The 72,089-nt window shown below is 39.0% G+C and overlaps 3 protein-coding genes and 3 non-coding genes across 6 annotated transcripts; 3 read left to right on the top strand and 3 right to left on the bottom strand.

Annotated features, from left to right (window-relative positions):
• Positions 1-5,445: 5,445 nt before the first annotated feature.
• Positions 5,446-6,408, top strand: LOC103127575 (olfactory receptor 2W1-like). The gene has a single exon (XM_007538473.2). It carries the CDS (start codon positions 5,446-5,448, stop codon positions 6,406-6,408), a length of 963 nt encoding a protein of 320 aa, XP_007538535.2.
• A 12,995-nt stretch (positions 6,409-19,403) lies between these two features.
• Positions 19,404-29,818, top strand: LOC103127574 (olfactory receptor 2W1-like). The gene is made up of 2 exons (XM_060190893.1): positions 19,404-20,314; positions 29,677-29,818. The coding sequence occupies exons 1-2, from the start codon at positions 19,404-19,406 to the stop codon at positions 29,723-29,725; spliced, it is 960 nt and encodes a 319-aa protein (XP_060046876.1). The 3' UTR covers positions 29,726-29,818.
• A 15,180-nt stretch (positions 29,819-44,998) lies between these two features.
• On the top strand, positions 44,999-45,958 carry LOC103127573 (olfactory receptor 2W1). The gene has a single exon (XM_007538471.2). The coding sequence runs from the start codon at positions 44,999-45,001 to the stop codon at positions 45,956-45,958; it is 960 nt and encodes a 319-aa protein (XP_007538533.2).
• Positions 45,959-56,861: 10,903 nt separating this feature from the next.
• On the bottom strand, positions 56,862-56,943 carry TRNAL-AAG (transfer RNA leucine (anticodon AAG)). Its single transcript has one exon. It is a non-coding gene; the product is annotated as a tRNA-Leu (tRNA).
• Positions 56,944-61,812: 4,869 nt separating this feature from the next.
• TRNAE-CUC (transfer RNA glutamic acid (anticodon CUC)) lies at positions 61,813-61,884 on the bottom strand. The gene has a single exon. It is a non-coding gene; the product is annotated as a tRNA-Glu (tRNA).
• Positions 61,885-63,417: 1,533 nt separating this feature from the next.
• Positions 63,418-63,490, bottom strand: TRNAM-CAU (transfer RNA methionine (anticodon CAU)). Its single transcript has one exon. It is a non-coding gene; the product is annotated as a tRNA-Met (tRNA).
• Positions 63,491-72,089: the final 8,599 nt, after the last annotated feature.

Below are 72,089 nucleotides of genomic sequence, written 5' to 3'. Positions count from 1 at the left end.
AGCCCCCGGCTCCCCACCTGCAGGGGAATCGCTTCACAGACAGTGAAGCAGGTCTGCAGGTGTCTGTCTTTCTCTCCGGACCCTCTCTGTCTTCCCCTCCTCTCTCCATTTCTCCCTGTCCTATCCAACAACAACAACATTAATAACCACAACAATGTTAAACAACAAGGGCAACAAAATGGAAAATAAATAAATAAATATTTTTTAAAAAACCACACACACACAAATCTTCAAAATATCTCCAAGATCTAAGTTTCATTTTTTAAGAATTTCTTTTTATATTTATTTATTTGTTTCTTTCTTTTATTTATTATTGGATAGAGATAGAGGAAAATTGAGAGGGGAGAGGTATATAGAGAAGGAAAAAGACAGACATACCTGTAGCACTGCCTCACCACCCAGTAGGTAAGCTTTTCCCCAGTAGGTAAGGACCAGGGCCTTGTACCTGGGTCCTTGAACACTACAATGTGTGCACTTAATCAGGTGTGCCACCATCTAGACTCCCAAGATCTAGGTTTTAAACAGTGACTTATGAGACATGAATGAAGCTGTCTTAGACACTGAAGTTAATTATTGTGATTTCAGTTAATTATTGTGATCATATAAAAGATAAAAATGAATAAAAATGCAATTCTTTTTTAGTTTTTAAATATTCTATTTATTTATTATTTATTAGCTATAAAAAGACAAAATTGAGAGGGAAGAAGAAGATAGAGAGGGAGACACTTGCAGCACTGCCTCACTGCTCCTGAAGCTTTCCCCATACAGGTGGGGACTGGGGGCTTGAACCCTGGTCCTTGAACATTGTGACATGTGTGCTCAAGCAGGTACACCACCACCCAGCCCCTAAAAATGTAATTTTTTTTCCAAAAACAGTACTCAGCTCTGTCTTATGGAGATTGAATCCGAGACTTTGAAGCCTTAGGCATGAGAATCTCTTTGCATAACCATTATGCTATCTACTTCTCAAAATGTAGTTTTTATGATCATCAACTTACTGTTTGGAGCTTTGGAGATTGCATACCTTCTCTTTCAAAATATGGGCTTCAAGCCTGAATAACAGCATTACATACTAGAAATTGCTTATTTGAATGATATATGCTCAGATCAAGTATATTTTCAAATTAATATTTTGTTTTGTTTTGTTTGCCTCCAGGGTTATTGCTGGGGCTTAGGGCTTGCACCACAAATCCACTGCTCCTGAAGGCTATTTTTTTCCCTTTTTTTTGCCCTTGCTGTTTTATCCTTGTTGTGGTTATTATTGTTGTTGTAAAAAGCGAACGATTTATGCAATCTGAAGAGAAACCAGAGTATTATTGTTGCTGTTATTGATGTAGTTGTTGTTGGATAGGACAGAGAGAAATTGAGAGAGGAGGGGAAGACAGAGAAGTGGAGAAAAAGAGACACCTGAAGTCCTGCTTTACTGCTTGTGAAGCAAGGGGCTTCACCAGGGGCTCGAACTTGGATTCTTATGCCGATCCTTGTGCTTGACGCTGTGTGCGCTTAACCTGCTGTGCTACCGCCCAACCCCAATGTGTGTTATTAAAGACAAGATAATTTTATGGATTAATAGGTGATACAGTTTTGTTGTTGCAAATATACATTATTGAAGAGCAAATGTATTTATAATATACTCATTAGCTAGAGAAAATTTCCTGAAAATACACTACCTCATATCCATGTCCTATAAATTTTCTTCATATTGCATAATTTTATACCTATTAAATTTTTCTTACTAGAACTATTAAGATATGACTCATCTCCAACTCTCTCCCTCCATGACATTTTACTCTATGGATATCAAATTAATTTAGTTCAAATAGATTAGAAAATCTTTGAACTCAGTTTCTGAACAGCAATTGAAAATTTATTAACTCTTACTCTGAATTCATGACTGCTTTTTTAAGTCTCTTGATCAAGACTTATTTGCAGGTTATTTTCAATTGGTAACAAGTCTATGATAAGCATGTATTCCCTTAATTGAAGTCACGTGTTTAAGAAGGAGGAGTTCTCTTCAGAGTCTCTACTTTAGCACAGTCTGGACAAAGCAGAATTCTCAGTGGTACTGCAGGCAAACATGAACGTGCTGCAATTTGGGGAAGTAGATGCAAGACTAGACTCTCTTCTCCACTATACAGGCTCCACACTGGTCAAGAAGAACAAAAAGGGAATTCTCTCTGGATCACAGTAAAGTCATTTTTAATATCTCTTAGAAACAATAGATAATATAATTTGAGGGAGATGTTTAAAAAACATAAGACCTCTGTGGACTGACTCTCCTGGCTTGATTTCAGAACTCTTGGAGTAAATAAATACCATAAGTCAAGTGGAGAAATTCTCTGTTTGTCTATAGCATAAAAGGAACGATTGATTTATTCTCATATGAAGCAAGTTCTTGGTTTCTGTTGTCACATATCTTAATTCAGCATAATTAAAGGAAGCAAGTGATTAGACTGAAAATAAAATATATTACTTATGAAGACTGTGGAAATAGGGAGGACTCAAATATTTTGATTCATTTCTAAATCTCATAGTATATATGAAAAACCATTTTCCTATGGTGGGTTTTGAGTAAGCAAAAGAGTAATTTTTTTCTTCTTAAATTAATCTTTGGAAGTTATAATGACAATAAAATAGTTAAATAAATTATAGCATGCTATTGACTTAATTTTAGAAGTATTTATTTTGTTTCACATTATTATTATTGTTGTTGTTATTATTATTATTATTTTACCTCCAGGGTTATTGCTGGGGTTCAATGCTGGCACTACAAATCCACTTCTCCTAATGACCACTTTTTTCCATTTTATTGGATAGAACTGAGAGAAACTGAGGGGGGAGGAAAGAGAGAGAGCGAAGGAGAGGGGGAGAGAGAGAGAGAGAAATAGATACCTGCAGGCCTACTTAGCAGCTTGCAAGGCTTCCCCCTGCAGTTAAGGAGCAGGAGCTTGAACCTGTCCTATCCAACAACAATGACAACAATAATAACTACAACAATAAAACAATAAGGGCAACAAAAGGGAGTAAATAAATAAAACAAATATTTTTTAAAGTATGCAAATGTATATATTCCAAGTCAACATGCATTACATATATATGAAATATTTTATGTGGTAGGATTCAAGTGAAGAGCAAGAAACATTATTTCTGTATTCTTAAACTTTATAGACAACTATGGAATTATAAAAAATATTTATATAGGGGAAGTCAGGTGGTAGCGCAGCGGGTTAAGCGCAGGTGGTGCAAAGCACAAGAACTGGCCTAAGGATCCCGGTTGGAGCCCCTGGCTCCCCACCTGCAGGGAGGTCACTTCACAAGCAGTGAAGCAGGTCTGCAGGTGTCTATCTTTCTCTCCCCCTCTCTGTCTTCCCCTCCTCTCTCCATTTCTCTCTGTCCTAACAACGACGACAACAATAGTAAGTACAGCAATAAAAGAAACAAGGACAACAAAAGGGAATAAATAAATATTTAAAAATATTTAAATGGAACATTGCTATATGTCTTCTTACAAGATTTGTAGTAACTAATAATCACTGATACTTGTTCTAAGCCCCTTACATATACTACCATCTCATGTTTTCCTCAAACTAAGATGTTTTTTGTCACTATTTCACAGAGCCAGGAACTATGATGAGTTGCCTGGATCACAAAGATAAATCATTTGCATACACAATAATAAAAGAGCCTAGAGCCTGTACTAAAAAGCTCCTAACCCTTGGTTAATATTCATAACATTATGTAAGATATTAAACAAAGAGATTATAAAATCATAGAATCCCTTTATAATCAAAAATATTTAACCCAGTTTGAGCCCCTGACTCCCCACCTGCAGGAGGGGGGTCACTTCACAGGTGGTGAAGCAGGTCTGCAGCTGTTTATCTTTCTCTCTCCCTCTCTATCTTCCCCTACCCTCTCAATTTTTCTCTGTCCTAATAAAATAAATAAATAAATAAATAAATAAATAAATAAATAAATAAATAACATGGCCACAGGAGCATAGTGCAGGCACCCAGATCCGGCAGTAACCCTGGAGGTAGAAAACATATATATATTTTTTTTTTAAAGGCTAAGAGAATGAATCAGATATTGGTTGGAGAGTTAAAATAAATCCAGAAAACAAGATAAAGTATTCCAAGGACATTAGATGGAAATGAATTTAACTATCAAATTGAGAAAAGGCTCAATAAGTTTGGGTGAATTCTGAGAGAAGACAACGAGGCCTTGGACAGATATTTTGATAATATTTTAAACAACTGGAATATTTCATTGAAGATTTATTGTCTAGAGAATTGAAACTCAAGAATTTGCAATATATATTCAGCTGTCTCACAGATTTTGTGAGAACTATGGTTGTTATCATGGGGTGGGGAGTGGGCACAGAAGTTTGATGGTAGATGTGATATAGATATTATAATCTTGTAACCATTATTATTTTCATCAAGCAATTTTTTAAAATATTTTTATTTATTTATTATTGGATAGAGACAGAGAGAATTTGAGAGGGGAGGGGGTGATAGAGAGGGAGAGAGACAGAGAGACACCTGCAGCCCTGCTTCACCACTCGTGAGGCTTTCCCTCCTGCAGGTGGGGATCAGGGGCTTGAACCTGGGTCCTTGCACACCCTAATGCGACTGCTTAACCAGGTGTGCCACCACCTGGCCCCAGCACTTTTTATTTGTAACTAATAGTGGTTTAAAAGATAGTAAGATTACAGGGTATGGTTGGGTGATGTTAGATAACGTTAAAAGATTTAAAAAACTGAGAATGAGAGAAATAAAGTTGCCAAGGACTACTGCCACATCTCCTGCATTGGCAAACTGGGATTCAAGGTAATATTTGCTAAGCTACAGAAAAAGAAGGACATCCTTCCTCATTCCAGCACAAGCTGTATAATTATATCTTATGGCTGATCATACAAAGGGATGTGTTCAATTTGCCACTAATGGGCTTCACAGATAATAAAATGCTTAATGTAATATAAAAACCAAGTGTATCTCAAACATCCAAATTTTCACATCAGAAAATTCAGTCTTGAATTTAAGAATGACCTCTTAGGGCTGGGTGATAGCTTAACGGTTATAGCAAACAGAATTTACAGTTTGAGGTTTAATCCTCAATACTACCATAAATCAGGACTAGAAAAAAAAGAGGAAGAATGAGCTCCCCAAGTTCACCTAGACAAAATAAAAATGAGACATTATCTTATTACTGTGAAAAAATCTACAACAAATGCTAGATTACTTAGGAGCAATCTATATATTTATTAACTTTTTAACCATATATATAAATTCTCACCCTAACGTTTTCTTGTATTTTATTAGATTATTTAATCTGTTAACACAATTCTCAGACTTCCTTTCGTCTACCTCTTTATTTTCCTTGGCTTCATTCTCTTTACCTCATAATCCGACTCCTTTCATTCAAGAATTTGTGCATTGAAGAAGTATGTACCAAAACAATGATACTTCTCTACATGGCTTTATTCTGCTTGGTTTCTCTGATCATCCCAAACTTGAGATAGTCCTGTCAGGAGTTGTCACCATATTCTACTTAATTACATTGGTGGGAAACACTGCCATCATTCTTGCATCCCTCCTGGATTCCCAGCTCCACACACCAATGTATTTCTTCCTCCGGAATCTATCTTTCCTCGATCTGTGCTTCACAACCAGCATCGTCCCTCAGATGTTGGTTAACTTGTGGGGACCTGAGAAGACCATCAGCTATGTGGGCTGTATAGTTCAACTCTATATTTATATGTGGCTGGGTTGCAGTGAGTGTCTTCTCCTTGCTGTTATGTCTTATGATCGTTTTACCGCAATCTGTAAGCCCTTGCATTACTTGGTGATCATGAACTCACATCTATGTCACAAGATGGTTATCATGGTCTGGAGCATTAGTTTAGCCAATTCTGTATTATTATGTACACTCACACTGAACTTGCCTCGATGTGGAAACAATGTTCTGGATCACTTTTTGTGTGAGTTGCCAGCTATGGTCAAGATAGCTTGTGTGGACACCACAACAGTTGAAATGTCTGTTTTTGCCTTGGGCATTGTTCTTGTCATTACACCTCTCATCCTTATCCTGATATCTTATGGCTACATTGCTAATGCTGTATTGAGAATGAAGTCAAAAGCAGGCCAACGGAAAGCAATGAATACCTGTGGTTCCCATCTCACTGTGGTGGCCATCTTCTATGGGACCATTATCTACATGTACCTGCGACCAGGTAATAGTGCCTCCAAAGATCAAGGCAAATTCCTCACTCTCTTTTACACTATTATCACTCCAAGTCTCAACCCTCTCATTTACACCTTAAGGAATAAGGATATGAAGAATGCACTGAGGAAGTTGTTTCAAGCTAACTATAAATCTACAAGATCAAGAAGAAACTGGAATCCATAGAAAAAATAACAGAGGGAGTTGGGCAGTAGCGCAGCAGTTAAGCGCAGGGGGCGCAAAGCACCCTGAGCTCCCCACCAGCAGGGGAGTCGCTTCACAACCTGTGAAGCAGGTCTGCAGGTGTCTATCTTTCTCTCTCCCTCTCTGTCTTGCCCTCCTCTCTCTATTTCTCTCTGTCCTCTCCAACAACGACAACAACAATAACTACAACAATAAAACAAGGGCAATAAAAGAAAATAAGTAAATATTTTTTAAAAAGTAACAGAGTGGATATGGCAATTAAATGTATTTTCTGAGTTTTCTGGTTTGTATAGAGGTAATCATTCTCTATACCATAGTAATCAGTTAATATAAGAAGTTTAAGGGGGGTTTAATGATAGTTGAGTTCAGACATTCATTTGTATTTGACATGACAGGATTTGTCACTAACACCACTAGAAGCAATTTACTCATCATTCAGTGGAATTTGATTTCATATTTTGGGTATAAGTTCTTTGTTATTTATCCTAGTACTTCTGCATAGAATAATGAAATACGAAGGTGTTTTTAAAAGTGACAATTGTGGGGCTGGGTGGTGGTATACCTGGTTAAGTGCACATGTTATAGTGCACAAGGACCCAGGTTCAAGGCCCTGGCCCCCACCTGCATGGGGGAAACTTCACAAGTGGTGATGCAGGGCTGCAGGTGTCTCTCTCCCTCTCTATCTCCCCAGCCCTCTTGATTTCTGGCTATCTTTATCCAACAAATAAATAAAGATAATAAAATTTTTAAGTGACATTTGTGTTTTATCCATTGCTTTACTCATTATTTACTCATGTAACATTTTTGTTTATTCTATGATCATCTCATCTTGACATTAGTAGTTTGATATTACTTAGGTATTTGAAGAGATATGTGAAATCATGTATTTTGTAATATGTGTATTTGTAAATTTTTGTGTAAAGGGAACTAATTAATAAATCTTTATATTTCAGTTTATCATTGTAAAACAGTTAACTTTTATGGGAAAAACATGACTTTGAATAAACCTTAATATTTCATATGAGCTAATACATTTCTCTGATAATTCCACTATTTCATAATTATAATCTATATAATATTTTATCCTCTATAAAATTTTAATGGATTACAGTTGAAAGCAAATCACAATAGTCTTTACATGCATAACATTTCCCAGCTTTCCACATAAAAATTGAACCCCACTAGGTCCTCCTCTGCCATCATGTTCCAGGATCTGAACCCTCCCCACTCCCCACCCCAGTGTCTTTCCCTATGGTGCAATATACTAACTTCAGCCCAAGTTCTGCTTAGTGTTTTCACCTTCTGATCTTGTTTTCCAACTTCTGTCTATGTAGCCTCTATAAATTTATAAACCACTAAATGTGATAGAAGAGTAACTGGAAAAAATAGTAAACAAATAATAGGACTCAGAAGACCACACTTTGAATCTCAAATTCACCGAAGAACAAAAAATCTCTTAATATTTCTCATCTTAAATTTTAAAAAGATGTTAAAATTAACCTCTTCGTTTTCTCTTTTATTTATTTATTTATTTGAGACAGAAATACATTGAGAAGAGAGGAAAAGATAGAGAGAGACAGAGAAACACCTCCAGCCCTACTTCAACACTCTTGTGGGGACCAAGGGCTTGAAGCCAGATCCCTGAGCACTGTAATATGTGCACAAGGTGTGCCACTGCCTGAGCCTTATCTGTCCTTCTTATGTATGAGACTCTTGGTATGAAGTGGTACCTCATTATTGATCTTATTTGCATTTCTCTGATAATCAGTAACAGTTAAGCACTAACTTGACCCTGGTATAGCCTATTAGAGGAAAAACCAAGGTCTATGAGGGGAGACAGGATGGAATTGAGAGAGGACTGAAGATGTGGTGGTGTTAATAGTAGAGGAAGACTGAAATTAATGCTGCTGGAAGGTAGCAGACAACTATGACAAGAAGATAAGAAATTATATCCATGTGACAACTGAGATCAAGCCTACACTCTGCTTTTAGTGAGTCACTTTTCTAAGTAAATCTATACTTTTTGATAAAGGAGTGTGTGTGTGTGTGTGTGTGTGTGTGTGTGTGTGTGTGTGTGTGTGTAACTAAGTCAATATTCAAGGAAAGAAAGAGATACAAAGAAATGGAAAGATAGGGGGCCAGGCAGTAGTGCAGCTGGTTAAGCACACATGGTGCACAGAGCAAGGACCGGAGCAAGGATCACAGTTCAAGCCCCCTGCAGAGGGGTCACCTCACAAGCAGTGAAGCAATTCTGCAGGTGACTATGTTTCTCTTCCCCTCTGTCTTCCCCTCCTCTCTTTATTTCTCTCTGTCCTATCCAACAACGACAGTAGTAAGAATAACAACAATGATAAACAACAAGGGCAACAAAAGGAGAAAAAAATAGCCTTCAGGAGCAGTGGATTCATAGGGCGGCACCGACCCCACCAATAACCCTGGAGGAAAAATAAAATAAAATAAAATAAAATAATAAAATAAATGGAAAGACATACTGTATTCATGGATGAGAAGAACTAATAGTGTCCAAATCACTATATATATATATGTGTTATCTATCTATACAGAGCCATGGACAGATATAGCTGATCCCTATCAAGATCCCATCAAATTTCTATAACGGTATAACACAAAAGCTATAAAACATTAACTGAAACCAGAAAATACTGATAATTGCCAAAGCAGTCTTGAGGGAGAAAAAAGAACAACATTGGCAGCATTACATTTTCTAACCTCAAATTATACTACAAAGTTACTATAATCAAAAACTCCTGGTATTGGGACCAAAACAGATGTACAGACCAGTGGAAGAGGACTGAAGTCTAGAAATAAGCCCCAACCTACCCTACAGACAACTAATTTTTAATAAGGGAGCCCAAAACATTAAATGGAGAAAGGAGAATCTTCAATAAGTAGTGCTGGGAAACTTGGGTTGAAACATGCAGATGAGTGAAACTGGACCACCACATATCACCATGCACAAAAGTCAACTCCAAATGGATCAAAGACGTGAACATCAGGCCAGAAACTACTAAGTACACAGGAGAGAAAATGGCAGAACACTTCATGACCTATGCTTCAGAAATGACTCTGAAGATTCAAGTCCAACAGGAAGGAAAACAGAAGCAAAAATAAAAGTGGGATGATAGCAAATTTAAAAAACCCTGCAGAGCAGAGGGCATTATTACCCAAACAGAAATGCACTATACATATGTGGAGGTTTAATTCTGAGCTTTTTAATATCTCCTATTTATGTATGTGTCTGCCATACTTTTTCAGTTAACATGACTTTGTAAAATAGTCTGAAATTAGGAAGTTGATGCTTCCAATTACAGTGATCTTTCTCAGGACTGTTTTGGCTATTGGGGCTGCTGAGACAGTAAGTTTAATAAAATGATTGAATTATAAAAAAAGAATGAGGCAAGAGCTGGGTGGTAGTGCAGCGGGTTAAGCGCAGATGGTACAAAGCACAACGACCAACGTAAGGATCCTGGTTCAAGCCCCCGGCTCCCCACCTGCAGGGGAGTCACTTCACAAGTGGTGAGGCAGGTCTGCAGGTGTCTATCTTTCTCTCCCCCTCTCTGTCTTCCATTTCTCTCTGTCCTATCTAACAATGATGACTTCAATAACAACAACAGTAATAATAATAACTACAACAACAGTGAAAAACAGCAAGGGTGACAAAAAGGACAATAGGTAAATAAATATACTTAAAAAACAGAATGAGGATGTAGAGAAATTCTAAAGTGTAACTAAGACAAACTTGGGGGGAGCAGGTGGTGGCACACCTGGTTGAGCCAAGCCCCTGGTCCCCTCCTACGGGGGGGGGGGGTGTATTGTTACCTGAGTGGTGGAGCAGTGTTGCTGTTATTGTTTTCTCTCTCTATCTCTCTCTATCTACTATCTATCCCTATCTATCCCTTCCCTCTCAGTTTCTCTGTCTGTATCCAAAATTAATAATAAATAAAATATTAAAAACAAAACCCAAAAGAAGGACAAAATGAATGTGGGGCTTCTTCACTAAAATTTTGTTCATACCTCATCAAAGAATGTGTGGTTGCAGCTTACTGGGTGCTAAAGAAATTCACTGAATCTGAAAATAGCTGTGGTTAAGTAATAAATCTTTTTTATTTATTTATTTTAAAAAAGGAAGCATTAACAGCAACCATAGGATAGAAGGGGTACAACTCCACACAATTCCCACCACCAGATCTCCATACCCCTCCATAGTTTTCCCATTCTCTGTCCCTCTGGGAGTATGGACCCAAGGTCATTGAGGGTTGCAGAAGGTGGAAGGTCTGGCTTCTGTAATTGCTTCCCCGCTGACCATGGACGTTGACTGGTCGGCCCATACTCCCAGTCTGCCTCTCTCTTTCCCTAGTAGGGTGGGTCTCTGGGGAAGCGGAGCTCCAGGACACATTGGTGGGGTCATCTGTCCAGGGAAGCCTGGTTAGCATCATGCTAGCATCTGGAACCTGGTGGCTGAAAAGAGAGTTAACATACAAAGCCAAACAAATTGTTGAGCAATTATGGAACTAAAGGTTGGAATAGTGCAGTTGAAGTGTTGGGGGGTACTCACCGCAGACTTTTGTGCTTTTGCTTTCAGACTATTGTGTACTTTTGCCCTAGTTTATGGATATATGTGAACATATGCTCTATCTCATGGGACCTGGTCTATATCTAGGTTTTGGAACTTTGTTAGGAAGTGAACTGCCTGGAATGGAATTAGAGAATACTATGAAAGGAAAGGTCTCATCCGAGGAATGAAGCTGAAGGGTTGTCATTCCACACCTGAAGTCTCTGGAAACAATCTGAAGTGAATCATGCTGAGGTGGTACTCGTTGCGTTGATTAGGTTGGGATCGGCGGATGCAATATTATTTGTTATAAATTGAGAGAAGCATGCAGGAAAGTGGGCCCCACCCTAAGGTTCCAGGACTGGGTAAAACATAGGCTATCTAGTGTAAATGTGAGATTCCTGCTGTCTTAGGGTTCAAGAAGACAATAGATAGTTATTGTTATCATCACATTATTTGGTAATTGGGTTAACTTTGAAAAGTCCCTTTGTTAGGATTTGCTGTACAATACCCAACATCTTGTATATATCTGTGCCACTGGTTGCATCTGTTCTCCCTGGTCTAGGCTTTTTACAGAATCAACATATCAAAGACTCAACCTATGTATTAAAAAGATTCAGTCTGTGCTTTAAAAATTTTGAGACATACCATTAATTTTTCCCTTCTCATATTAATTAAATAGTGACTTATATGACTACAAATTAATAGGAGGATACATAAACACCAGTCCTACCACCAAAAAAACTATATCCCATCCCACCCACCTCCCTCCCGCCACCCTGGGAAGCCAAATGTCCACCCTCACCCTCACCCTCACCCCAGGATTTTTACTTTGGTGCCCTAAGGTAATAAATTTTAATGATTATTTTACTTAGCGGTCAATCAATACCACTTGAGAGATGGTGGAAAATCCCAAGAAAATTTTTTAATTTCCCCTAGAATGAAAGAATATAAGAAGTCATACTTCATTATTGTAAGGAATATGAATCCGAATGGCAACATGCTTCTTCTAGTTCACTTATAACTTGTTTCTTCTGACACAGTTGCCTAAGAAACTTAGTATTTTGCTAAAATAAAGTGGCAACTATGGATATCTTTATCTGCTGCATGACTCACACTTCAGTATTTTTTTAATATCTTTATTTTTATTATTTCACATTGATTTATAATATAAAACTCTAGGAGCTTTACACCTAGACATATGTGTGTGTACACAACTCACTAAACCTATGACCAAAAATTTTTGTGCCATCACACAGTTGGAGCCCTCTACCTAACTCCCCTTAGGAAAGTAGACAGTGAAACAGCTCACCTACAAGTGAGCCTACATTGCTATACACCCAACCCAAGTTAGAGCCCCCAGTATACCACATAAGCATTCTATGGAAGTTTCTGTGCCACGGTGTCTCTCTATCTAAAAAAGTACGTTCAGACTGGTATAGTCCCAGGTAGAGAAAGAGAGAGAAGGAAAAGAGGAGAAGGAAGGAAGGAAAGAAGGAAGGAAGGAAGGAAGGAAGGAAGGAAGGAAGGAAGGAAGGAAGGGAGGAAGGGACAGAGGGAGAAATGGAAGGGAGAAGAAGGGAAGAAGGAAGAAAAAGAATGTGAGATAATGGACAAAAATTATTTTTTATTTTTAATTTATTCTTTAATTTTTTAATTATCTTTATTTGATAGAGACACCCAGAAATCAAGAGGAGGGGGGATATAGGAAGAGAGAGAGAGAGAGAGAGAGAGACCTGCAGCACTTCTTCACCATTCCTGAAACTGTCCTTCAGCAGGTAGGGACTGAGGGCTTGAACCCAAGTCCTTGCACATTGTAACATGTGTGCTCAACCAGGGGCATCATCACCTAGCCCCTTTTTATTTATTTTTCTTTTTATTTTTTTTTAAATAAAGCACTGTTCAGCTCTGGTTCATAGTGGTGCGGGGGATTGAACCTAGGATTTTGGAGCCTCAGGAATGAGAATCTTTTTGCATAACCATTATACTATCTACCCCCACCCTTTATTTTAAATTGGTGATTTAATATTGATTTACAAAATTACGAGATAATAGGGGTACAATTCCACACCATTCCCACCACTAGAGTTCTGTGTCCCCATTCCTTTCTTTGGAAACTGCAGTGGTTCTCCCAAGATCACAGATAAGGGTTGACTATTATTTCTATGACTATCTGACTATATATATGTATACATTTTTTTCTATGGCTTTGCCTTCTCTTCCTTTCTAAGTTACACCTACACCTATTGCTACTCCAAATGTCTTCCTTTTTTCCTCTTCTTTCTCTGGGCCCTGATGGAATTGAGGTTCAGAACCCTTCAGTTATCTTCCCCTAATATATCACCCCCTCTGAGGATATGAACCAAAATTCTTTATGAGATGTAGAAAATGGGAGTTCCAGCTTCTGTAATAAAAAAAAAGGAGGGGAGAAAGAGAGGGAGAGATATGGAGAGACACCTGCATCCCTGCTTCACTACTCATGAAGCTTTGAAGGGAGTTTCAATGCTGTGGTATCTTACTCTCTCTCTCTCCCTCACTCTCTCTGCCTCTGTCTTAAAAAAAAAAAAAAAAAAGAATGTTGACACCATATAGATCCCCTGAATTGACTGTGGTAATAATGACCAATACTTTTTGAATACTAAATCAGTGTCAACTAATATTCTAATATTTTAGCATGTTAAATCTATTTAGTTCTTATACTAAGCCTTTGAAGTATACATTATTACTATCCACCTATTATAAATAGGTAAGAAATCTGAGGCACCAACAAGTTAAGAAATTTTCCCATTCACACAGCTAATAACCAGAATTATCAGGGAGTCGGGCTGTAGCCAGCGGATTAAGTGCACGTGGCGCAAAGCACAAGACCGATTCAGATCCTGGTTAGAGCCACCGGCTCCCCACCTGCAGGGGAGTCTTCACAGGTGGTGAAGAAGGTCTGCAGGCGTCTCTGTGTCTCTCTTCCTATCTCCCCCCTCTCTCTCAATTTATCTCTGTCTCTATCCAATAACAGATTTTAAAAAATTTAAAAAATAACCAGGATTATCAGGATTTCAGTCCAGGAACTATAGCTTCATTTATACCATACTACACTTTGTCATAGATGACAAATATAATGATTATTACCATAGAGAGGAAGTGGTTAAATTTGTTTACTTACTCATAAATGATGCATTTCATGAAACAAACTGTGCTTATATATTTTGTTAAAGGAATTTAATGGGAGCTCTTATGATTGTGATCATAAACCAATTCATAAAAATCATCATAACACATACTAGATTCAGGATCTATCTGTGCTTTAAATAGTGACCTCCAAGACAAGAATGAAACTGTCATAGATAGTGAGGTACTTGAATTAACTATTATGATTATCAAGAGTAGTGCAGCGGGTTAGTGCACATGGAGTGAAGCTCAAGGACCAATGTAAGAACCCCAGTTCCAGCCCACCGCTCCCCACCTGCAAAGGCGTCGCTTCACAAGCAGTGAAGCACGTCTGCTGGTGTTTGTCTACCTTCCCCTCCACTATCGATCTCTCTTCATCCTATCCAATAACTACGACAGCAATAATAACAACAACAACAATAAACAGGGCAACAAAAGAGGAAAAAAATAGTCTCCAGGAACAGTGGATTCGTAGTGCCCAGCAATAGGCCTGGAAAAAAAGCAACAGCTTCTTCAAAAAATAAAAGACAATCAAACTGAATAAAATTAGAAATCTTATGATAATTTAGTGTTTAGGGCTTTGGAGAATACACATCTTCTCTTTCACGATAATACTTTCAAACTTGATTATCATTGTTACCTACTTCAGTTAGATCACTTAATTGATATCTACTCAGAGGGAATTTACTTCAAAGTCAATATGCAATATTGATGGCAAGATAATGTTATAGAGTTAATACATGATATAATCTTATTATTGCAAATGCATGTTATTGAAGAGCAATGTTCTTTATGATTTACTTATTAGCTAGAAAAATTGTCCTGGAAATACATTGTTTTATTTCTCTGTGCTACAACTATTCTTTACACTGAGAAAGTTTATATCTATTAAATTTTTCTCACTGAAATATCAGGAGATAGTCTAACTCTCCAATGGTTTTATTTACTGGCCTTCTCTATAACATTGTACTCTATGGCAATTAATTGGTATACATAGTTTAGAAAATCTTTATGACCTCAGCTTTAGGCAACACTGGAATATTTACTTCAGTTCTTATTTAGGATTTGATTTCCTTATTAGTGTTTCTCATGATCAAGACTCTTTTGCAGGTTAATTTAAAGTCAGAACAAACAGCACAAATCTGTGACAAGTTTGATTTCCTTAACTGAAGTCACGTGTTCAAGAAGGAGGAGTCCTCTTCAGAATCTCTACTTTAGCACAGTCTGGGCAAAGCAGAATTCTCAGCGGTACTGCAGGCAAAGCTGAACGTGCTGCAGTTTTGGAAAGCAGATGCAAAAGTAGATTCTCTTCTCCACTATGTGGGCTCCACACTGGTCAAGAACAAAAAGGGAATTCTCTCTGAATCACAGTAAAGTTAATTTTTATATCTCTTAGAAACAATTGATGAGTCAATTTGAGGGCGATATTTGAAAACAGCGGGGGTAAAGAGCATAGTGGTTATGCAAACAGACCTGAGACTCCAAAATCCTAGATTCAGTCCCCGCACTACCATAAACCAGAGCTGAGCAGTGCTTGGTAAAAGAGAGAGAGAGAGAGAGATTTAAAAATGTGAGATCTCTGTGGAGTGATTCTCCTGGATTGTTTTCAGAACTTTTGGAATAAATACTGTAAATCATTGTGGAGAAATTCTCCTTTATTCTCATGAGAAGCAAGTTCTTGATTTCTGTTGTCAGACATCTTAATTCAGCATAATTAAAAGGAAGCATGTAGATAGATTGAAAGTAAATTGCTCATGAAGACTGTGGAAATAAGGACTCAAATACTTGGATTCATTTCTAAATCTCACAGTATAAGTGAAAAATCATTTGTTTTCCTATGATGAGTTTTGAGTAGGCAGAAGGGGATTTTGTTTTCTCCCCTGAATTAATCTTCGGAGGTTATAATAGCAATTAAAATAGCTAACAAAATTACAGTATGTTATTGATGTATTTTAGAACAATTCATTTTGTTTCACACTCTAACTCAAGCAGTTTCTTTTTCACAAGTTAGATACAATGTTATTTAATTATGTTAAATCAATGTGTCTGGAAAAATAAATAAGGATAATTTATGCCTCTAACCAGATACTAAAACTTTCAACCGTTGTGACAACTTACATTTCAGATATTTTTTTCTTATCCAGTTTATTATATGACAGAACTCAGGTTCAAAACAAGATTCTTCTTGAGTACTTTATCTTGATGAGCAAATAACATTTCAAACTGGTTGCCCACCCCCTTTGTGTAGTCAGTTTTCCTAGTGAATCTACTTTTAAATCATGATCACAGTTTGAATTAATTTTGATAGTATTGGGAGAGTACAGGTCCTGGAAAAGGATGACAGAGGACCTAGTGGGGGTTATATTGTTGGAAAACTGAGAAATATTATGCATGTATAAACTATTGTATTTACTGTGGAATGTAAAACATTAATGGGGAAAAAATTTAAAGATTTTTTATAGTATTTATGAAACATACATAAAATGATATTGCAAACAAAAAGAACAACTTTTAATTGAGGAAATGTTGACTTGCATGACTGTATATGTTTTAGTGCCAAGATATAACCTCTGTTCAAACTATGTGTTATAATACTCCACTACCACCACAGGAACTATATACTATATCAACAGAAAGAGAACTGAAGTCTTCATGTTAAATTGTTTTTTATCACATAATTCTTAGTAACTTTTCATTTGGGGGGAAGCTGTATAAATTTAATTTTACTATCTTTTTTAAAAGTTTTTATTAATTTTTATGTTAATGAGGAGAGAGAGAGACAAAGGCAGACAGACAGGAGGCTTGCTCAGCTCTGGCTTATGATGATGCAGAGCACTGAACCTCCAAGCTCTGAGCCTCAGGCAGGAGAGTATTTTGCATAACCATTATGCTATCTTTCCAGGCCAGCATCCTTTTTTTATAGTTTTATTAATTTATTTATCTGTTTATTCATATAACAGATAGAGATAGAAATCAAGAGAGAAGGGGACATAGAGAAGCAAAGAGAGAAACAGAGAGCATGTAGCACTGCTTCTCTGACTGTTTTCACCCTGTAGGTGGGGACCAGGGCTAGAACCCAGGTCCTTGCACACTGTAAGATGTACGCTCAACCAGGTGCATCACTGCCCATCCCATAGAAACCTTCCAAAGTCTATCTAGGTTTTCAACAGTAGTAAGTTATCATTTTATGCTCAGTAATAACAAATTCTCTGAAAGTGAGTATTGAAAATCTGCTCAGTTGTTAAAAGTTTTGCCAGTTATGATAAGCTGTAATGTGCTGTGTAGAATATTTTCTACTCTTCTGAAACCTTTTGTCACTCTATGTGGGTATCTTAAATTTATTATTCATTTATTGATTTCACCTACCTGAAGTCGTTTTATTGTCATGGTTACTGCTAAACTGGGAAATGTGGTGACTTAACTAAACACATAGAAAAATAACTTACAGACACAAAAACAAAAAATCCTGTACTAATCAGCTCCTAGCCCTTGGTTAATATTCATAACATTATATAATATATCAAAGAAAGAGATTATAAATTCAGAGAGTCCTTTTATAGTTAAAAAATATTTAAGAGGCTCAGAGAATGAGTCAGACACTGCAGAGTGAGAACAAATTCAGAAAACAAGGTCAAATGTTTCAAGGACATTAGATGGAAATAAATTTAACATTGAGAAAAGGCTAGTGCTCAACTAGTTAAAGGTAATTTTTTGAGATGACAATGAAGCCTTGTACAGATACTTTGAGAACATCTTGAGCAGTTAGAACATTACATTTAAGATTTATTGTATAGAGAATTGAAATTCATGAATTTGCAGAAATTATATATTAGTTGAGCTATCTCAAAGATTTTGTGAGAACTATAGTGGTTATCATTGGGTGGGGGATAGGCACAGAGATTTGATGGTGAATGTGGTGTGGAACTATTCACTTATAATCTTGTAGCCATTATTATTTTCATCAAGCCATTTTTTATTTGTGATTAATAGTGGTTTACAAAGCTGTAAGATTATAGGGTATGGTTGGGTGATATTAGGAATTGGAGATGTCAGAGATAAAGTTGCCAGGGAATACTGCTACATCTCCCTTGTGGCAACGTGGGGGTTCAAGTTTATATTTGCTGACATACAAAAAGGAAGGAGGATCAAGTGATGGCGCATCTGGTCAAGCACACGTTAAAATGGTCAAGGACCCAGGTTTGAGCTCCCGGTCCCCACCTGAAGGGAGAATGCTTTGCAAGTAGTGAAGCAGTGCTACAGGTGTCTCTCCTTTCCTTCTCAATTTCTGACTATCTCTATTTAATAAATAAATCAAGATAATAAAAGTTTTTTAAAAAAAGTAAAGGGTAGTATGTTACAAAAAAGGGGGGGGCATTCTTCCCCATTCTAATACTAGCTATGTAATTATATCTTATGGTTGATCACAGAAAGGGATATATTCAGTCTTTCAGATTAACGAACTTCATAGAGACTTCATAGAGAATCAAAGGGTTAATATAAGAACTAAACGTATATCAAAAAGTCCAAATTCACACATCAGAAAATTCAGCTTTGAGTTTAAGAATGAACTCCTGGGCCTGGGAGATTGCAAAGTGATTATGCAAACAGATTAGCGTTTCAGGTTTTGGCATGGTAGGTTCAATCCCAACACTACCATAAATCAAAGCTAATAATGCTTATGAAAAAAAAAAAAGAAGATTAATGAATGAATTAAATGTCTGAGTCATCTAGAAAAAAAATAAGATGGGCAGGGGTAGATAGCATAACAGTTATGCAAAGAGACTCTCATGCCTGAGGCTCAAAGTCCCAGGTTCAATTCCCGTACCACCATAAGCCAGAGCTGAGCAGTGCTTTGGAAAAAAAGAAAGAAAGAAAAGAAGGAAGGTAGAAAGAAAGAAAGAGAGAAAGAAAGGAAGAAAGAGAGAGAGAGAGAAAGAAGAGAAAGAAAGAGAGAAAGAAAAGTGCTAAAATGATCACTGTGAAAGAACCCACAAATGCCAGATGACTTAATAGCAATCTATATATTAACTTTTTTAATTACTAACATAAATTCTCATCCTTGTCTTAGTTTTGTGTTTTATTGAATTATTTTGATCGTCTTTTGACAAAGTTTTCCTCCACCATCTTCCTTTTCTCTACTTCCTTCTTTTCCTTTGTTTCCTCCTCCTGCCCATCTTCATCATTTTGCTTTACCAAGCATCCTACTCTCTTCATTCTAGGATTTGTGCATTGAAGAAGTATGGACCAAAGCAATGATACTTCTCTACATGGCTTTATTCTGCTTGGTTTCTCTGATCATCCCACACTTGAGATAGTCCTGTCAGGAGTTGTCACCATATTCTACTTAATTACATTGGTGGGAAACACTGCCATCATTCTTGCATCCCTCCTGGATTCCCAGCTCCACACACCAATGTATTTCTTCCTCCGGAATCTATCTTTCCTCGATCTGTGCTTCACAACCAGCATCGTCCCTCAGATGTTGGTTAACTTGTGGGGACCTGAGAAGACCATCAGCTATGTGGGCTGTATAGTTCAACTCTATATTTATATGTGGCTGGGTTCCATCGAGTGCCTTCTCCTTGCTGTTATGTCCTATGATCGTTTTACCGCAATCTGTAAGCCCTTGCATTACTTGGTGATCATGAACTCACATCTATGTCACAAGGTGGTTATCATGGTCTGGAGCATTAGTTTGGCCAATTCTGTATTATTATGTACACTCACACTGAACTTGCCTCGATGTGGAAACAATGTTCTGGATCACTTTTTGTGTGAGCTGCCAGCTATGGTCAAGATAGCTTGTGTGGACACCACAACAGTTGAAATGTCTGTTTTTGCCTTGGGCATTGTCATTGTTCTTACACCTCTCATCCTTATCCTGATATCTTATGGCTACATTGCTAATGCTGTGTTGAGAATGAAGTCAAAAGCAGGCCAACGAAAAGCAATGAATACCTGTGGTTCCCATCTCACTGTGGTGGCCATCTTCTATGGGACCATTATCTACATGTACCTGCGACCAGGTAATAGTGCCTCCAAAGATCAAGGCAAATTCCTCACTCTCTTTTACACTATTATCACTCCAAGTCTCAACCCTCTCATTTACACCTTAAGGAATAAGGATATGAAGAATGCACTGGAGAAGCTGTTTCAAGCTAACTATAAATCTACAAAATCAAGGGGTCGGTGGTAGCACAGCAGGTTAATCGCACATGGCACAAAGCACAGGGACCAGCTTAAGGATCCTGGTTTGAGCCCCCGGCTCCCCACCTGCAGGAGAGTCGATTCACAGGCAGTGAAACAGGTCTGCAGGTATCTTTCTCTCCCCTTCTCTGTCTTCCCCTCATCTCTCGATTTCTCTCTGACCTATCCAACAACAATGACATTGATAATAATAATAACCACAACATCAATAAAAAAAAAAAAGGACAGCAAAAGGGGAAAAAAATCTACAAAATCAAGAAGAAACTGGAATCCATAGAAAAAGTAATAGAGTGAATATGGCAATGAAATGTATTTTCTGCGTGTTTCTGCTTTGTACAGAGGTAATTAATCCCTATATCATAGAGATCAGTTAATATAAGAACTCTTGATGCAAAAACGTGTGGATACAAATAATATTGTAACCACCCTACTTAGTTATTTTTGTAGATCATTTTACTGGGAAATTTGAACAACAAGACTATTGTCACAGGTTAACTATTTCACACTTACTTTATCCTTTTAGATATTAGAATGTTTTTTAGTAAATGAGGAATTTTTGTAAAAAAGAGGGGAAGAGAGAACATGCCAGAGAAAATTGAATTATTTAATTGATTCTAAAGTACCATTGACACTCTTCTAGGATTATCTAGTTTTGTATTCTTTTTGCTTCAGAAATATAGTTTCATATGAATGGTTTCATATACACCAAGTTTTTGTTTTTGTTTTTGTTTTCTGAGAGAGATACAGAGAGAAACACCAGGGCACTGCTCAGCTCTGGCTTATGGTGGTGCGGGGAATTGAACCTGGAACTTCAGAGCCTCAGACATGAGAGACTCTTTGCATAGGCATTACACTATCTACCCCCACCCATCCACTAAGTTTTTATATTAATAAAATATATTCAAATATCAGATTGTATACTAAACCTCTTGTGATATCATTCAAACATTAATATGGGTTTGATAAGACAGTATTTGTCATTAACACCACTAGAAACAATATGCTCCTCACTCAGTAATACTTGGTTTCATATTGGTTAAAAGTTCTTTGTTATTTATCTTAGTGCTTCTCTCCAGCTTAGTGAAATACAAAGGTGTATTGAGAGTGACAACTTAGTTCATTTCTTTACTCTTTATTTATTCAGTTAACATTTATTGTTTATTCTATGATCATTTCATCATTAGTAATTTGATATTACATAGATATTTGAAAAGATCTGAGAAATCATGGATTTAGATGAATTTTGATAAATGTATATTTGTAAATTTTCATTTATGCAAGGTAATTAATAAATATTTACATCTCAGTTTATCTTTGCAAAATCGTTGCCTTTGTTGTAAAAATGTGATACTTTTTGAATAAACTTTGGTATTTCCTATGATCAAATACCTTTCTCTAATAATTTCACTACTTAATAATTATAATCTATATCACCTTTCATCACATATAAATTTATAAACTATTAAATGTAAATTGAAGGAGACACTGAGTTTTTTTAAGATTTTATTTATTGATTGATGAGAAACATAGGAGGAGAGAGAAAGAGCCAGACATCACTCTGGTACATGTGATACCAGGAATTGAACTCAGGACCTCATGCTTGAGAGTCTGATGCTTTATCCACTGTGCCACCTCCCGGACCACGACACTAAGTTTTTAACAGTATTAACTCAAATGAAAAAATGTAATATAGTATATTATAAATGTTCCATTATCATCCACATATGTTTATTTTCTTTTTCCTGTATAATTGAGATACAATTTCATTTGTATGTATAGCATTGATTTGATTTAAATGTATTATGAAATAATTAACAGTAAATTTAGTTAATATTTTTATATAAATACATAAAAAGAAAAATGTGTGAATGATGAGAACTATTAGGATTTACTCACTTAGCAACTTTCAAGTGTACCTCAAAGCAGGGTTAATATTAACTTTTTTTTAATATTTATTTATTTATTCCCTTTTGTAGCCCTTGTTTTATTGTTGTACTTATTATTGTTGTTGTTATTGATGTCGTCATTGTTAAATAGGACAGAGAGAAATGGAGAGTGGAGGGGAAGACAGAGAGGAGGAGAGAAAGACACCTGCAGACCTGCTTCACCGACTGTGGACTCCCCTGCAGGTGGGGAGCCCGGGGCTTAAACCGGGATTCTTACACTGGTCCTTGAGCTTCGCACCATGTGTGCTTAACCGGCTGCGCTACCGGCTGACTCCCTACTATTAACTTTTTTAAGTTGCTTTCAGATACAGCTTAACAGTCCACACAGAGAGACACTGTGTGTGTGTGTGTGTGTGTGTGTGTGTGTGTGTGTGTGTGTGTGTGTGTGTGTGTGTGTATTCTAGCTACTCCTCCTATTATTCTCGTATTTCAAAAATTTATTCTTTTTTCCTGATAAGCATCTATAACCTATAAATTTTATGAGATATATTAAGAAACTTGTTAAATTCAGTGCTAAATACACAAGTCATGTGGACCCTTAGAGCACACTGTAGTTTGTCCCTATCATTTTGTGATTCCTGTGTCTGTTTAGCTGTATTTTATTGTAGTGCATTGTATTTCATTATTATTATCATTATCATTATTATTGTTATTACCAGAGCACTACTCACCTCTAGCTAATGATGATGCTGAGAATTGAAGGTGGGACCTTTGGTGCCTCAAGCAAGAAAGCTTTTTGCATAATCTTTATGTTATCTCCCCAGTCCTACTTTGAATTTTTCATTAAGGGTGCCAACTAAGTCAACATTTTAAACAATCTCCCTTTTACTTCATTAAAATAAATGTACATACTCAAGTTATAATATTTTAACAGTAAAATACTTGTTTAAAATATTGAGCTTCTACAAATTAGTTAGTAATTATTTTTTAATATTTTATTTATTTGGTAGAGACAGAAATTGATGGGGAGGGGGTAGAAAGAGAAGGAGAACAAAGAGAGACCCTTGTTGCACTGCTTTACCATTCCTGAAGCTTCCCTCTATCAGATAAGGAAAAGGGACTTGAAGTTGAATCCGTGGCATGGTAACAAATACAATCAATCAGATGCACCACTGCCCAAATCCAGTAATTACTACTTTTAACAGTGTGTCATCCAGATCTGACTCATACAGAATAACATATAGCTGTTAATAGTAAGAAATAACTTGGAAGTTATGTCCAATTTCTAGATAAAAGGGGGAAACTTCCATAAAGTCTCATGCTAATACTCAAATGAATTTTTTTTTTCCTTTTATGGCTGGGAGTTTTAATGGTTCACAGTATAACTATTGACTCATGAGAATGTATAACACATACAAGGTGTCAAGGAGTTGGATGGTAGCACAGCAGCTTAAGTGTAGGTGGTGTAAAGTGCAAGGACCGATATAATGATCCCAGTTCAAGCCTCCAGTTCCCCACTTGCAGGGGGTTGGCTTCACAAATGGTGAAGCAGGTCTGCAGGTGTCTATCTTTCTCTCCCCCTCTCTGTCTTCCCCTCCTGTCTCCATTTCGCTCTGTCATATCCAACAACAATGACATCAGTAACAACAACAGTAATAACTACAACAATGAAACAAGGGCAACAAAAAGGAATAAATGAACATTTAAAAAACTTTAAAAAATAATCAAGGTGTCAATTTGTGAAAACAAAAAAAAAGCTAAAAGACATAAAATAGTAAACAAATACTAGGACTCAGAAGACTACAATTCAAATCTCAAATTCACCTAGGAGCAAAAAAACCCTTTAATATTTCTCATACTAAATTTTAAAAATATATTAAAATTAATTCATTTGGTTGCTCTGTCCTCACAGGTGTCAAGTATCACCTCATTACTGATTTTATTTGCATTTCTCTGATAATCAGTAACAGTTAAGCACGAACTTAGGCCTGGTGTAGCCTATTAGAGGAAAACCAAGGCCTATGAGGAGAGACAGGATAGAGCTCAGAGAAGGTTGAAGACATGGTGCTAATGGCAGAGGAAGACCTAAATTAGTGGCTGGAAGGTGGCAGGCAACTATGACAAGAAGGTAAGAAATTATGTCCATGTGACAACACTCCTGTAAATCACTATCTCCCTAATATAATAAATTTTAAAAATTAACTCCCTATTTTCCTGTTACATCTCACTGGTTTACTAGCTATAGTGCCCTAGTTTCATAATTTGTTTCAACTGGGATAAAACTCAGCAAAAGCAAACTAAGTGTATTGAGCATGGGAGAATCTTCCCAAAATGGGACAGTGCTAGAGTTCCAGGCTCTTACTCAAACTCAGAGGCTCTTACTCAAACTTACAGTAAGCTAGTGCTGAACCTACTTGACAGAATTAAATTGTGTCATAAATTAATGATCTGTATCATAACTTAAAATGGAAGACTACATATCATAGAAAAGATAACAGCTTTTTAATTTTAAGGGGAAAAAATATTATTTTAAAAAAAGGGGGGATTATGTGATACAATTAGAGGGCATCTATCCCAAAACTACTTAGCCCTGAGAGCCAAATTATCTAGTACTAGCGATAAGTACAAAGCCTCTTCAAAGAAAAATAATGTTGGCTAAGTCTGCTTTTGAGAAAATGGAAATTTTCATGCAGTCAATGATACTGAGGTGGAATTTTAAAGATTCTCTAATATCTGAATTTTGAAGATAACATTCATATTAAAAAATTATAGTATACCACTTCGCCCCTGTGAGAATGTCATACATCAGAAACAACAGCAATAACAAATGCTAGAGAAGTTGTGGGGACAAAGGAACCCTCCTGCACTGCTAGTGGGAATATAAATTAATCCAATCCCTGTGGAGAACAGTCTGAAGAACCCTCACAAGTCTAGAAATGGACCTTCCTTATGACCCAGCAATTCCTCTCCTAGTGATATATCTTAAGCAGTCAAGCACACTCATCCAAAAAAAAAAAAAAATGTGTGTGCATATATTCACAGCAGCACAATTGGTAATAGCTAAAACCTAGAAGCAAACCAACCCAGGGGTCCAATAACGTACGAGTGGCTAAGGAAATTGTGTATATATACACAATGGAATACTATTCATCTATTAGAAATAATGAACCCACCTTGTCTGGCCCATCTTAGATGGAGCTGAAGAAATTGTGTTAAGTGAGATATGCCAGAAAGAGAAAGCTGAGTATGGAATGATCCCACTCATCAACAGAAATTGAGAAAGAAAAACAGAAAGGGAAACACAAAGAACTTGAACTGGATTTGGAGTATTGCTCGAAAGTAAAAAATTGGGGAGGATCGGTAAATTTTAAACTCATTTGTAGGGGAGGTGGGCATAGGGACACAGATCTATGGTGGTGGGAACTATGTAAATCTATACTCCTATTAACCTATCAAATAAATAAATAAATAATAACCTACAGAATGAAAAAAGAATTAAACTATAGCAAAACCATGGACATTAAGAATGAAAGGTTCTATTTTTAATATTTATTTATTTCCTTTTGTTGCCATTGTTTTATTGTTGTAGTTATTATTGTTGTTGATGGATAGGACAGAAATGGAAAGAGGAGGGGAAGGCAGAGAAGGGAAGAGAAAGACGCCTACAGACCTGCTTCATCGCCTGTGAAGGGACTCCCCTGCAGGTGGGGAGCCCGGGGCTCGAACCGGGATTCTTACGCCAAGTGCACTTAACCTGCTGCGCTACTGCCCGGCTCCCAGAATGAAAGGGTTCAGAACCAAAATTACAAGGCACCTCAGGGAATAAAGTTGGCTAGTAATCAGAGATAAGATCAAGCTATCAATAAGTAAATGCGTATGAAATATCAATTCTGTAGACTTTACGAAGAAAATCACATATAGTGCATGAATCTTTTCTTAATAAGAAAATCAAAGAAACTTTAATGTTACTGAGATATAATTGACATACAATATTACATTAACTTTACGAGCATAACATAATAATTTGATATCTACAGACTTGCAAAATGATCACCATGATAAGTCTAGATAACATCACCCATACATACTATGTAGGAATCATACAGTTAAATTTTAGATACCACTGCTTTACTACAACAGAAAATACATTAAAACTTCCTTTACTGGGGCCAGGTGGTGTCATACCTGGTTGAGTGCACATGTTACAGTGCGCAAAGACCCAGGTTTGAGCCCGTGGCCCCCACCTGCAGGGGGAAAGCTTCACAACTGGTGAAGCCATGCTGCAGGTGTCTCTCTGTCTCTCTTCCTCTCTATCACCCTCTTCCCTTTCAATTTCTTTTTATTTATTTATTTTTTATTTAAGAAAGGAGACATTATAAACCATAGGATAGGAGGGGTACAACTCCACACAATTCCTGCCACCCAATCTCCATATCCCATCCCCTCACCTGATAGATTTCCCATTCTCTATCCCTCTGGGAGCATAGACCCAGGGTCGTTGTGGGTTGCAGAAGGTGTAAGGTCTGGCTTCTGTAATTTCTTCCCCGGTGAACATGGACGTTGACAGGTCAGTCCATACTCCCAGTCTGCCTCTCTCTTTCCCTAGTAGGGTGGGTATCTGGGGAAGCAGAGCTCCAGGACACATTGGTGGCATCTTCAGTACAGGGGAGCCTGGCCGGCATCCTGATGGCATCTGGAACCTGGTGGCTGAAAAGAGAGTTAACATACAAAGCCAAACAAATTGTTGAGCAATCATGGACTCAAAGGTTGGAATAGTGGAGAGGAAGTGTTGGGGGGGTACTCACTGAAAACTCTAGTGTATTTCTGCTTTCAGGTATATATTTTGCACTAGTTTATGGATAAGTGTGAACATATGTCCTCTCTCACAGAGCCTGGTCTATATCTAGGTTTTGGGACTTTGTTAGAAAGTGAACCACCTGGAATGGAATTAGAGAATACTATGAAAGGAAAGGTCTCACCAGAGTAATGAAGCTGAAGAGTTGTCATTCCACACCTGAAGTCTCTGGACACAGTCTGAGCTGAAGCATGTTTAGGTGTCGGTCGTTGCGTTGATTAGGTTGCGATCGGCTGATGCAATATTATTTCATATGGATTGGGAGAGGCATGCGGGAAAGTGGGCCCTATCCTAAGGTTCCAGGACTGGGGGAAATATAGGTTCTATAGTGGAAATATGAGGTTCCTGCTGTCTTAGGGTTCAAAAATACAATGGATAGTTATTGTTATCATCACATTATTTGGTAATTGGGTTAACTTTGAAAAGTCCTTTTGTTAGGGTTTGCTGTATAGTACCCAGTATCTTGTATATAGCGGTGCCACCGGTTGCTTCTAATCTACTTGGTCTAGGCTTCTGAGAGTCCGCACATCAAATACACAGCCTATATATTAAAAAGACTCAGTCTGTGTTTTAAAAACTTCGAGACATGCAATCAGTTCCCCCCTCTCATATTAATTAACTAGTGATTTATATGACTACACTTTAATAGGAGTGTACATAAACACAATTCCCACCACCAAAAGACTGTGTCCCATCCCACCCACCCACCCACACCTCTCACCGGCCCAGGAAGCCACATGTCTACCCTTACCACAGGGTTTTTACTTTGGAGCCCTACATGCTGCTTTTTCTTTCTTTTTTTTTTTTTTTGACTTTTTTTTTAATTGGGGAATTAATGTTTTACATTCAACAGTATTTTGGGGAAGATTTTTGATAACTGTTTCAATTTCATTAGCAGTGATGGGCCTGTTCATGTTATCCACTTCCTCTTTTTTTTATTTATTTTTTTTTCACTTCCTCTTTATTTAGTTTTGGAAGTTGGTAGGTATCTAGGAAATTGTCCATTTTTTCCAGGTTCTCTAGCTTGGTGGCACATAGTTGTTCATAGAAGCCTCGCATGATATGTTGAATTTCTGTGGTGTCTGTTGTGATATCTCCTCTTTCATTTACTATCCGATTTATTTGGGTCTTCTCCCTTTTTTGTTTTGTGAGTCTGGCTAAAGGTTTATTGATTTTGTTCAAGATTGTTTTGGCAATTCACTCTTTCGAAGAACCAACATTTACTTTCGTTGATCTTTTGTATGGTTTTACTATTCTCAATGTTATTTATTTCTGCTCTAACTTTAGTGATTTCTGTCCTTCTGGTTGCTTTAGGGTTCCTTTGTTGTTCTTCTTCTAGGTCTTTAAGATGTGCAATCAGGCTATTTATTTGTGCTTTTTCTTGTTTCCTAATGTGTCCTTGAATAGCTATGAACTTTCCTCTCAGTACTGCCTTAGCTGTACTGAGATATACCAAATATTTTGATAGCTTGTGTCTTCATTTTCATTGAACTCTCAAAACATTTTGATTTATTCCTTGATTTCCTCTTTGACCCAGAGGTTGTTAAGAAGTGTACTGTTGAGCTTCCACATTTTGGGACTATTACTAATCTTTTGTTGATTGTTAAGTGTTAGTGTCATTCCACTGTGGTCTGAGAATATGCTTGGGATGATTTCAATGCTCTTGAATTTACTGATGCTGTCTTTGTGGCCTAACATATGGTCTATCCTTGAGAATGACCCATGTGGATTTGAGTAAAATGTGTATTCCGGTTTCTTGGGATGAATGACTCTGAAAATGTCCAATAGTTCTAGTTTATCTATCTCTTCATTTATCTCCCTTATGTCTTTATTGATTTTCTGCCTGGATGATCTGTAAAGTTGAGAGAGTGGGGTGTTGAAGTCTCCTACTATGACTGTGTTACTGTTAATATATTGCTGTAGCTCTTTCAGTAGACGTTTGATGTGTTTAGATGGCTTCTCATTGGGTGCATAGATGTTAATGATTGTTAAGTCCTCTTGACTGACTGATCCTCTGAGCATTAGGTAGTGTCCATTCCTATCTTTTTCAATCTTATTTATTTTAAAGTCTATCATGTCAGATATGAGAATAGCTGTTCCTGCCCTTTTTTGTGGGCCATTGGCTTGTATGATAGTTTTCCATCCTTTCACTTTAAGTCTGTGTTTGTCTTGTTGAGTTAGGTGGGTTTCCTGTAGACAGCATATTGTTGGGTTGAGTTTTCTGATCCATCTTCCTACTCTGTGTCTTTTAATAGGTGAATTCAGGCCATTGACATTTATTGACATCAAAGATTGAATATATTTTAACGCCATTCTTGTAGAGTTTTAGAGTGTTCTAATATATGTCCTATTTATGATGGTCTGACCATTTATAGAAGACCTTTCAGAACTTCTTTCAGGGAAGGCTTGGTGATAGTTGCTTCCTTAAACTGTTGCTTGTCTGAGAAGGTTTTGATGCCTCCATCTTGTCTGAATGACAGTCTAGCATGATATAGTATTCTTGGTTGAAAGCCTTTCTCATGGAGCACTTGGTAGATATCTTGCCATTCTCTTCTGGCCTGTAGTGTTTGTGTTGAGAAGTCTGCTGCTAATCTTATGGGTTTTCCTCTGTAGGTGACTCTTTGTTTTTCTCTTGCAGCCTTCAGGATCCTTTCTTTATCCTTATTCCTTTCCATTCTAAATATGATGTGTATTGGTGTCTTTAAGTCTGGGTTAATTCTGTTTGGGACCCTCTAGGCTTCTTGAATCTTTATGTCTTTGCTGTTGTCTAGACTAGAGAAGTTTTCAGCTATTATGGCCTAAAGAATGCTTTCCTCCTCTCCCTCTCTTTCTTCCTCTGGTAAGCCAATAGTGCGTATATTGTTTCTTTTGAAGTCATCCCATAGGTCTCTGTTGTTGTTTTCAGCATCTCTTAATCTCTTTTTTGAGATCTCTTAATTCTTTTTTAGTTGTCTCTAATTTGTCCTCAATCTTGCTAATTCTGTCTTCAGCCTCACTGATTCTATTCTCTCTGCCCTCTATTGTTTTCTGGAGCTCATCTATTTTGTTTCCCTGTTTTGATACTGTTTTAGTTTGTTCAGCTAGTTGTGTTCTTAGCTCAGCTATTTCAGCTTTCAACTCTCTAATAACCTTGAGATAGTTAGTGTTTTCTTCCAGAGTCTCATTTGTTGTTCCTGTATTTCTGACTACAATTCTTTCAAACTCTTTACTCACTCCTGTGATTATTTCCTTAGCTAATGTTTGGATGTTGAACTTGTTATTTTATGCTTCACCCTTTGGGGGGCTTTTAGTTGGACTGTTGTCCTGGTTAGTTTCTCCAGTATTTCTTCTTGTTGGTTTACCCATTTTATATATTATGTTATGAGTTCCCTCTCTTAGTACTTTTCAAATTACTGATCACTACTTCCTGGATTGACTTGTGTCTAAGTAAGGTAATTAAGGGGTTCACAGTGGTGGAAGTTAACAGTTGTTTCAGTAGTCTTTTAATCCCTGAGTTGGAGCTCAGTGATTTAAAAGCCTCTTTTTTTTTCTTTTTCTTCTCTGTAGGCTATGGGAGCCTGAGGGCTTCTAAACTATAAGTAGGCTTCTTAGCTTAATCACTGACTCATGACCAAGAGATAAGGCAGGGTGTGGCAGAGATAGTCCAGTGGTTATGCAAAGAGACTTTCACAGCCCCTCAGCTATGCCACCGAGGTATAGGTCTTCTCCTGAGTTTCCTGGATTGATCTCTGTCCCCCAGTGACCCTCCCTGCCGCTGCTCCAGATTCTGAGGGCAGTAGCAATGGAGACTCAGAGTTGCACTTGGTGAGTCTCTGGGGAGTCCTTTCCTCCCTTCAGCTGTCCCCTTGTTGGTGGAACAGACTGGAGGTGATGTCTCAACTGATAAACCACCGGACTGTTACCAGCCACTTAGTCTCTCCCTAGGCTCCTCTCTGTCACCAGCCACATGTGTTTGCACTTACCGGTGATTTGGTGGGTTCTTATAGTCATTCTAGTCCTGTCTTGTTTCAGTCCCAGGTGGTCTCCTTTGGTATTCCTAGTCGATCCAGAGAGGATAGGAGAGAAACAGATCTCCCCTTTCAATTTCTGACTGTCTTTATCCAGCAAATAAATAAAGATTTAAAAAAAATTTTCTTTACTAAGGAAGTCCCTTTAATTCACTAACGAAATATTTATGACAGAAAATGAGTCCGGGCGGTAGTGCAGCGGGTAAGCACACAAGAACCCGAATTCGAATCCCAGTTGGAGCCCCGGCTCCCCACCTGCAGGGGAGTAGCTTCACAAACCGTGAAGCAGGTCTACAGGTGTCTTTCTCTTCCCCATCTGTCTTCCTTTCCTCTCTACATTTCTCTCTGTCCTATCCAACCACAACGACATAAATAAAAACTACAATAATAACTACAACAATAAAAAAAAAAGGTGGCAAAAGGGAAAATAAATAAATAAAATATTAAAAAGTAAATGAGTCCAAAAAAAATAAATCAATAAGATCACTGATTTTTATTGGTAATGAGTCTAGGTACCCATGTGAAACTCATTTTATATCATTTGAAATTATTTTCTTCTTTTTTATTTATAAAAAGGAAACACTGACAAAAAACAGAGGATAAGAGGGGTACAACTCCACATAATTCCCACCACCAGAACTCTGTATCCCATGCCTTCCCTTCATAACTTTTCTATTCTTTATCCCTCTGAGAGTATGGACCCAGGGTTATTATGGGGTGCAGAAGGTGGGAGGTCTGGCTTCTGTAATTGCTTCACCCTGAGCATGTACATTGACATGTCAATCCATACTGCCAGCTGTCTCTCTCCCTAGTGGGATGAGGTTCTGGGGAAGCAGGGCTCCAGGACACATTGGTGGGGTTGTCTGTCCAAGGAAGTCTGGTTGGCATCATGTTAGCATCTGGAACCTGGTGGCTGATAAAAGAGTTAATATGTAAAGCCAAACAAATTGTTGATTAATCATGAACCTAAAGGCTGGAATAGTTCAGATGAAGAGTTGGGGTGTCTCTGTTTTGTAGATAGTTAGTAGTCCTATTTTGGTTATGTTCCAAAGAGCCCATGACTATACTAGGTTTTGTTTTGTTTTTTTTTTCCCTGAACCTGATATCTGATATGCAGATGGGTCCAAGTTATTATCTGGGAAGATGATGTCATGGCTGAAAAAAAGGACCAGAAAGCTGGATCAGGGAAGAGAGTAGCTCCCAAATATGGGAAAGGTGTATAAATATTGTTGACTGATTGTAAACCCCATCAATCTGATGTGATCTGGGGCTCATATTCAGTTTAGGAGCCTATGTGACCTCTGCATCCCTGTAGATCTGAGCTCACATTCTGTGGTCATGAGTAGGAATGTTCCAAGATTCCCCAATTTCAGGACCCATCTTCCTCAGGTGGAAGATAGTGTATGTTGTCCATCCTCCAAAGGGAGGATGGAACATTCTCTACTGTTGTTGATCCACATTGAGGGCAAGGTCCTATGGGGGCCCAAAGAGAGGTCTATTGTGTTCTTTCTGATAGAGATGACTGGTAATATTGGGGAGAGGGATTTATTTGAGGTCTAGGCCCATCATGGAACCTCAGGACTCCCCAACTAGGGTCCCAGCTGATGGGGTGGCCTGATAGTGATTAGAGTCATCATTAAAGTATGCCGGGCTCTTGCCCTTATTCAGCTTCTGTGATCCTTACTTTGATAAGGTTAGCTTTGGAGTGAGTGAGGGAGATGTAATAGGAAGAAGGGGAGGAGTATCTAAGTCTAAGTAGAAACTGTTTCATTAGGAACTTTATGGTGTCTTTTTAGGTCTTTATACTTGCTTGCTGCATATATTGACTCCATGCAGAGTATTGTGAACTTTTGCTTTCAGGTATATATTTTTCCCTAATTTATGGATACATGTGAACATCTGCCCTATCTCATGGGACCTGGTCTATCTCTAGGTTTTGCGACTTTGTTAGGAAGTGAACCACCTGAAGTAGAATTAGAGAATCCTATGAAAGGAAAGGTCTCACCCAAGTAATGAGGCTGCAGGGTTGACATTCCACACTTAACGTGTTCTCTGGACACAGTCTGAAGTAAAGCATGGTGGTACTTGTTGCGTTGATTAGGTTGAGATCAGCAGATACAGAATCAGTAGGTATGAATTGAGAGAAGCATGCAGGAAAGTTAGCCCCACCCTAGAGGTTCCAGGACTGGGGGAAATATAAGCTCTATAGAGGATGCGGGAGGTTCCTGCTGTCTTAGGGTTTAAGAAGGCAATAAATAGTTATTGCTGTAATCAAATTTTTTGACGATTGGGTTAATTTGAAATATCCTTTTGTTAGGATTTGCTGTATCATACACAACATTACCATAATTTATCTCCTTTGTATATTATTTGTATATAGCTGTGTCTTATAGAGTAATGCCACCAGTTGCTTCTGTTCTCCCTAGCCTAGGCTTTTAAAAGAGTCAACATATCAAAGACTCAGCCTATGGTCTGTGCATTAAAAAGTTTGTGACAGGACATCTAATCTTTGACAAAGGGGCCCAGACTATTCCATGGGGAAAGCAGAGTCTCTTCAACAAATGGTGTTGGAAACAATGGGTTGAAACATGCAGAAGAATGAAGCTGAATCACTGTATTTCACCAAATACAAAAGTAAATTCCAAGTGGATCAAGGACTTGGATGTTAGACCAGAAACTATCAGATACTTAGAGGAAAATATTGGAAGAACTTTTTTCCGCATAAATTTTAAAGACATTTTCAATGAAACGAATCCAATTACATGGAAGACTAAGGCAAGTATAAACCTATGGGACGACATCAAATTAAAAAGCTTCTTCACAGCAAAAGAAACCACTAGCCAAATCAAGAGACCCCTCACAGAATGGGAGAAGATCTTTACATGCCATACATCAGATAAGAGTTTAATAACCAACATATATAAAGAGCTTACCAGACTCAACAACAAGACAACAAATAACCCCGTCCAAAAATGGGGGGAGGAATTGGACAGAATATTCACCACAGAAGAGATCCAAAAGGCCGAGAAACACATGAAAAAATGCTCCAAGTCTCTGATTGTCAGAGAAATGCAAATCAAGACAACAATGAGATATCACTTCACTCCTGTGAGAATGTCACACATCAGAAAAGGTAACAGCAGCAAATGCTGGAGAGGGTGTGGGGTCAAAGGAACCCTCCTGCACTGCTGGTGGGAATGTCAATTGGTCCAACCTCTGTGGAGAACAGTCTGGAGAACTCTCAGAAGGCTAGAAATGGACCTACCCTATGACCCTGCAATTCCCCTCCTGGGGATATATCCTAAGGAACCCAACACATCCATCCAAAAAGATCTGTGTACACAGATGTTCTTGGCAGCACAATTTGTAATAGCCAAAACCTGGAAACAACCCAGGTGTCCAACAACAGATGAGCGGCTGAGCAAGTTGTGGTATATATACACAATGCAATACTACTCAGCTGTAAAAAATGGTGACTTCACCGTTTTCAGCCGATCTTGGATGGACCTTGAAAAAATCATGTTGAGTGAAATAAGTCAGAAACAGAAGGATGAATATGGGATGATCTCACTCTCAGGCCGAAGTTGAAAAACAAGATTAGAAAAGAAAACACAAGTCGAACCTGAAATGGAATTGGAGTATTACACCAAAGTAAAAGACTCTGGGGTGGGTGGGTGGGTGGGGAGAATACAGGTCCATGAAAAATGATGAATGAAATAGTGGGGGTTGTATTGTTAAATGGGAATCTGGGGAATGTTATGCATGTAAAAAAAAAAAAAAAAGAAGTAGAAACGCAAAGCAGAAATTGACTGAGTTTGGAGTATGGCACCAAAGTAAGAAAGCAGAAGTATACTAGAGTTTACAGTGAGTACCTCCCTAATACTTCCTCTCCACTTTTCCAAGCTTTGGGTCTATGATTGCTCAACAATTTGTTTGGCTTTGTATGTTAACTCTCTTTTCAGTCACCAGGTTCCAGGTGTCATCAGGATGCCGGCCAGACTTCCCTGGATTGAAGACACCACCAATGTGTCCTGGAGCTCAGCTTCCCCAGAGACCCATCCTACTAGGGAAAGAGAGAGGCAGACTGGGAGTATGGACCGACCAGTCAACGCCCATGTTCTGCGAGGAAGCAATTACAGAAGCCAGACCTTCTACCTTCTGCAACCCTCAATGACCCTGGGTCCATGCTCCCAGAGAGATAGAGAATGGGAAAGCTATCAGGGGAGGGGGTGGGTTATGGAGATTGGGTGGTGGGAATTGTGTGGAGTTGTACCCCTCCTACCCTATGGTTTTGTTAATTAATCCTTTCTTTAATAAAAAAAAAAAAAAAAAAAGTTTGTGACAGAGCAGGAGTAGATAACATAATTGTTATGCAGAGACTCTCATGCCTGAGACTCTGGAGTCCCAGGATCTATCCCCTGCACCACAATAAGCCACAGCTGTGCAGTACTCTGGTGTTTCTCTCTGTGTCTTTCTCTCTCTGCATCTCTCTCAAAAATAAAATAAATAAAATATTTTTTTTAAAGTTTGAGACATTCAATCAATTTTCCCCTCCCATATTAATTAAATAGTGATTTATATGACTACAAATTAATAGGAGTGTACATAAACACCGTTAGCACCAATGAAGCCAATAAGAAATCTGAGGCACCAACAAGTTAAGAAATTTCCCCATTCACACAGCTATTTCCCAGAATTATCAGGATTTCAGTCCAGGAAGTATGGCTTCATTTATACCATACGACACTATGTAATAGATAATGAATATAATTAACATCATACTAAGGAAGGTGATTAAATTTGTATTCTTACTTATATATAAAATAAGTACAAAATGTAAGTACATTTCATGAAGCAGGCAAACTGTGCTTATGTATTTTATTAAAGGAATTTAATGGGAGCTCTTATGATTGTGATCATAAACCAATTCATAAAAATCATCATAACACATACTAGCTCCAGGACCTATCTGGGCTTTAAATAGTGACATCCAAGACAAGAATGAAACTGTCTTAGATATTGAGGTATCCAAATTAACTATTATGATTATCAGAACAATCAAACTGGGGAGCCAGGTAGTAGCACAGCAGGTTAGTGCTCATGGACTGAAGTGCAAGGACCAGTGTAAGGATCCCAGTTCCAGCCCCCGGCTCCCCACTTGCAGGGATGTCTCTTCACAAGCAGTGAAGCAGGTCTGCAGGTGTCTGTCTGTCTGTCTTCCCCTCCTCTATTGATTTCTCTCTGTCCTATCCAATAACAATGACAGTAATAACAACAACAACAATAAACAAGGGCAACAAAAGGGGAAAAAAATAGTCTTCAGGAACAGTGAATTCGTAGTGCAGGCACCAAGCCCCAGCAATAACGCTGGAAGCAAAAAAAAAAAAAAAAAAAAAATAGCTTCTTCAAAAAAAAAAAAGACAATCAAACTGAATAAAATTAGAAATCTTATGATACCAGAAGGACAGAAATCACTAAAGTTAGAGCAGAAATAAACAACATCGAAAATAAAAGAACCATACAAAAGATCAATGAAGCCAAATGTTGGTTCTTTGAAAGATTAAACAAAATTGACAAACCCCTAGCCAGACTCACCAAACAAAAAAGAGAGAAGACTCAAATTAATAGAATTGTAAACGATGCAGGAGATATCACAACTGACACCACAGAAATCCAGAGAACTCTGTGAAACTTCTACAAAGAACTATATGCCACCAAGCTAGAGAATCTGGAAGAAATGGAACAATTCCTAGAAACCTATGCACTTCCAAAACTGAACCAAGAAGAACTACAAAATCTAAATGCACCAATCACAGACAAAGAAATTGAAACCGTTATTAAGAATCTCCCCAACAACAAAAGTCCTGGACCAGATGGCTTCACAAACGAATTCTACAAAACTTTCAGGAAACAGTTAATACCCATACTTCTTAAGCTATTCCATAAGATTGAAGAAACAGGAATACTCCCTTCCACCTTTTATGAAGCCAACATCACCCTGATACCAAAAGCTGATAGGGACAGAACAAAAAAGGAAAACTACAGACCAATATCTCTGATGAACATAGATGCCAAAATATTAAACAAGATCTTGGCCAACCGGATACAGCAACACATCAAAAAGATTGTTCATCATGACCAAGTGGGATTCATCCCAGGAATGCAAGGCTGGTTCAACATCCGTAAATCAATCAATGTCATTCATCACATCAATAAAAGCAAAGCCAAAAACCACATGATTATCTCAATAGATGCAGAGAAAGCCTTTGACAAAATCCAACACCCATTCATGCTCAAAACTCTACAAAAAATGGGAATAGATGGGAAATTCCTCAAGATAGTGGAGTCTATATATAGCAAACCTACAGCCAACATCATACTCAATGGACAGAAGCTGAAAGCATTCCCCCTCAGATCGGGGACTAGACAGGGCTGTCCACTGTCACCGTTACTCTTCAACATAGTATTGGAAGTTCTTGCCATAGCAATCAGGCAAGAGAAAGAAATCAAAGGGATACAGATTGGAAGGGAAGAAGTCAAGCTCTCACTATTTGCAGATGATATGATAGTATACATAGAAAGACCTAAAGAATCCAGTAGAAAATTACTGGAAGTTGTTAGGCAATATAGCAAGGTATCAGGCTACAAAATCAATGTACAAAAATCAGTGGCATTTCTTTATGCAAACACTAAATCTGAAGAAGAAGACATCCAGAAATCACTCCCATTTACTGTTTCAGCAAAATCAATCAAATACCTAGGAGTAAAGTTGACCAAAGAAGTGAAAGACTTGTATGCTGAAAACTATGAGTCGCTACTCAAGGAGATAGAAACTGATACCAAGAAATGGAAAGATATCCCATGCTCATGGATTGGAAGAATAAATATCATCAAAATGAATATTCTCCCCAGAGCCATATACAAATTTAATGCAATACCCATCAAAGTTCCACCAGGCTTCTTTAAGAGAATAGAACAAACACTACAATCATTTATCTGGAACCTGAAAACACCTAGAATTGCCAAAACCGTCTTAAGGAAAAGAAACAGAAATGGAGGCATCACACTTCCAGACCTTAAACTATATTATAAAGCCATCATCATCAAAACAGCATGGTACTGGAACAAAAATAGGCACACAGACCAGTGGAACAGAATTGAAAGCCCAGAAGTAAATCCCAACACCTATGGGCATCTAATCTTTGATAAGGGGGCCCAAAGGATTAAATGGAAAAAGGAGGCTCTCTTCAATAAATGGTGCTGGGAAAACTGGGTTGAAACATGCAGAAGAATGAAATTGAACCTCTTTATCTCACCAGAAACAAAAATCAACTCCAAATGGATCAAAGACCTAGATGTCAGACCAGAAACAATCAAATACTTAGAGGAAAACATTGGTAAAACACTTTCCCACATACACCTCAAGGACATCTTTGATGAATCAAACCCAATTGCAAGGAAGACCAAAGCAGAAACAAACCAATGGGACTACATCAAATTGAAAAGCTTCTGCACATCCAAAGAAACTATTAAACAAACAGAGAGACCCCTCACAGAATGGGAGAAGATCTTCACATGCCAGACATCAGACAAGAAACTAATCACCAAAATATATAAAGAGCTCAGCAAACTTAGCCGCAAAAAAGCAAATGACCCCATCCAAAAATGGGCAGAGGAAATGAACAAAACATTCACCACAGAGGAGATCCAAAAGGCTAACAAACATATGAAAAACTGCTCTAGGTCACTGATTGTCAGAGAAATGCACTAAGATACCACCTCACTCCTGTAAGAATGGCATACATCAAAAAGGACAGCAGCAACAAATGCTGGAGAGGATGTGGGGACAGAGGAACCCTTTTACATTGCTGGTGGGAATGTAAATTGGTACAGCCTCTGTGGAGAGCAGTCTGGAAAATTCTCAGAAGGCTAGACATGGACCTTCCATATGACCCAATAATTCCTCTCCTGGGGTTATACCCCAAGGACTCCATAACAACCAACCAAAAAGAGGTGTGTACTCCTATGTTCATAGCAGCACAATTCATAATAGCTAAAACCTGGAAGCAACCCAGGTGCCCAACACCAGATGAGTGGCTGAGAAAGCTGTGGTATATATACACAATGGAATACTATGCAGCTATCAAGAACAATGAACCCACCTTCTCTGACCCATCTTGGACAGAGCTAGAAGGAATTATGTTAAGTGAACTAAGTCAGAAAGATAAAGATGAGTATGGGATGATCCCACTCATCAACAGAAGCTGACTTAGAAGACCTGAAAGGGAAACTAAAAGCAGGACCTGATCAAATTGTAAGTAGGGCACCAAAGTAAATACCCAGTGGTGAGGGGTAGACATGTAGCTTCCTGGGCCAGTGGGGGGTGGGAGTGGGCGGGAGGGATGGGTCACAGTCCTTTGGTGGTGGGAATGGTGTTTATGTACACTCCTAGCAAAATGTAGACATATAAATCAGTAGTTAATTAATATGAGAGGGGGAAATCAATTGTATGTCTCAAAGTTTCTCAAAAGACAAACTGAATCTTTTTAATATATAGGCTATGTATTTGATATGCGGACTCTCTCAGAAGCCTAGACCAAGTAGATTAGAAGCATCCAATAGCACAGCTATATACAAGATACTGGGTACTGTACAGCAAACCATAACAAAGGGACTTTTCAAAGTTAACCCAATTAACAAATAATGTGATGATAACATTAACTATCGATTGTCTTTTTGAACCCTAAGACAGCAGGAACCTCACATCTCCACTATAGAGCCCCTACTTCCCCCAGTCCTGGAACCCTTGGATAGGGCCCACTTTCCCGTTTGCATCTCCCAATCCAAACCAAATAACATTGCATCTGCTGATCACAACCTAACCAAAGTAACGATTGCCACCTCAACATGCTTCACCTCAGACTGTATCCAGAGACTTCACGTGTGGAATGACAACCCTTCAGCTTCATTACTCGGGTGAGACCTTTCCTTTAATAGTACACTCTAATTTCATCTCAGGTAGTTCACTTTCTAACAAAGTCCCATAACCTAGATATACACCAGTTTCTGTGAGAGAGAGCTTATGTGCACACGTATCCATAAACTACTGCAAAATATATACCTGAAAACAGGATTACACTAGAGTTTGCAGTGAGTACCTCCCTAACACTTCCTCTCCACTATTCCAAGCTTGGGATCCATGATTACTCAACAAATTGTTTGGCTTCATATGTTAACTCTCTTTTCAATCACCAGGTTCCAGATGCCACCAGGATGCTGGCGAGGCTTCCCTGGATTGAAGACCCCACCAATGTGTCCTGGAGCTCAGCTTCCCCAGAGACACACCCTACTAGGGAAAGAGAGAGGCAGACTGGGGGTATGGACCGACCAGTCAACGCCCATGTTCAGCGGGGAAGCAATTACAGAAGCCAGACCTTCTACCTTCTGCAACCCTCAACGACCCTGGGTCCATGCCCCCAGAGGGATAGAGAATGGGAAAGCTACCATGGGAGGGGGTGGGTTATGGGGATTGGGTGGTGGGAATTGTGTGGAGTTGTACCCCTCCTACCTTATGCTTTTGTTCACTAATCCTTTCTTAAATAAAAAAAAATAAATAGATAAAAAATAAAAATAAAATAAAAAATAAAGGTCAGTGCAGTAGATTCTCTTTCAAAAAAAATAATAAATCTTATGATAATTTAGTGTTTAGGGCTTTGGAGAATACACATCTTCTCTTTCACGATAATACTTTCAAACTTGAATATCATTGTTACCTACTTCAGTTAGATCACTTAATTGATATCTACTCAGAGGGAATTTACTTCAAAGTCAATATGCAATATTGATGGCAAGATAATGTTATAGAGTTAATACATGATATAATCTTATTATTGCAAATGCATGTTATTGAAGAGCAGTGTTCTTTATGATTTACTTATTAGCTAGAAAAATTGTCCTGGAAATACATTGTTTTATTTCTCTGTGCTACAACTATTCTTTACACTGAGAAAGTTTACATCTATTAAATTTTTCTCACTGAAATAGAAGGAGATAGTCTAACTCTCCAATGGTTTTATTTACTGGCCTTCTCTATAACATTGTACTCTATGGCAATTATTGGTACACATAGTTTAGAAAATCTCTATGACCTCAGCTTTAGGCAACACTGGAATATTTACTTCAGTTCTTATTTAGGATTTGATTTCCTTATTAGTGTTTCTCATGATCAAGACTCTTTTGCAGGTTAATTTAAAGTCAGAACAAACAGCACAAATCTGTGACAAGTTTGATTTCCTTAATTGAAGTCACGTGTTCAAGAAGGAGGAGTCCTCTTCAGAATCTCTACTTTAGCACAGTCTGGGCAAAGCAGAATTCTCAGCAGTACTGCAGGCAAAGCTGAACATGCTGCAACTCTGGAAAGCGAATAAGTAACCAAATTCTGTTCTCCACTGTGTTGCTCCACACTGGTCAAGAAGAACAAAAAAGAAATTCTCTCTGGATCATAGTAATGTTAATCGTTAATATCTCTTGGAAATAATGTGCCCCTGTTGGAAAAAACAAATTGTGGTAGGTAAAAAAAAAAAAAAAGATATCTATGTAGACTGATTCTCTTGGTTTACTTTCAGAGTTCTTGGAACAAGTAAATTTCCTATACCTGAAATCATATTGGAGAAATTCTACTTTTTATTCTATAATATGAGAGAAAATTTTATTCTTATGAAAAGCAATTTCTTGATTGATGATGTCAGACATTTTAATCCAACATAAATTAAGCAGGGCAATATTGAATGGATGAATTGAAAAATTGAAATATATTATTCATAAAGACTGGAAGCAGGTATCTTGATCCATTTCTAAACTTCATACTGTAGATTTTTTTTAAAAAATCATTTAAGTTCCGGTTTCAACACCCACCATTGAATACCTCAATATCTAAGACACCACCATAAGCCAGAACTGAGCAGTGCTCTGGTTAAAATTTTTTTTAATTTAAAAATAAATAGAAATCATTTGAAGATTTCCTATATTGTGTTTTTAATAGATGAGGATAATGTTCCCTCCCTCAATTAGTCTTTGGAGGGTTTAGTGACAATAATAATAGTTAAACAATAGGATGGCCTTGATTTAATTTTTAAAGAATTACTTTTGTTTTCATCTCACTTTAATTGAAACACTTTCAAAAAAATGAAGCACTTTCTTGTTCAGAAGTTAGACACTGTAGCACAAATCAACAGATCTGGTAAGATAAATAAAGATTAGTTATTTATTCATGCTTCTGATTAGGTCTTATGAAACTCTTACCTAAGTTTCACCTTAATATTTCAGAGAGACTTTCTTTTTATTCAGTTTAGTCTATGGCAGAACTCAAGTTTAAAGTATGATTTTTGAAGAGTTTACCCTGATGAAATCACCAAATGACAATGTCAGAATTACCTCCCCCAGTATAGTCAACCTTCCGAATGTGTTTATTTTTGGAGAATGGCCACAGTTCAAATCAAAGTTTTAAATAATATTTGAGAAGCATATATTCAAAGCTTATTGAACAAAATTCATAGCTTTTTAATTGAGAAAATTTTGACTTTCATGTTTATAAATGTTTTAGAGTATCACCTACGTTGGGGGCTGAGCGCACTACTCGGGAAGTCCAGGCCATAATTTCCATGAGAGTCTGAGCAGATAGACCCCAGACCCTCCCTCCTGCAGGCTGAGATATGGCAGGTCCCTCCTGACCGCTGGAATTTATGACTTGGACCCTCGGACATGAGTGCCTCTCTATACATGCCACCCTTCCTCCTTTTTTTTTAATTTTTAATTAATTTATTTATTTAAGAAAGGAGACATTAACAAAATCATAGGGTGGGGGGGTACAACTCCACACAATTCCCACCACCCAATCTCCATATCCCATCCCCTCCCCAATAGCTTTCCCATTCACTATCCTTCTGGGAGCATGGACCCAGGGTCGTTGTGGGTTGCAGAAGGTGGGAGGTCTGGCTTCCGTGATTGCTTCCCCGCTGAACAGGGGCATTGACCGGTCGGTCCATACTCCCAGTCTGCCTCTCTCTTTCCCTAGTAGGGTGGATCTTTGGGGAAGCAGAGCTCCAGGACATATTGGTGGGGTCTTAGTCCAGGGAATCCTGGCCAGCATCCTGATGACATCTGGAACCTGGGGGCTGAAAAGAGAGTTAACATACAAAGCCAAACAAATTGTTGAAGAATCATGGACCCAAAGGTTGGAATAGTGGAGATGAAGTGTTGGGGGGGGGGGGGGGGTACTCACTGCAAACTCTAGTGTACTACTGCTTTCAGGTATATATTTGCCCTAGTTTATGGATATGTGTGAACATATGTTCTATCTCCTGGAACCTGGTCTATATCTAGGTTTTGGGAGTTTGTTAGGAAGTGAAATACCTGGGATGGAATTAGAGAATACTATGACAGGAAAGGTCTCACCCAAGTGATGAAGCTGAAGGGTTGTTGTTCCATACCTGAAGTCTCTGGACACAGTCTGAAGTGAAGCATGCTGGGGTGGCACTCATTGCATTGATTAGGTTGCAATCAGCGGATGCAATACTATTTGATAAGAATTGGGAGAAGTGGGGAGTCGGGCTGTAACACAGCGGGTTAAGCGCAGGTGGCGGTAAAGCACAAGGAGGGGTGGAAGAATCCGGGTTCAAGCCCCTGGCTCCCCCCCTGCAGAGGAGTCGCTTCACAGGTGGTGAAGCAGGTCTGCAAGTGTCTGTCTTTCTCTCCCCCTCTCTGTCTTCCCCTCCTCTCTCCATTTCTCTCTGTCCTATCCAACAACAACGACATCAGTAACAACAAAAATAATAACTACAACAACGAAACAATAAGGGCAACAAAAGGGACTAAATAAATAAATTTTAAATTTTTTTTAAAATAAATAAAAGAATTGGAAGAAGCATATGGGAAAGTGGGCCCTACCCTAGGGTCCCAGGACTGGGGGAAGTTTAGGCTCTATAATGGAAATGTGAGGTTCCTGCTGTCTTAGGGTTCAAGAAGACAATGGATAGTTACTGTTACCATCACATTATTTGGTAATTGGGTTAGCTTTGAAAAGTCCCTTTGTTAGACATACAATCAATTTTTCCCTTCTCATATTAATTAGTGATTTATATTACTGCAATTTAATAGGTGTGTACATAAACACCATTCCCATCACCAAAAGATTGTGTCCCCTCCCACCCACCCGCAGGCCCAGGAAGCCGCATGTTCACCCTCCCCCTCAGCACAGGGTTTTTACTTTGGTGCCCTACTTTCAATTTAGTCAGATCCTGCTTTTAGTTTCCCTTTCTGATCTTCTTTCTCAACTTCTTTTTTTTCTAATTTAATTTTATTTATTTATTCCCTTTTGTTGCCCTTGTTGTTTTATTGTTGTAGTTATTATTGATGTCGTTGTTGTTGGATAGGACAGAGAGAAATGGAGAGAGGAGGGGAAGGCAGAGAGGGGGAGAGAAAGACAGACACCTGCAGACCTGCTTCACCGCCTGTGAAGGGACCTGCCTGCAGGTGGGGAGCCAGGGGCTTGAACCCCTTTCTCAATTTCTGTTAATGAGTGGGATCATCCCATACTCATCTTTATCTTTGTGACTTAGCTGACTTAACATAATTCCTTCCAGATTCATTAAATATCATATACATTTATTAACTTTTTAACTACTAATATAAATTCTCATCCTTGTCTTAGTTTTGTGTTTTATTGAATTATTTTGATCGTCTTTTGACAAAGTTTTCCTCCACCATCTTCCTTTTCTCTACTTCCTTCTTTTCCTTTGTTTCCTCCTACTGCCCATCTTCATCATTTTGCTTTACCAAGCATCCTACTCTCTTCATTCTAGGATTTGTGCATTGAAGAAGTATGGACCAAAGCAATGATACTTCTCTACATGGCTTTATTCTGCTTGGTTTCTCTGATCATCCCACACTTGAGATAGTCCTGTCAGGAGTTGTCACCATATTCTACTTAATTACATTGGTGGGAAACACTGCCATCATTCTTGCATCCCTCCTGGATTCCCAGCTCCACACACCAATGTATTTCTTCCTCCGGAATCTATCTTTCCTCGATCTGTGCTTCACAACCAGCATCGTCCCTCAGATGTTGGTTAACTTGTGGGGACCTGAGAAGACCATCAGCTATGTGGGCTGTATAGTTCAACTCTATATTTATATGTGGCTGGGTTCCATCGAGTGCCTTCTCCTTGCTGTTATGTCCTATGATCGTTTTACCGCAATCTGTAAGCCTTTGCATTACTTGGTGATCATGAACTCACATCTATGTCACAAGATGGTTATCATGGTCTGGAGCATTAGTTTGGCCAATTCTGTATTATTATGTACACTCACACTGAACTTGCCTCGATGTGGAAACAATGTTCTGGATCACTTTTTGTGTGAGCTGCCAGCTATGGTCAAGATAGCTTGTGTGGACACCACAACAGTTGAAATGTCTGTTTTTGCCTTGGGCATTGTCATTGTTCTTACACCTCTCATCCTTATCCTGATATCTTATGGCTACATTGCTAATGCTGTGTTGAGAATGAAGTCAAAAGCAGGCCAACGAAAAGCAATGAATACCTGTGGTTCCCATCTCACTGTGGTATCCATCTTCTATGGGGCTATTATCTACCTCTACTTGCAACCGGGTAATAGTGCCTCCAAAGATCAAGGCAAGTTCCTTACTCTCTTTTACACTATCATCACTCCAAGTCTCAACCCTCTCATTTACACCTTAAGGAATAAGGATATGAAGAATGCACTAAGGAAGCTGATGAGAGTTGACTTTATATTTACAAAATCAAGAAGAAACTGGAAGTAATAACAAAATGATCAGCTGAATATGGCAATGAAATATATTTTTTACTTGTCTCCAATTTGAACTAAGGCAAGTAATTCTTGTACTTTAGAGATCAGTTAATATAAAAAGTTCTTGATATAAACATCCTACTTAATATTTTCTTTAATTGCTTTATTGAAGAAATGATTATAAGACTATTGTCACAAGTATACTGTTTCAGTAATGCTTAGATTTTAATACTATTCCTACTAATGTTTAGTAGGAATAGTATTATTAGTATTATTATTATGGTATGTTATAGTAGTATATCTAGTATAGTATAGTATATATTACAGTATATAATATATTAGTAGTAGTATTAGTATTTATTAGTATTAGAGTTTCTTCAGGTTAAAAACTAGAATTTTTGTTATCAGTTGTAATATAAAGCAAAGGACACAAAAACAGATAATTGATTGCATTTAAATAATTCTAAAGTCTACAGTCTCCTATTTTCTGTGCTTCAGAAACACATTTTAATCTAAATGAAGTTTCAAATATGCTGTATTTGTATATTAAGCAGTATATGTAATAATTTTGTACTCTAAAATTTCTGTGATCCATACAAACATTCATGTGTGTGGAGCAGATATGAAATGGTAAATATTGTTAACAATTTACTCCTTACTCAGTGAAACTTGATTTCATATCTTGGGAAAAAAGTTCTTTGGGTGTTGTTTTTTGTTTGTCTGTTTTTATTTATTTATTTATTATTGGATAGAAATAGAGAGAAATTGAGAGGAGTGGGGGAGATAGAGAGGGAGAGAAAGACAGAGAGACACCTGCAGGCCTGCTTCACCACTTGGGAAGCTTTCCCTCTACAGGCGGGGGCCAGGGGCTTGAACCTGGGACCTTGTGCTCTGTAATGTGTGCACTTAGCCAGGTGCGCTACCGCCTAGCCCCCAGTTGTTGTTGTTGTTGTTTTCCCGCTACTGGGGTTTCACTGGTGTGGGCTATTCATTCAAACAGAAACAGAGAGGTGAAGAAAAAGAGGGAAAGAAGCCATAGAACTGAAGATTCCTTCAATACAGTGAGAGCCAGGCTCACAGGTGGGTCACACACATGGCAAAATGGCACACTATTCAAGTGAGCTATTTTGTCAATCCAAAGTTCATTGCTCTGTAAGTGCAGTACTTCCGTATCAAGATACAGGGTAATAAATGACAAAAGTGTCTTAATGGTGACAAATTAGTTTTATTCATTCTCATTCATTCAATGGTTCTCATTTATTCTATGATAACCTCATCTCAATGGAAAGGATATGTGACTAGTTAGATAATACTTAGGTATTTGAAATGATCTATGAAATCACAGAGCTTACATGTATTTTGAAAATGTATGTTTGTAATTGCTAAGTAGTAGAGATGTATTAAATGATTAAATACTTTTATTTTAATTGATCATTGTAAAATAGTTAACCTTGAGAAAAGGACATAGCAGCTGGACTTCCTTTAATGCATTGGGGGATAGGCTTAAACTTGAGTAGCATTCATAACAAAATAAGTACACCATCTAAGTGACCTATCTTGCTGGCACATGGCTCAACTTTTTGAATAAATACTGTTGACTACAAAATCTAAAAAATGGGAGCCAGGTGGTGGCACACCTGGTTGAGCACACATGTTACAATGCACAAAGACCCAGGTTCAAGCCCCCAGTCCCCACCTACAGGGGGAAAGGTTTGCAAGTGGTGAAGCAATGCTGCAGGTGTCACTCTGTCACTCTCCTTATTTCCCCCTTCCCTCTGGATTTCTGGCTGTCTCTTTCCAATAAATAAATAAAGATAATTTAAATTTTAAAAAACATGAAAAATGTTAAGTAACAATAACATATGTTCAATAAAAGAAAATTTAGATGCCAAAAGAACTACTCTTCTTTCTTACACTGTGATCTGCAAGAACTTACGAGTTCTCTCATACTGATACCTTGGTGTTTCATCTATTGAATTTTTTGTCTTTAAAATATTGGTGACAGCCCTGGAGATGGCAGTGAATAAAGCCTTGGACTTTCAAGCATGAGGTTTGGAGTTCAAGCCACAACATCTCATGTGTCAATGTAATGCTCTGGCTCTTTCCCCCTACCACTTCTCATTCTCATAAGTAAATAAACAGTTTCTTGAATTTATTTATTTAATCTTGATTGGATAGAAAGAAACTGAGAGGGAAGTGGGAGAGAGAGAGATATACCTGCAGCACTGCTTCACTGCTTGTAAAGCTTCCCTTCCTTGCAGGTGGGAACTGGAGGACTTGAACCCAGGTCCTCGCTCATGGTAATGTGTGCATTCAGCCAGTTACACTACTTCCCGGCCCCCATAAAAAAATATTCTAATATAGAGGGGTGGGGGGAGAGTGGTAAAGAGACAGAGAGATACCTGTAGCACTATTTCACAATTCGTGAAGTTTCCCTCTGCCAGTGGGGAGTGGGGTTTAAACCTAGATCTTTGCACACTGTAATGCATGTGCTCAACTAGGTGTGACACTGCCTGACCCATATATATATATATATTGGATTTATGGTCTCATTTAAAATATATTTTAATTGGTGATGACACAAGAAATTTGATGGTGGATGCAGATATATATATACACACATATCTATAGATGTGAAACTATGTTCCTTAGTAAAGAAAAAAATAATAGGGGCCAGGTAAGTGCACACATTACAGTGTTCAAGGACCCAGGTTCAAGCCCCTAGTCCCCACCTGCAGGGGTAAGCTTCAGGAGTGGTGAAGTAGGGCTGCAGGTATCTCTCTGTCTCTTTCTCTGTATATCTCTTCCCCTCAATTTCTGTTTCTAACCAATAATAAATTAATAAAATATTAAATAATAAAATGACTTTAAAGGAGGAAATATATATGCCATATGTATATTCTGACACTGTACAATATTACCCATATCTGTATTCACATACATATAGATGATATCATGGTCACATATATGTCATATCTTTATCCATATATCAATTCATGGAACTTAGGTTGCGTCCATGTTTTAGCTATTTTTTTTTTTAGTAATGTTTCAGTGAACATAGGAATGCAGATAGCAGGATGCCGGGCAGTGGTGCAGCGGGTTAAGCATACATGGCGCAAAGAGCAAGGACTGGCATAAGGATCCAGGTTAGAGCCGCCGGCTCCACACCTGCAGGGGGGGGTCGCTTCACAAGTGGTGAAGCGGGTCTGCAGGTGTCTGTCTTTCTCTCCCCTCTCTGTCTTCCCCTCCTCTCTCCATTTCTCTCTGTCCTATCGAACAGCAATGACAACAATAATAATAACAGCGAGATAAACAAGGGCAACAAAAGCAAAAAAAAATAGCCTCCATGCAAGTCCATGTAAACTCCATTCTCCTTTTCATCAAGACAACTGGCTTCTAGTGAGCACCACATCCAGTCTTGCTGCCACAGATCTTTTTTTAAAATACTTATTTATTTGATAGAGATTGAGACAGAAAGGAGAAAAAGGAGAGAAAAAGAGATACCCACAACAGTTTCACCACTTAGGAAGTTTCCCCCACTGCAGGTGGGGACTGGGGGCTTTGAACTCAGATCCATGTACATGGTAACATGTATACTCACCACTGTGACAGGTCTTTATGTCAACTATTTCAGATGAAATGATGAAAAATGCTCATCTCCATCACAAAACCTGAAGTGTAATCTGGGGGTAATTAACTAGTACAATGATTTAGTGGTCCTCCAAAGAACCACTGTACATAATAGATAAAAATATAACTGTGAGGTGGGGATAGATAGCATAATGGCTATGCAAACATACTCTCATGCCTGAGGCTCAGTCAAGTCCCAGGTTCAGTCCCCTACTCCACCATAAGCCAGAGCTGAACAATGCTCTGGTAAAAATATATATATATATATATCTGTGATGTAAAATTTCATTCAGACTAAGATGGTGCTTTCTTATATTTGAGGAAATAACTAATATACTCTCCTGCATCAAACTGACAGACTACACTTGCCCAGACTCTGAGACCTAAGGACAACATTATTAGTCTCCTAGATTAAAAATGAAAACTTGGTTCAATGAGAGTTAGTCAAAATCTCTGGCTTAGTTTACAGTACTTATTTTTTACCTTAAATGATACAGTGTAGTCTCAGGAATTCAGAGAAATAGATACCTCATTTATTTCTCATTACACTGGTTATCTACTACCGAATAAACATTTTTAAAAAAAAAAAATCTAAGATAAAGTTGAAATCCCTTATTCATTATTCTAAAATTAAAACAAAAAACATGGCGGACCTATCAGCTATCTCACTGGGTGAGGTCCCTGCCTTGCCACGTGGGAAACCCAAGTTCAAGGAACAGTGAAATAGTGCGTACCTGAGACTGACTTATCACAAAAACGTTTAACTTCCCTAAACATATATGATATTTGGTGTCTAGTTAACAGAGATAAGTATATAGTAAAAGAAAAAATTACTTTGCAAGAGAAAATAATATAACTTATTTGACAATTATAAGACAAATCAGATATTTCTGGAGAGGGCACTCATTACTAGCACAAACTTTTTTTTATTTTTATTTATTTATTCCCTTTTGTTGTCCTTGTTGTTTTATTGTTGTAGTTATTGTTATTGTTGTTGATGGTGATGATGATGAGGAGGAGGAGGATGAGGATGATGTGGCCATTGTTGGATAGGACAGAGAAAAAATGGATAGAGGAGGGGAAGACAGAGAGGGGTAGAGAAAGACACCTGAAGACCTGCTTCACCGCCTGTGATGCGACTCCCCTGCAGGTGGGAAGCCGGTGGGCTGGAACTGGGATCCTTCCGCTGGTCCTTGCGCTTAACCCGCTGCGCTAAACCCGCTGTGCTTAACCCGCTATGCTTAATCTACTGCGCTACCGCCGGACTCCCATTATATCAAAAAAAATTTTTTTCCTCCAGGATTATTGCTGGGCTCGGTGACTGCACCATGAATCCACCGCTCCTGGAGGCCATTTTTCCCCCTTTTGTTGCCCTTGTTGTAGCCTCGTTATGGTTATTATTATTGCCATTGTTGATGTTGTTCGTTGTTGAATAGGACAGAGAGAAATGGAGAGAGGAGGGGAGGACAGAGAGGGGGAGAGAAAGATAGACACCTGCAGACCTGCTTCACCACCTGTGAAGCGACTCCCCTGCAGTGGGGAGCCGGGGGCTCTAACCGGGATCCTTATGCCGGTCCTTGCACTTTGCGCTTAACCCACTGCGCCACCGCCCGACCCCCTATATCAAAAAAAAATTTAAGTGCACATTTTCAATAGTTACATGACAGGATGGGTTACTTTTGAGGCTGAGTCAACTGAAATCAACAGATTAGTTTTTCATTCTTGTCGTATTTTGCCAATAAGATGTTCCATGAACTGAGTAAGAATATGACTCATTGTCTTTATTGTCATTATCTTCCAATTATTCATAAGTAATAACTTCAATATTGACAGAAGGTCCATAATTTCCATTTGGGACTCATCTTCCACCTGGTGGCCACCAAATTTCAAATTTCTTGGCACACCCAAGCAGGAAAGGAACCCTGTGGAAGTCCTACACTACTATTTCTACATATTGCCACAAGGTGGCACTATTGAAAAGGAACCATCACTGAGTACAACTGACTCATCTATTTGATGAAGAGAACTAGAAGCTCAGTATAGAAATCTCTGCACAAGCCACGGTAATCTTAAGGGCACCGACTTCTCACCCCGTTTTCAAGGCAACTGCTTCCTATACATACCCTACATTGCTGGATAGCAATCTTCAACTATTTCTGTCTGAAAAGTACCCATCTCCATCAAATAGCCTGAAGCCCAGTAATTTTGGTCACATTTGCTTGGGTTTGAGGTTCATCAGTCCTGCTCACTATTCCTTCTTCCTCTTTGGGGATTCTCTTCTCCATATTATTAGACAATTTTTCTTCAATAATCCTCCAACAGCAAAAAGTGAAATTAATTATATGACATTTCCAGAAGATGGCGTGCTAACCACATAATCATAGCCAGAGCACGTCACAGCTCCAGGGCCACTATCTTTAAGAGCTTCAGAGTATATCTTTCCCTCTTAGTAGTAATTTTTCTGGACAAAGGGCAAGGAAGAGTGAGATGAGGTGGATCTGAGTTTAATTTCTCAGAGAACATTCCACTACATTTGACTTGTTGAATAGCCAGGCACTGATGCAGTAGTGGTTTAGTGGCAGGCAAATCCACATCTCTGCCTGTATTTTTCTATCACACACAGAGATGATGCCAGGCAGGACGTCAAATTTTAGCCCTGTGGTTCTTCATTGTCTTTACTGCCCTCCCTGAATACTTTCAGATCTTTCCCTTTCTGGTTTATCTGACCTTACAATCACTTAGAGTTTTCTGTAACAATGAAGACACAATGCTGACTATGGCTGTGACCACCTAAAGAGCAATCCTAACCATCGATGCCCAAAACTGCTTGGGAAAAAAAAAAAAAACTAGAATGAGAAAGTAATTTCACTGGTAAGTTGCCATGCTCATAGCCAAAGTTCCAACTCCATACCTCATGGAATAGCCACAACCTAGGGGCAAGTTTCATGCTGTAATAACTCCTATCTATCTCTCTGAAATTAAAAGAAGGGGGTAGAAGAGAAAAAAATTAATGAAAAAGTTGGCTCTAGAGAAGTGAAATCATATGCATGAAGTCCCTGCCGATGCACACAAACACAACTTGAATTCAGTGGCAGGAAAAAGATCATGCTGTACATAGTAGCAAGCTGTTGGTAACCACTGCTGGGCCCTAATAAAGCAAGACAAGGGTGGCCCCAGAGACTGAGTCCTTTATCTTCATAGCTTTGGGAGTTTGTAGAAAGACAGATGTGTAGACTACTCTGGGACTTCAGAATTAGTAAGCCTAACCCGGTAAGTAGATCTTGACATACAAAAGGATACCAGTCACTCTGGCCAAGCACTATAGGCTCACTTCATCAATACTGGTATTAGGTAAGTGTATGGTAAAAAGAAAGGACTATATTTCCAAAAGAAATGAAAACAAGATCTCAGAGAGATAGCTGCACATTATTGACAATAGCCAAGATATGGAAACAATCCAAGTGTCAATTAGCAGATGAAGGGGAAAAGTAATGGCGTGTGTGTGTGTGTGTGTGTGTGTGTGTGTGAATATTATTCAGAGATGAGAAAAAAGAAAATCCATTTGTCGCATCATAGATGAAACTTGAAGGCACTGTGCCACAGAAAAATTCAAATAGAAAAGGAAAAACATCTCAGAGTATTAGGTTGATAGGACAGTACAGTGGTTATGTAAAAGAGTTTTTGTTTAATGTCTGAAGTACTGATGTCTTAGGTTCAAAGCCCTGCAGAAGAGTACTGTCTCTGGTGAATAAGAAAAAAATAAAATAAAATAAAATAAAATTCAGGGAGTCAGGCGGTAGTGCAGCAGGTTAAGTACATGTGGCGCAAGGCGCAGGGACCAGCGTAAGGACCCGGGTTCGTGGCCCCGGTTCCCCATCTGCAGGGGAGTCCCTTCACAGGCAGTGAAGCAGGTCTGCAGGTGTCTGCCTTTTCTCTCTCCCTGTCTGTCTTCCCCTCCTCTCTCCATTTCTCTCTGTCCTATCCAACAACAACGACATCAGTAACAACAATAAAACAAGGGCAACAAAAGAAAATAAATAAATATTTCTAAAAAACTTAATAAAAAATAAAATTAAGCTAGAAAAAGTAGCTTTAAAAAAGTCAGACTTGGGGCTGGGTGGTGGCACACCTGGCTGAGTGCACGTATTACACTATGCCCATGTTCAAGCCCCCAGTCCCCACCTGCAGGGGAAATCTTCACGAGTGATGCTGTCTGTCTCTCTCCCTCTCTATCACCCCCTTCCCTCTTGATTTCTGGCTGTCTCTAGCCAATAAATAAAGATAATTAAAAAATTAGAATCTCAAAAAAATCAGACTCCTTTAAACTGTTGTGTAGGCTTCAGTTTTTCATAGTGTATATTTTAAATTGTTCAGGGGTGTGGGGGGAAGCCTGATTTCTTCTTGTGTTCTTAATATTTAAAAGCGAATGTCTAATATATTTAAGCCAATATTTTTCTGTCCTTCCCAAACGAAACAGTCCCTCACTTCAGTAGCGCACCAACGTGGCACCACTTTTGCAAATCAATCCTTTTCATGCCTCTCAAGCTTTTAAGAGAAGCAGGAGGCGGGGCAGAGAATTCACTGGTCAGCGAGTTGAGACGGAATGACTGGTGAGTGACTAGGAAGTGGGCCCGCCTCCTTCCTCGAGTCTTGTGGCGAATTTCTGCTCTGGTTACGCACTGTACCGCCAGCTGATGTCAGCGATCTCGGCTGAGAGATTCCCTGGCTGCCCTGGACTCTCAGAACCAGCTGAACGGGAAGAGGAAAAAGCTGGAGAATGCGGCTGGGGGGCAGGGGCGGCGTGAGGGCGGGGCCTTGGAGCCGCGGACTGTCCTCCAATTTTCCTTAATTCTCCAGCCCTTAGGCTTGCTATAATATTATTCCACCCCTCCCTTTCTCCTCTCTCCCCATCTCCTCTCCCCCACCCACCTTGATTCACTCATTCATTTAACCAACTTCTCTGTTTGCACATTTGTTTATACAGACCATTCAGGTGCTGAGAATACAGCCGTGCCTAGAAAAGACCTTTCTGTCCTTAAGAGCATCAGATCTCCCATTTTAGGGAAGGCGAGACCGACTGTAAACAATAGAACGAGGAGGGTGGCGGTATAGAGCATAATGGTTATGCAAAGAGACTTTCATGCCTGAGACTCCAAAGTCCCAGGTCCAGTCCCCCCACACCACCATGAACCGGAACTGAGCAGTGCTTTTGATGAAAAAAAAATATATATATATATATATAGAGAGAGAGAGAGAGAAAGAGAGAGAGAGAGAGACATGGGCGATGCACACCAGATAACCATGCGCGAGGGCCCCGGTTATCCCTCGTGGGGTGGGAGTGGGGGGCTGCATAGTATCTAAATAAGTTAGAAACTTAGATACCACGTATTAAAAATGTAGCAGTTGGTGTCAGAATCAAAAAGCAGTCAATGTTAGGAAGAAAAATCAAATAAAAGCCAGTACCAGAGTTCCATGCAGGAACTTTAGAGGATCCTGGAAAACTGTCTAACAGTATTGACGGGGAGCTAATGGGTATGTGTGTTTCCTATCGTGAACTACATATTCTTCATTACAATGCACACGAACCCGGTGTCCACCTGCGGGGGGCGGGGGGAAGGGACTTCACAAGCGGTGAAACAGTGCTGCAGGGGTTACTCTCGCTCCCTATCCTTCCCTTTCAATTTCTATCTCTATCTTAAGTAATATTTTTCAATATTTATTTATCTATTCCCTTTTGTTGCCCTTGTTGTTTTATTGTTGCGGTTATCATTGTTGTTGTCGTCATTGAATAGGACAGAGAGAAATGGAGAGAGGAGGGGAAGACAGAGAGAGGGAAAGATAGAAGAGAGAGGGAAAGATAGACTCCTGCGGACCTGCCTTACCACCTGTGAAGTGACTCCTCCGCAGGTGGGGAGCCTGGACTCAAACCGGGATCCTTGCGCTTTGCGCCAGGGGCGCTTAACCTGCTTCGCTACTGCCCAACTCCCTTGAATAATACTTTTAAATGTCAATACATAAAAAAAGATATTCTGGGAGTCGGGCTGTAGCGCAGTGGGTTAAGCGCAGATGGCGCAAAGCACAAGGACCGGCATAAGGATCCCGGTTCGAACCCCGGCTCCCCACCTGCAGGAGAGTTGCTTCACAGGCGGTGAAGCAGGTCTGCAGGTGTCTATCTTTCTCTCCCCTTCTCTGTCTTCCCCTCCTCTCTCCATTTCTCTCTGTCCTATCCAACAATGATAACATCAACAACAATAATAACTACAACAATAAAACAAGGGCAACAAAGGGAATAAATAAATAAAAATTTAAAAAATTTAAAAAAAAAAAGATATTCTATAATTACCTTGTTTAGTGAAGATTGTACCACATTTGATTAAAAACAGTTTCATGTTGATAAACCCTAAAGATCCCATGAAGTCAGGGGCTCTCTAGTTCTTGCCCTCTTTATCTTCCCTGGATTAACTGGAAGTATTGAACAAGAGGGTGGAGGTGAGCGATGGCTTTCAGGAGGAAATAAGCACTTAGGCCTAAAGGATAAGAAACTATATATAAAAAAGAAGAAAAAGAAATTATATATGGAGCCAGGCGGTGGCGCACCTGGTTAAGTGTGTTACCTTGTGCAAGAACCCTGTTGCAGGCCCCTGCCCCCACTCGCAGGGAGAAAGTTTCATAAGTGGTGGAGTAAGGCTGCAAATATCTCTCTGTCCTCTGTTCCCTTGACCTCTCAATTTCTCTTTGTATTATCAAATTCAATAAAGGTTAAAAATCTTGGGGTGGTGGGGCAGAAGAAAGAGAAGGAACAGTATTATACATATGCATAATGAAATACCCAGAGGAGGAGACACAGGAAGCCACGGAGACCTGGGGATGCAGTTGCATGTGAAAGCCAAAAAGCAGGATGGGGACACACCAGTTGGTGGTGGCAAATGTCCCACAGTTGGGAAACAAGGTGTTGCCACTTTGCATTGAGTGTTTCTTCTCAAATCTGCATTCACTAGGGTTTCAAACATGTAGAAGCACACTTTACAGAGACGGAGGGATGGTGGCTATTCCAAACATTAGCCTTTTCTTCGGACAGAGGTATTGGCAAGATCTACCTCGATTTACGAGTGTATTTCTGTAGTCTGACATTCACACATTACTTTGTAAAAACTTTTCTTTCACTGTGACCTTACGTTTGCTTTACTCGTCGCTATAAAGTGCAGGGAAGTATATTTAGAAAATATTCGTGGCTGTTTCAGCTCAAACAATTGGTAAGTTATCGCAGCACTTAAAGTAAAACACAATGGCAGCGGTGGGATTCGAACCCACGCCCCCGAAGAGACTGGAGCCTTAATCCAGCGCCTTAGACCGCTCGGCCACGCTACCACTTCCGGTACAAGGTGCTTTCTGCATTTTCCCTAAGAGTTAAGTACTATCCCCTTCCGGTGCCAGTCGGAGATTTTCCTCCGGGTTCTTCCTCTTCTGAAGCTCCTCCCAAGCAGCAGCCTGGGCTCGGGAGCTTTCAGCCTCAATTGCCCGGGTTGCCGATGTCTTTGTTCCTGCAGCGGGTTGTGTTTAACACGGGAAGAAACCGGGGGCCCAGACATCCTCCTGGTCTGTTCGAGAGTGGTGCCCACTGTAGTGCGTGGATCTCCCTGATCCTGATTCAAAGAAGGTTGTCACAAAATGGAAACACATTCTGCAGAGATCAGCTCGCAATACAGAAAGTTAGCTAACTCTATGGGATTGTCTGTTTTTTTTTAGTTTACCCATGCCATTTATCTCCAGGAAATTCAATACTGATATGTATGTTACCCAATATTCCTATAAAAGCTAGAGTTTCTTTAAAATTCCTATACTTGAATTGTTCACAGAGTTTGATCGTTTTTCTTGAAGCTAGTGTAACAAGTTATCACAGAGTGATTTACAGAGAATGTGTTCTCTTACAATTCTGGGTGCCAATCGGTATCACCTGAAGCCAAAACATCCCCAGGTCCCAGCTCCCTACAGAAACTCTTAAGGAAAAAAAAAAAAAAAAAAAAGGCCTGTATTCTTTCAGCGTCGTGACTGCTAACATACTTCAGCTGTGACCACGTTTCAACAGTCTTCCAAGATCAGCGTATATAAATTTTCTGCTTTGTCTTCACATGACCTTTTCCTTTATAAAATAATAATAATGATGATGATGATAAGAATAAATTATGTAGCGTCTCATCCTTACTTGAAATGCTTTATTAATTAGCAGGTGTTATTTTCTCAGAAAAGTTCATTTTAGGAAAATGATTTAAGAAAAAGAATTCTCAAGAAAATGTAAATAGGGTTGGTGAAATAGCTTATTTGAATAGTGTTCTGCTTTGCCAGGTGCACCACCCAAATTTCAGCCTGACCCCCACCACACTGAAGTAATGGAGCTTCAGTGTTGTGGTCTCTTTCAATCTCTACCTGTCTGTTCATATCTCAAAGAAAGAGAGAGGAAAAGAAAGACGGAAGTAGCTTCACTTTCCCCTGTTCCTCCACCTATATGAAATTCAGAGTTTCTTTATGTATTATATTAATATGAGGCCTCAACCTGTTCCTTTCTCTCTTCTCATCTCTTCTCTTCTCTTCTCTTCTCTTCTCTTCCCTTCCCTTCCCTTCCCTTCCCTTCCCTTCCCTTCCCTTTCCTTCCCTTCTCTCCCCCCCCCCCCTCTCTCCCTCAGCTATCTTTAATGCTTTGGGGGCTAGGCTCAAATCTGGGTTGTGCACATGGCAAAGCAGTACGCTATTCAAGTGAACCATTTTGCTGATTCTACATTTTCCTCTTTGTAAATCACATCAGCAGTCACTCCATGATACGGACTATGTATTTCAACCAGTTTTGCGTCTCTGATGGCAAGCATTTGATAAAGACAGGCCATCTTGTGACAGTATTAATGCTCAAAAACTCAAAAACAGAGCAAAAGTATCCACCTGCTAGATGCTAATTTGTTCAGTGCTTCATTGGCTTTATTCTAATGCATCAAAAGTATCAATCCAGGGCCAGTTTTCTCTCTATAATATTTGCATCCCTTCTTCCTCTTATCCTGATGCAGATTTCAATTTCATCATATCTTTATCATTTTCTCTCTGTGAACAAGTAGTCAGGTAGCAGTCTGATGAGTTAACAGAAGCTACTTAAATACAGACAGATTTTTTTTTTCCTCCTCTGTGGAGAAAAGGTAATAGTTTATATCAGAATAAGAAAGACATGTAGCTTTCTTTTTATTTTATTTTATTTTTTAAATTAATTAATTTATTTTCCCTTTTGTTGCCCTTGTTGTTTATTGTTTTTGTAGTTATTATTGTTGTTGTTATTGATGTCATCGTTGTTAGATAGGACAGAGAGAAATGGAGAGAGGAGGGGAAGACAGAAAGGGGAGAGAAAGATAGACACCTGCAGACCTGCTTCACCACCTGTGAAGCCACCCCCCTACAGGTGGGGAGCTGGGTGCTTGAGACATATAGCTTTATTTTATTTTATTTTATTTTATTTTAATATTATTGGATAGAGACAGAGAGAAATTGAGAGGGGAAGGAGAGAGACAGAGAGACACCTGCAGCCCTGCTTCACCACTTGTGAAGCTTTCCCCCTGCAGGTGGGGACCAGGGGTTTGAACCTGGGCCCTTGCACACTGTAATGTGTGCAGTTAAATAGGTGCACCACCACCTGGCCCCAGCATGTAGCTTTGTAAGAAGAGATGTCTCAAATCCAATTAGTTTTGTGTGAAAGTTTGTTATTGTTTTGGCTTCAAACATACTCAAGAACCCCATGCATACTGCTCCTGAAAAACAGGGATACAAAGTGAATGAAGCAGCGGTGGGGAGATAATCTAATGGTTATGCAAATAGACTCTCAAGTCTGAGGCTCCCAGACCCCAGGTTCAATCCCCCATACTACCAGAAGCCAAAGCTGAGCAGTGCACTGCTAAAAAGGGGGAAAAGAAAGAAAGAAAGAGAGAGAAAAGAAAGGAAGGAAGAGGAAAGAGAGAAAGAAGACCCAAGAGGTGGTGCAGTAGATAAAATGTCACATTGTAGGGGCAAGGTGGTGACACATCTGGTTAAGCACACACTACAATGCTTAAGTACCTGGGTTCAAGTCCCTGGTCCCCCACCCCTGCTGGGGGAAGCTTCATAAGTGGTGAAACAGTGATGCAGGTATCTTTCTTCCTCTCTATCTCTTCTCCTCTTCTCAATTTCTCTCTGTCTCTATGTAATAATAAATAAAGATCAAGATTTTAAAAATGTCACACTATCATCGTCTTTAGTTCTATCCCTGGCATCCTCTGTACCAGACTAACATCATATGTTACCACTAGGCCTAGAAGTTTGTTTCTTGTGAAACATTATGCAAAAAGACATAAAAGAGCATCAGTACATGCAAAAACTTGACAAACTGTACAGCTTTTATGTTTATGTCAAAATAAAACCTCTTAGTCAAATAGATCTTACATGTGTGTCCAAATTTATTAACTCAAGATGAGTACTGATAAGAGGATAAAGGGATGCCCCACTTTAAAAGAGTTTTGGAAATTGTGAGTTTATATTTTGGATGGAATAACTAAGGGAAAGCAGGCAATATAGAATTAGAAAAAGAAATACTGCTTCTTTAACACAACCATAAAAATATCATGATCTATTGGTAAAGATCAAGAAAGCTAAAATTTTTGGAAACTTTTGGAGAAGTCATATGTGCACAGGACTTTTTTATGGCTTAAGGAGAAAATAAAGGGCTGGGGAGACAGCATAATGGCTATTTCAAAAAATAAAATAAAATAAATAAGCCAGAGCTGAGCAGTACTCTGGTCTCTATCTATTTATGCCTATCTATGTACCTATCTATCTACCTCTTATTAAAATAAATAAAATATAAAAAAGAGGAAGTAAAAAAAGCAAGATATTTATGACTGCCATTTAGACAGATAAAAGCAACAAAATTTTGTTCCCCAATATTGTCAGAGAGGAACCAATTAGCACTGCAAAACCAACCTTTGTCAAAAATCAAAATAACACCCTCACACCTATGAAACATCTAAATTTTTATAAGAGGGCCCAAACTATTAAATAGAGAAAGGAGGATCTCTTCAATAAATGATGCTGGGAAAATTGAGTTGAAATGTGCAGGAGAATGAAACTGAACCACTCTATCTCACCAGAAACAAAAATAAGCTCAAAATGGATCAAGAACCTGAATCCCATAGGGATAAAGAATAGGGAACCTTCCCATGGATGGGATGGGGTATGGAAATCTGGTGGTAGGAATTGTATGGAATCATACCCCTCTTATCCCACAATATTGTCAATCATTATGAAATCACTAATAAAAATATTTTTAAAAATCAGCATAACAAAGTCTGCTTTCTCTCAAGCAGCTCTCAAATTTTTAACTATCCACACAGAAAAGCTGAATATATATATCCCTTGCCACCTGTTGCTGAGTTTTGTGACACTAGATTTCCTTTGCTGTTATGAACTCCCCCTTTCCCCTTTCTTAGGAGAGCCTTGACAAATCGTAAATTCATAGTGGCAGATAGAGGAGGTGCTGGCGAAACCAGGCAGTCCCTAAACCACTTTAGCCCAGTATTAAATTACTCCCTCGGTCTAGTTACTAAGGCTAGGACTATGAAAAGGGAAATCCGAGGGCTGTGGTGGGTTAGGAAGGAGTCCAGGGTGAGAAAGGGTACACGAAGGACCGTGGAGTGTTTCCCAATTCCTGCACCTCCTCACTATTCAGAAACTCACAACCTGTTAATACAGTCTCTGGAAAAATGCCTTCCTGATGCTGATCTCCTCCAACTACTAACGTTGATCAATTGGGTCCAGAATTTCCCTCTTATTGAATACCAGCGAAATTAGTTTTAAAAATGAAAGCCTTTAGAATATTTTCCGGGTACGCAGTCCACTAAGTGAACATTACAAATTAAAAAAAAAAAGGTATTGAAAATCAGTTTGTCATTTCTATACCGACATTACTGTTTTTGCCTTTTACTATTGTATTGCCGATTTAATAATAGTTCACAGCATTCTGAAAATTTCATATCGCAACCACCAGCAAAGTTCTGTGTCCTTCACTTGTAATAAACACCATAATTCCCACAAAGTCCAACACAATTCGGTAGCTGGTTGTTGTTTACTTTTGCAAGTTCGTGAGCTTTAAACCGTTTGTCATTTTGCATTTGAGAAGACCAAAGATTTTTTTGCACGGTACTGAAGGAGAAAACATAGTTACAAAAATGGATGTTCCCTGACCGGGAATCGAACCCGGGCCGCGGCGGTGAGAGCGCCGAATCCTAACCACTAGACCACCAGGGAAGGCGTCAGCGTTCCTGTAAAATATACCTATCATTCTAATGTACCTTCCATACAGCTGTAACTTTAGTTTCCTAACAGTAAAAAACTATAATTATTCGTGGACCTCTTGCTACACACCAACCAATCAAATCTGGAGAAGAGAGAAAATCGTGGTAACTCAGAAGAAGGCCTAATCACAGATCGCACAATTGTGGGAACTCTGCCCCTGGCTTGTAACTTCCACCAGGATTTAGCTCTCCCATTCTCTAACTAGTTCTAAATAATTCTGCCTTCCTCCCACCATAAGTATAGGTGCTATCCTAACTTGAACTGCATGTAGGGGTCACAAACCTAAGTTGGACCCTATAGTAACAATGTTGTCCACATTTATGTGTCATTATGCCTAGTAAAGGAATTTTTTTTTTTTTGTAAATAGAACTTTTTAAAAAAGGTTTTTATTTATAAAATAGAAACACTGACAAGACCATAGGATAAGAGGGGTACAATTCCCACTACCAGAACTCCGTATCCCATCCCCTCCCTTGTTAGCTTTCCTATTCTTTAACCTTCTGGGAGTATGGACCCAGGGTCATATGGGGTGCAAAAGCTGTGAGGTCTGAGCTTCTGTAATTGCTTCCCCGCAGTCTTACTTATTTTTATATAGAGTCATGTACAAGCTAACTAACTTTCTATAGAATTTTTTTACTTGTTTTTATTCTTCCTTTTCTCCACATCTTCTGTTTTGTATGACTTAGAGATCTAATCACCAGTCCTAAAAGTAAGTACAAAAAGAAGTCAAAAAAACAGAGACGAGGAGAACTTTTATCATATTTTTATGCAGGATACCACCTTGTGGTAAACAATTCTAGAAGAATGACAAAAGACAACTAATAGGTAATTAACAAGAATGTGTTATCATAATATACCTTTCACATTTGCGGTACAAACCTTCAATGCCTCCTTCCTTTAAGCTAATGTGTTTTTGTAGCAAAGACAATTGCCTAGAGTATTTCAAAAGCATTTGAGAAATCTCCAAACCTTTCAACAATTGGTATAAAATAAACCGGGAAAAAATGAAAATAAAAATAAAATAAACCAGAAGAATTTCTTTATTATTATTATTTATATTTTATGTATTTTCCCGTTTGTTGCCCTTGTTGTTATTGCTGTCGTTGTTGCTGGACAGGACAGAGAGAGACAGAGAGTAGGGGAAGACAGGGGAGAGAAAGATAGACACCTGCAGACTTGCTTCACTGCGCTGGAACCCGGATTCTTACGCCGGTACTTGAACTTCGCGCCAGGTGCGCTTAACCCGTCGAGCTACCGCCGGAACCCCCCCCCCCCCGGAAGAATTTCATAGTATTTAATTATTCAGAATATTTAATAGAGAAATATCACTATTTCGTGGCTGAAAGGATTGAATTTAAATGCCAACTGATCTTACATATTTGTCAAATGAAGTCCCTAATTTTAAAAATCAGTGTACACTTTTAGACAAAAAAAGATAAAACAAAGATTTGTTAATTTTCTTTCAGATTAGAAAAAAAGCTATGTTGCCCCCTCTGAGGTTCGAACTCAGGACCTTCAGATTATGAGACTGACGCGCTGCCTACTGCGCTAAGGAGGCAACTGACAGTTTACCGCCTTGAAACATAGGCTAATATCATTACGAGACAGATTTTTTTTTGTTTTGTTTCTTTTCCTTCCAGTTTTTGCAACTGTAGCATTTTAAAATAAAGTGAAACCGTTTGGATGATCAAGGCAAGGACCGACTACCAACCCAACCTGGCTTTCTGCAAACAAAATGGCTCGTTAGGGCCACTGAATTCTAATTGCGAAAATTTTGCTCGGGTGCGACCCGAGTCTGCGTAAAAAACGCCATCCTCTAGGTCGCTTACAGGACTCAAAATAGCAAAGACTGCGCAGTCTCTGCTCCCTCCTTTGGGGTGGGTGGAGGGCGAGGGAGCGCTGTCTCGGGCTTTCCCTGCAGCTGCTTAGCAAGTGCTGGGCTCCAGCCCTGCACTCGGGCGCAGATTCTGAAGCCCAGTTCCCGCTGGAGCAGATGTGGGGGCCCTCAGCGCCCTCTCCCCTCCTGTCTGCGTGACCCCTTAGCCTTGCCCTGTGGCTAACAGACTGAGTGAGGACTTCTTAAGCGCTAGTGTGATGTCCCTGTTTTGAGTTAACCGAGAGAGCAAAGTGTTGGGAGTCAGATGATGAGTCAGAGGGTTCCCGGGTTTTCCTAGGAGTGAGGAGAAACATCAGGGGAAGGGCGGGGAGAGGATGCACTTGCAACCGAAAGAAGAGAAGGAACCCGCAGGAGGAGATGTTCTAGAAGGGTCAGTAGAGGGGGAGAAGTGGGAACAGGGCGTTGGTGTGGCCCAGAAGTTGATCCGTCTAAGGTGCCCGCTAATAGGCTCTAGGTCCTTTGTGGGTGTGGATGAGGCTCGCTGTTGCTAGCTTCTTTTTATTATTTAATAAAAAAGAGAGAGATACTGAGATCAGAGTACTATTTAGCTCTGGTTTATGGCAGTGCTGGGGACTGAACCTGGGGCTACAGGCATGAAAGGTGTTTACATGACCATTATGTTGTCTTCCCCAGCGCTGTTAGATTTTTTTACACCTCAGTTTGACAGACTGATTCGTTTGCACGTTTAGTCTAGACAATTATCAAAAACTTCAAGTTTAAACAGGTTCATCTTTCAACACTTTCGTTTTCCGAGAGGCGGGTGATGAAACCCATACAAAGCGACCCTCAAGCAGCGACCAACACCAGACAGGCTTTGAATGAGTCACAGAGAATTTGGAGCAGAACAAGAAAGAAAGAGAGAAAGAGAGAAAGAGAGAAAGAGAGAGAGAAAGAAAGAAAGAAAGAAAGAAAGAAAGAAAGAAAGAAAGAAAGAAAGAAGAGGGTTTTTACTTCACTGAGTGTTTTAAGGAAGACAAGCTTTAGAAAGTATAATGCACGGACCATATGGTAGCGCACAAGGTAGAGTACAGATGTTACCACATGTGAGCACCCAGGGTTCAAGCCCCCAACCCCCACATGAGGCGCAGGGGTTGTGTGGGGGGGGACTAGGGAGCATCACAAGACATGGAGCAGTGCTTCAGGTGTTTCTCCCTCTCTTCCTAGCTTATTTCTCTCTGTCTCTACCAGAAGAGAAAAAAAAAGGGCGGGTGGGGAGGGGAAGTTGCTGGCAGCAGTGGAGTCCCAGCAAGCCCTAGAGTCAACCCTGATGGCATAAAATTGATGGTAATAATAATCCCCCATGACACAATTTCTACCACAAAGAGTAATATTAAATTGTGGGCTGGGAGGGATAGCATAAAGATTATGCAGACTTTCATAGCTGAGGCTCCAAGGTATCAGGTTCAAACCCACCCCCTATACCTTTTTAAGCCAGAAAGCCAGAGTTGAGCAGTGCTCTGATAAAACATAATTAAAAATTTTAAGGAGGTAGATAGCATAATGGTTATGAAAAGAAACTCCCATGCCTGAGGTTCCTAATTCCCAGGTTCAGTCGGCCACACCACCATTAGCCAGAGCTGAGCAGTGCTCTCGTAAAAAAAAAAAAAAATTATTATCTGTATTTATCAGATAGAGACAGATAGAAATTGAGTGGGGAACATGGAGAGGGAGAGAGACAGAGAGACACCTGCAGCTCTGCTTCACCACTCGTGATGCTTTCCTCCTACAGATGGGGACTGGGGGCTTGAACCTGGGTCTTTCCGCACTGTAACATGTGCTCTCAACCAGGTGTGCCACCAACTGGCCCCCATTTTTTTAAGATTTTATTTACTTATTAATGTGAAAGATAGTAGGAGAGAGAAAGAACCAGACATCACTCTGGTACATGTGCTTCAGTGACTGAATGCAGGAACTTATACTTGCGAATCCAGTGTTTTATCGATGAGGGCGCCACCTTCTAGACCACAAAAAGGTGTTTTTTGTTGTTTTTTTTTAAAGAGTGATATTAAACTATGAATGACCACTTTATTGTTGACATATATTCTTGGTAAGAACATCTTGGGACTTCATGAAGCCAACAAAGAGATAAACTCGAAAGTGGTTCTAATTCACTCACTCAAACCAAATAGGCGCTAAACATAGTTTGTCTGTTAGCACAGTGAATTTTGGAACAATACTAAAAATGCTATATTTTACCTAGGGATTCTAGGTTTAAAACTGTTATGGAAAATAGGTGAACGCAGAGTGCATACTCTCCTGATTCACCTTATGTAGGTATTTTAATCTATGTGTCTGGTAGAGATTTGTATTTCCTCTGTGATATAGGGACATATAGCCTAGGTCTATATTTCCTCTGTGCCTGATGGGCCTCACAGCAATCAGTGACTGCAGCTACTGTACCTCCTCCTAAGCTAGTAGGCCCAAGGCATTGGTGCTTGCTTAAAGATAAGGGTGACTGTGGTCTGGGAGGTGGTACAGTGGATAAAGCATTGGCCTCTCAAGCATGAGGTTCTGAGTTCAATCCCTGGCAGCACATGTACCAGAGTGATATCTGTTTTTTCCTCTCTATCCTCCTATCTTTCTCATTAATAAATAAAATCTTTAAAAAAAAAAAAGGATAAAGATGACATGGGAGGAATCCAGCTGTCTCGAGACTGATATATACTAGGCTTAGGCCTCCCCACCTCAGCCTGCATCAAGGCCACAGATAACAAACATGTATAGCAATTATGTGAAAGATTGCCTTTGACTGTTTCCAACTTACTTTGTAATAATGAAATAAGTCCATCTGGTCTGTTCCCTCCTCCCCTTTTGGAGTTTCATGCAATGAAACTAGAATAAAACTGGGGGGGGGGAGGCAAGTGGTGGTACACCTGGTTGATCATACATGCTGTAGTGGTGCAGGCGCCGCCATGAGAGCTGCTTGACACGGTACCAGCTTCACAGGAAGTTCAGCACGGCTGGACTCTCCAGGCCGAACTGAAACCATCTCACCTTTTGCCATGATTAAGCTCTATGTGGTCTTAATAATATTTACCTATGGCCAGGCTCAGAGCCTGACCAAATGACAAAAATAATGACAAAACCTGCACTGCACTCTATAAGATTGAACATAATGGAACAAGCAATATCAGTAATGCAGAATTTTTCAGGTGGTCCCAATAGGAAAAAATGTTTTCCCCTTTATCTACACCACTTCCTTTAGTATTCCCCCTAAAATATAGAGAAAGATTGGTGCTTCCCACAGTGGAGGGGCCACCTTACATAAATAATTAATGGAAAGTTATGGTACCTGCCTAGATACAATAGGCCTTTTAATCTACCATCCACCACTATGCTCCCACCTCCTTATGCAGCAATAGTACACAAGAACCTAGGTCACATAGTGAGCATACATAGAGGATGGATTCTAGCTAGAGAGTTTAACTTGGAACAAAATAAAACAAGGCTCCTTGATCAAACAATGGAACAGATTTTGTGGAAAATGGGCTGCTCAATTTGTTTAAGGCCCCTAGAAACATAACAAGCTTGAACTTTCTATAAACCATTGTCTTCTGATGCATAGGGCCAAGAGAATGGCATAAAAGGTAGAGTATTAATCTTAATCAATAGGACATTTGCCTAGCACACAGGTACAAGAAAAAAAAAAAAAGACATAGAAACGGCGATGTGATCTCTAGGGCAGAAAGTGCTCCTGGAATGTAAATGTTCCACAAAACAAGAGGTGTTCCCTACCTGTGCTGTTCTTACTTGGTGATTTTTGTTTCAATAATCAAAGCCTTGGTGATTTTTGTTTTAATAATCAATACCTTGGTGATTTTTGTTTGAATGATCTAAGCCTTGTGAGACTATAAAAATAAAGTTCTGCTTAAGTAAGGCGAGATGTCTGCCTGAGCTTGACTCAGCATCAACTCACTCCTCTCTCATCCTTCATTCTTCACCGACGCCCCTCCTCCTTCAGGCTGACCCTAATAACCTGCTGGGGCTGGCCCCAGGCATTGTAGTGCTCAAGGACCCAAGTTTGAGCTCCTGGTCCCAAACTTCAGGGGGGAAAACTTTGCAAGTGGTGAAGCAGTGCTGCAGGCATCTATCTCTCTCCCTCTTACTCCCTCCCCTCTTGATTTCTGACTGCCTCTATCCAATAAATAAATAAATAAATAAATAAATAAATAAATAAATAAAATGCAAAAATAAATAAATAAAACGGGGTGCTTTTGAAAAATTTGGGGAGGACTTCCCGAGTGATCCAGAGTCTTCTATATACCAGTGTAATAAACTCCTCTCTTTCACCAAGAACCAGCTGTAGTCTTGTGCTTTGGGGATCAGTTCTGCAACAAAACTAACTAGCTTTCAGGGAAAGAATTTAAAAAAAAACCACATAGTGTTAAAGTTCAGTATCCTAATGGGTAAGTGGCTTATTATATCAGAACATTTTATCACTGTTTGTAGTTAAGTTCCTTCCTCTGCTTTTAGGAATGACCTAAATTTAAGAACACCATCTTCAGCAGTGATATTCTTTTTTTTTAAATATTTATTTTCCCTTTTGTTGCCCTTGTTGTTTTATTGTTGTAGTTATTATTGTTGTTATTGATATCGTTGTAGTTGGATAGGACAGAGAGAAATGGAGAGAGGAGGGGAAGACAGATAGGGGGATAGAAAGATAAGACACCTGCAGACCTGTTTCACTGCCTGTGAAGTAACTCCCTGCAGGTGGGGGGCGGGGGGCTCGAACTTACGTGGGTCCTTCCACTTTGCACCAAGTGCACTTAACCCGCCTGACTCCCTAGCAGTGATATTCCAACTCGTATCAGTTTTTCCTTAATATGTCTAATAGTTTTTCTTATTCTCCAGTGAATGATAGCACTCTCTCTCTCTTTTCTTTACTTTTTATTTCTTCCTATATTTCTTTCTCCCTTTCCTTCTTTCTTCCTTCCTTTATTTCCTTTTTATTTGATAAGAGAGAGAAAAGCTGAGAGAGGAGATGGAGCAAGAGAGAGAGAGAGAACTGCAGCACTACTTCACCACTAGTGAAGTTTCCCCTCTGCAGGCAGGGATTGAAGGCTTTGAATTGGGTTCTTGTGCATGGCAATGTGTGTGCACCACCACCAGGCCTCTCGCCTACCTTTCTATATGTCCTTTTCCTCCCCTTCCTTCTTATCACCTCTCTCTGCTCTATTTCTATATGCATCCTTCCAATCACCCTTGACTATAAACATGTAAATCTATAAGAGCAAGCCACCTTACTCAACCCAGTAAGTCCTAAAACTACACAACTATAATAATAATAATAGGCAAATCAACTGAACTGAGAATTATAAAGTAATAACAGCCATAAATGACTGACTAGAATAGATGGGCTTAAAACATATCTATAACCAAAAGCAGACAAGGACACAACCAAAAAAGAAAACTACAGACCAATATCTCTGATGAACATAGATGCAAGAATATTGAACAAAATTCTAGCCAACTGGATACAGCAGTATATCAAAAAGACTGTTCATCATGACCAAGTGGGGTTTATCCCAGGCATGCAAGGTTGGTTTAATATACATAAATCAATCAATGTGATCCACCACATCAACAAAAGCAAGACCAAAAACCACATGGTCATATCAATAGATGCAGAGAAAGCCTTTGACAAAATACAACATCCCTTTATGATCAAACACTACAAAAAATGGGAATAGATGGAAAATTCCTAAAGATAGTGGAGTCTATATATAGCAAACCTACAGCCAATATGATACTCAATGGTGAAAAACTAGAAACATTTCCACTCAGATCAGGTACTAGACAGGGATGCCCACTATCACCATTACTATTCAACATAGTGTTGGAAGTTCTTGCCATAGCAATCAGGCAGGAGCAAGGAATTCAAGGGATACAGATTGGAAGAGAAGAAGTCAAACTCTCCTTATTTGCAGATGACATGATAGTATACATGGAAAAACCTAAAGAATCCAGCAAGAAGCTTTTGGAAATCATCAGGCAATACAGTAAGGTGTCAGGCTATAAAATTAACATTCAAAAGTCAGTGGCATTCCTCTATGCAAACACTAAGTTAGAAGAAATTGAAATCCAGAAATCAATTCCTTTTACTATAGCAACAAAAACAATAAAATATCTAGGAGTAAATCTAACCAAAGAAGTGAAAGACTTGTATACTGAAAATTATGAGTCACTACTCAAAGAAATTGAAAAAGACAGAAAGAAGTGGAAAGATATTCCATGTTCATGGGTTGGAAGAATTAACATCATCAAAATGAATATACTGCCCAGAGCCATCTACAAATTTAATGCTATCCCCATCAAGATCCCAAGCACATTTTTTAGGAGAATAAAACAAATGCTACAAATGTTTATCTGGAACCAGAAAAGACCTAGAATTGCCAAAACAATCTTGAGAAAAAAGAACAGAACTGGAGGCATCACACTCCCAGATCTCAAACTGTATTATAGGGCCATTGTCATCAAAACTGCTTGGTACTGGAACATGAATAGACACACTGACCAGTGGAATAGAACTGAGAGCCCAGAAATGAGGCCCCACACCTATGGACATCTAATCTTTGACAAAGGGGCTCAGACTATTAAAAGGGGAAAGCAGAGTCTCTTCAACAAATGGTGTTGGAAACAATGGGTTGAAACATGCAGAAGAATGAAACTGAATCACTGTATTTCACCAAATACAAAAGTAAATTCCAAGTGGATCAAGGACTTGGATGTTAGATCAGAAACTATCAGATACTTAGAGGAAAATATTGGAAGAACTCTTTTCTGCATACATTTTAGAGACATTTTCAATGAAACGAATCCAATTACAAAGAAGACTAAGGCAAGTATAAACCTATGGGACTACATCAAATTAAAAAGCTTCTGCACAGCAAAAGAAACCATTACCCAAACCAAGAGACCCCTCACAGAATGGGAGAAGATCTTTACATGCCATACATCAGATAAGAGTGTAATAACCAACATATACAAAGAGCTTGCCAGACTCAACAACAAGACAACAAATAACCCCATCCAAAAAAATGGGGGGACGACTTGGACAGAATATTCACCACAGAAGAGATCCAAAAGGCTGAGAAACACATGAAAAAATACTCCAAGTCTCTGATTGTCAGAGAAATGTAAATAAAAACAACAATGAGATACCACTTCACTCCTGTGAAAATGTCATACATCAGAAAAGGTAACAGCAGCAAATGCTGGAGAGGGTGTGGGGTCAAAGGAACCCTCCTGCACTGCTGGTGGGAATGTCAATTGGTCCAGCCTCTGTGGAGAACAGTCTGGAGAACTCTTAGAAGGCTAGAAATGGACCTACCCTATGACCCTGCAATTCCTCTCCTGGGGATATATCCTAAGGAACCCAACACATCCATCCAAAAAGATCTGTGTACACATATGTTTTTGGCAGCACAATTTGTAATAGCCAAAACCTGGAAACAACCCAGGTGTCCAACAACAGATGAGTGGCTGAGCAAGTTGTGGTATATATATACAATGGAATACTACTCAGCTGTAAAAAATGGTGACTTCACCGTTTTCAGCCGATCTTGGATGGACCTTGAAAAAATCATGTTAAGTGAAATAAGTCAGAAACAGAAGGATGAATATGGGATGATCTCACTCTCAGGCAGAAGTTGAAAAACAAGACCAGAAAAGAAAACACAAGTAGAACCTGAAATGGAATTGACGTATTGCACCAAAGTAAAAGACTCTGGGGTGGATGGGTGGGTGGGGAGAATACAGGTCCATGAAGGATGATAAATGACATAGTGGGGGTTGTATTGTTAAATGGGAAACTGGGGAATGTTATGCATGTACAAACTATTGTATTTACTGTTGAATATAAAACACTAATTCGCCAATAAAGAAATAAATTTAAAAATAAAAAAATAAAATAAATAAAAAGTAAATAAATAATAAAATTTTAAAAAAGAAAAAAAACATATCTATAGAACATTTCACCCTCAAATAACTAAATTTTTAATCAAGCACACACAGAATATCCTAGTGGACTGACCATATGTCATGACACAAAATAAGTATCTGGAGTCAGGCGGTAGTGCAGCAGGTTAAGCATATGTGGCGCAAAGCACAAGAACCTGCCTAAGGATTCTGGTTGGAGCCCTCACTCCCCACCTGCAGGGTAGTTGCTTCACAGGTGGTAAAGCAGGTCTGCAGGTGTCTATCTTTCTCTTCCCCTCCTCTCTCCATTTCTCTACAACTACAACGATAAAACAACAAGGAC

The sequence above is a fragment of the Erinaceus europaeus genome, chromosome 4 (assembly GCF_950295315.1).
Source record: "Erinaceus europaeus chromosome 4, mEriEur2.1, whole genome shotgun sequence".
In the NCBI taxonomy this organism is placed as follows: domain Eukaryota; kingdom Metazoa; phylum Chordata; class Mammalia; order Eulipotyphla; family Erinaceidae; genus Erinaceus; species Erinaceus europaeus.
Note: the sequence above shows the minus strand (reverse complement) of the source record. Positions and strands in the feature narration are given on the sequence as shown.

Coding starts and splice junctions, on each gene's coding strand:
- LOC103127575 (XM_007538473.2), top strand. CDS start 5,446: ATGTACCAAAACAATGATACTTCTCTACATGGCTTTATTCTGCTTGGT.
- LOC103127574 (XM_060190893.1), top strand. CDS start 19,404: ATGGACCAAAGCAATGATACTTCTCTACATGGCTTTATTCTGCTTGGT. Junction 20,315..29,676: donor AAGAATGCACTGGAGAAGCT/GTTTCAAGCTAA, acceptor TCTGGCCTGTAG/TGTTTGTGTTGAGAAGTCTG.
- LOC103127573 (XM_007538471.2), top strand. CDS start 44,999: ATGGACCAAAGCAATGATACTTCTCTACATGGCTTTATTCTGCTTGGT.